The sequence below is a fragment of the Gopherus evgoodei genome, chromosome 9 (assembly GCF_007399415.2).
Source record: "Gopherus evgoodei ecotype Sinaloan lineage chromosome 9, rGopEvg1_v1.p, whole genome shotgun sequence".
NCBI lineage: Eukaryota > Metazoa > Chordata > Testudines > Testudinidae > Gopherus > Gopherus evgoodei.
In genome coordinates, this window is record NC_044330.1 from 54328293 (window position 1) to 54400381 (window position 72089).

Below are 72089 nucleotides of genomic sequence, written 5' to 3' on the forward strand. Positions count from 1 at the left end.
CTCTGAAGTTTAGCTCCTTTTAAAGCTGTAGAGGGAAGGGAGAGTATGATGGCAAAGTCTGAGACCCCCTGATCTGGACGTAAGGCAAGAATAACTTACTGAGGAACTGTCAACTCTGGGAACCTGTAGTATAATGATGTAACAGCCACCACGTGGTCAGGGCTATGCTAGACCAGGAGGATGTGGCTTATATAACATACAAGAGTAAAATGTTTCCTGTATAGCCATGCGTGAGCATTATAGAAACAGTTTTTGAAGAAAGTGTTATGTTCGCTCTTCCTTGTCTTTCACCCAAATCATCAGAAAAAAATAATGGCTGTAGAACTCTCAGAATTACCAGCTCCATAGAATCACAGTTTATTTTTATGAGTCAGCACTTTTTGTCTTGAGGGTGTAAAAGCATTAAAAATAACCCTTAAAGAATCTTTGAAAAATAAAAAACCCGTCTTTGCATTTCAGCCACTGCCTTCCATCCCTTTGAGTCTGCAGCCCTGAATGTGAGTAACCTGGAGAGTGCAAAATGCAAACCAAGAATGGCTCTGGTATGGCAACCTCAGGTCAGGCCCCCTTAATCCAACTCCAAGGCACTTTAGTCTACCATGGCTCTAGGCAGCCCCAAGAGCAGAAGTAAAACATTTTTATTATCATCACCTCCCCAGTAGTATCGGTGATCAGTTGTAAAGCAGTGACTGCTGTCAAGGTGCCAATGTCCATAGACAATGTGGCATCTGTTGTTTTCAACTCCGCCACAGAGGCTAGTTATTGTTGGAAGATGTGCTGCTTATTTTGTTCCATTTCTATGAAATGGTAGGCGGGTAAAGCAGCTCTGAGTCCCATTTTCAGAAGCAGCTTGAATTTTCAAAGATATTTTGGTATCTGAAGATAGGCACCCGGTGAGATTTTTAAAAACACCTAAGGTACCTGACCTGCTTAAAGTGTTTTGTAAATCTCACAAGACACCTACTGGTATCTTTATGTGCCTAAATACCTTTTAAAATCTGGAACTGCAGTTAAGTCTCATTGAAATTCAATGTTGGTGTTCCTCTTCCTTGGGGTACAAAGCCCAAATTCCTGCTTGCCACATCACAAAACCCCCCAACCCCTTGCAACTGCAAAACCTTCTTGCAGGATGAAATTCTCCCTGGGGAAGAGATGGGTGACACACAGCCCAGATGTCACTTAAGCCCGAAGTTGAGACTTAAGTGACTTTGTGCTGGCTACCTGGACAGGGGTTAATTTCACCTTCCGTGACCCAAGCAACAGCTGTCTTTCTAGCTTCCAAACCTTCTTCCAGCAACTAGAGGCCAGATTCTGCCCAGCAGCCTAACCCGACCACCATCCCCTTACCACCCAGCTGCTAAAAAGCCCCTTCCAAGTCCCCTAAACCTAACCCTCTGGCTCTCCCTCCACCCACCATAAAGCTGTTAGGTATGTATTGGTCTGTGTTAACAGAAACTGCAATTTCAGTGATAGCATAAAACAAATGGGAAAACATTGTAAAACATGGGATTTTATTGAATTAAATATTAACATAAATGACACAATAAATACAGCATTGGATACATTATTAATTTTAATATTTACTCCAACAAAAAAACCCATTTGTTTTAACGAATTCATTTCTTTCTACTGACAGAATTCAGTTCACCTCAAAATGCAGCAGAGAGGAGGGGAGATGACCAGAAAATGTTGGTCTATCTTGCTGCAGAATATATGGAGCTATGGTTATGAGATACCAGAAGAAATAATAATAATGATTAATAATAATTTAATCAGTAGGAGATTGCATTTATATTCATTTGCAGAGAGGTTGGATTAATAAGGGATATATAGTCAAGGCAAGTGAATGTGGGGAAGTAGTTTTCAAGTCAAACCAGATCCATCAGATAAACTAAAGAGACAGAAGATGGAGGCATATTTAGAGCCAAATCCTCAGGTCATGTACATTTGTCTTGTCCTATTGACTTCCGTAGAGCCATGCCACTTTTCACCAGCTGAGGGTCTATAGGTTGAGATATTTCTTTTGGTTATTGATGTCGATACAGAGCACTCCCCTTCTGTCAGATCAAAGAGGTGAAGCATTTTCTGAATGTTGAGTTTAACAGTGATGCTCGCACTAAGATTTAGCCAGGCTCATAGTCACTGTGCTGCTGCATGGATAGATACAATTGTATATAAAACCACGTTCAACCAAAAGTCTGGGACCAAAGGGGATTGTGGAGTCCAGCAAAGCAAACTGCCAGGCTTTATTCACAAGGGCCCAGAGCCTCGAAGGTATTTAGGCACCTACCTTCCACTGAAATCAATGGGATGTGGGCCACGGCAATTCACGTACCATTGTTTTCCCTGAATTCACCCAGTTCTAGCAGTGAGTGATTGACAGCTGCCTGGCCATGTCGCTTCCCATTTCTCTGATTGGAAGACAGAAGGCATGGAGGGCTGTGTGCCTGGGTTTTATTCAGCACATCAAGCAGAGGGAAAACAGACAGCCCCAGAAAGATGGAAAATCAACCCTACAGGAAAGTACTTTCGCAAATGTAGGCCAGAGCCTGAGCTGGTGTCGATCAGTGTAGCTCCAGTGGCTCCATTTTACACAAGCTGAGGATCTGCCCCATCAGATAATACAAATAAATGTCGATCCTTCACTAGGTAACTCCAGGATTTTGCTGAAATAAGTGGAGCTCTGTCAGTGCAGAGCTGCAGTGCAGTGGAGAATCAGGTCCTTTGCACTAGAGTCATCTTAGCATTTTCTGCTTTCACATGCAATCACATCTGGCACCTAATAACACTAGACACCCAGACACTTGCACTTCCTCAGGAGATGCACTGGTGGCCAAGAAAAGCCACCATTGCCAGGAAATGCTCTGCCTCTTATGCTTTTTGCTGCTCCATGCTCAATTGCTTAACTCTTTTTGAGGGGGGAGAAGGGGAAGGAGGTAGGATGTGAGGGAATTTATTGAGTTGGAAAGGTGCTGTGTGTTATATGCGAAGGCAAGAGAGAATAACCCAGAGAGGAAGAGAACTACTAAGACTGACAGAGAGTGACAAGAAGCAGTCAAGAGTGAGAAAGACCAAGACAGAGGCGAACTGCAAGGATTCATTGGGATTCTGAGGCGTCCAAGCGGAATAGCAGACAGTAGCAGACTGCAGACTGAATAGTAACTAGGATTTATAGAGCACAGGGCAGTTACCTACAATTATTTTCAGGCCACTCTGTCCTTCTGGAACAGGGTTTTAAATCACATTGCCTTGGGTGGATTTGATTTTGGAGATTGCACTTCGAGCATGGGCAGGGGAGAATACAGTTCAGTTTTCTCTTCCCCCACTTCTCTAGGAGATCATAGAATAATAGAAATGTAGGGCTGGAGGGACTTCAACAGGTTATGTCGTCCCTCCCCCTCCCACCCCCTGTGTGGAGGCAGATCCTGAAGCCTGGCTGCTATTTGCCATGAGTCACTGTTGGCTTCTAAAATAATGGCCTGATAAAGACACCACGAGTCATCAATGCCCCCTCTCCTTAAAACAATTTTGATGCCTTCCTCCTTCTCCGAATGCCACAGGATGTCACATGAGGAAACAAACTATATTCTCAACATATCTGAGGGCTGCAACCAAACAAGCTGATTGGGCCAGATCCTCAGCCAATGTACATTGGTGTTGCTCCATCGATTTCCAGAGAAGCAGAGCCTATTCACAAGCTGCAGACATGGCTCAATGTATCAATTCCCCAGCAAACCTAGGAAGAGCCTGCAGACAGGCTCACTGGCTGTGTTTAGGATTATTATTTTCTAATGATGACATACAGATTTCCCACAGGTTAAGACTGTGCAGAATTGGCCCAGAAGAGCCCTCCCCCACTGTGCATTAGCCTAGGGGTGTGCGATACCTCCCTGCCAAACTAGCACATCTTGCATTTCCTTGGTTAAGCTTTTAAGCTTCTATTTGAATTTTAGCTGTAAAACACTGAACCGATTACAAAAAAACCTCCTTAATTCAGAGAGGAGAGCCTGGTGAATATTTCAGATGGCCCTGCCATTCCCGCTTTGCTCTCTGTAAAACCAGCTGCACTATCCCACCTTCTCCCACAATATGCAGTAAGTCGAGGCCCAGTTCTGCCCGATGCCACGAGATGTCTGCACGGTGCTGAGCTCCTTTGAATCAATGGGCACTGAGGGCATCCAGAACCTTCGAGGAGATGCTCAGCCTCTCGCAGGATCAAAAGCTAAATCTGCCTCCCATTTTTGGTCATTCAAGCTTAAATGGGCTGTTGTTTTGTTGTGCCAGCCAGTTTTTGAGAGATGCCTTTTTCAGGCCTGAGGTAAGAGGCTGAGTCGAGAGAGAGGGAAAGGAAAATGCTACAGGAGGGTTTAATGGGGGAGAAAGCCCAAAATTGGACAAAGGAAAGAGGTGTGGTGGGACAGAATCTAGGAGGAGGGAGCTGAGGCAGGGACACAGCGCCCATAGCCCAAGGCAGGGATGTGCCAGACATGCCAGTTTGACTGCCTCTAGTGCTGGTCAGACCCAGAGAGGGGCTTTGTGTCCCCAGTTGGGCTACTGCATTAATAACAATAATACACTTGGCCCCATTAAGGTTGAGCACATTTTATCTGGCATGGGGGTGTCTTTTTAGTATTTCTTGCCCTCCCCTTGCTGCTCCTTTCCCACCCAATCCCAGTGCCACCTTCTCTCACTGTGGTGAGCATTTTATCACTTGAGTAGCCCCATTAAAGTCAAGGGGGTGGGTCGTGTGAGTCCCCATCGACATGAGTAAGGCATAGAGCTATCCAGCCCTGATGCTGGCTCTGTCCTCCACTAATGCAGGCAGGGGGTGAAAGGTGTGGAAATGTTGCACAGTAAACAGCCTGCACATGGCCAGTGGGCAGATGCCCTGAAGATAGGGTGACCAGATGTCCCGTTCTTAAAGTGACAGTCCCGTTTTTTGGGACTTTTCTTATATAGGCACCTATTACCCCGCACCCCTTGTCCTGTTTTTTCAGAGTTGCTATCTGGTCACCCTAATTGAAGACATCCGGTGCACCAGAGACAGGCAGAGGCAGCAGAGTCTTCTGCTGCTAGTCTAGGCACAAGGCAAGGTTTCAAAAGCAATTCAAAGCCCGGAGGCAGTCACCAGGCAGGATCCATGTTGGGAGAGCCACCCTTCAGGCACTGTTTGAAATGGGTAAACTCCGCAGTGCAGTCACTCCTAGTTCACAAGAGAACATGGGAGGCCTCTTCCACAGGACGCCAAGGACCAGCCCAATCAGCAGCATGGATGGATGGGAGACACATTCCAAAAACAACAACTATACTGGCAGATGAATACTAGCACGTCCAGGCAAAGTGAGCCCAAGGCACCTCCCAGCCAGATTCCTCCACCCCTAGAGGCAGCAATGAGCAGCAGGTTCCTATTCAGGAGACACAGCAAACCAAAGAGTCTGTGTCCAAAGGCTACAAAGGAAAGGGCAGATGTTGGCAGATACTGATGCTATGATAGTCTCAGCAGCCATGGGGAGACTGATAGAATGCTACATGGTGATACAGGAAAGCTGATCCCCTACTTCCCACTGAGGAGAGCTGGGCAGGGGTGGATTATTCATTTCCCTGTGAAAAATTTAAATGAAAATTTATATATTTTTTTGTTTTCAGCTACATTTTTCTCCTTTTTTCAGATTTTCATCAAAAAATCCAAAATCTGAGATAGAAATTGATTTTTTCCCCACCAAAGCTTCCATTTCACAAGAAAACCATTTTCCACCAAAACCAAAAGGACAATAATGAAAATCCAAACAAGCAAAACAGTTTTGGCAAGAAATTTTCACTTAGCTCTACCTCTGACAGCATGTGATTGATACAATGGTCTTCTGGTGGGGCTTTATTATCATAGCTAGACCCACCAGTGATGGGATTTGTACCCCACACAGGTCCAGAAAGGATTAATGTGGGCCTGAGAGGCCAATTAACAAACCTGGCACCACCTGTGAGAGATAGTGAAAGCCAGGCTTAATTGATAACAAAGCTCAGCTGAGGAGGGGCTGGGTAGTGATTATAAAACCAGGAAGTTTGTAGCAGGAAGGAGCTGCAGGGAGAGAGTTAGTGATCATTCTCTTGGGAATAGACAAGGTAGGAAGTGGTCCAGGGAGGCAGCAGGACATAAACTTTGGCTGCCATCTCCAGGGTCCCTGGGCTGGAACCCAGAGTAGTGGGAGGTTCCAAGGAAGGTGGGGTGAAACCTGCTGAGGTAAGGGGTGTAAGAACCATAGAGCCCAGAGACAGACAGAAGACCTGCTGTAAGGTCATGGACCACAGCTTGTCTGGACTCTGTTACCCCAGAAGAGGTAGACTAAAGCCTGACCTGGCTGGAAGGCCAAGTTGTGGAAAGAGAGACCACCACAGTGATGGAGTGACCATTGGCAGGGGGTGCCATACGGGGAGACAGTTGCTACACCATGCCTGGCCACAAGGAGGCATTCCTGTGGTGAGTGAACCCCCTTACACTGCCATCTTGCCATAAATGGGGAATAAGGGAGCGTAACAGCAAATAATGGTAACTCGTAGATGAAAGAATCGGGGGGGTAGGGGTGCCATGCTGTGGACAGTCCAATGGGTGAGACTTCTAAACAAGGCCGTGCACACTCTGTGACTCTCATGCAGAGATACGTATGCAGAGAGTACAGAAACAAGGCAGCTTGGCAGTCTGGCATATTGTCCCTCAGCGATGGTGGCCCAGATGTCAGCAGACACAGATACATGCACAATTCCCTAGAGCAGTGAAGGCAAAGGAACCAGCCCCAGTTTGGGACATTCTGAGCAGGAGGATGCTCCACACGCAGTGAAGCTGAACAAGAAGAAGTAGAATGACCCATGACTAGAGGATTGCCAACAGTCCAGGGGTCACATGCTCAGCTGGTATAAATTGGCATAGTTCCACTGAGGTGATACTCAACCCCCCCCCCCCCCCCGACCCCACCTTACCCAAGGCCCCAGGCTTTTTTCTGAAAATAAAGTAAGAGTAGGTCCTTAGCTAGAAGCAAGAGTTTTAACTCCTGCTAAACTTGTTTTTCTGTACAAAGGGCATGCTGAGGCAAAAAGATGTGGTTAGGGCCCCAAAAAGAGGAACTAGAATTGGATAAAGGGGAATCAGAAAATCTGTTAAGTTATAACAGCTTTTAGTTTATTATGGTTTATTAAGTTGCTTGTGTGGGCGTAAAATATAACTCATGATCATTTGACCAAAGGTACACCAATAGGTATTTTTGGACCCAAGTTCCTCAAAATTTGCTTCAGAACACAGCTGCTGAAACCGCAAGTAGGTGGAAACCAGGTGTCAAAGTCCTGACAATTACAAAAACCCGTAAAAAGGGGAAGTAACAAAGAGCAGGCTTGCAAATTAGCTCATAACCGGTATATTAATAGCAATTGTTTTTAGCAGATGGTTAGAAGATGTTATTGTATTAACCAAATATGGTATCCTCGGATGTATAAGTTCATATGGTAATTTGCGGTTTTTGGCTATATAAACCCAGGTATCACTGCTGTAGGGCAGAGCGACTTACTTCTTGCTAGAGGACCTGTCGTCTCTCCATGCATATGCATGTATTCCCTGATTAATCAATAAAGGAGCCTCAGGCTGTCTGATCAACTCAACTGGGTGGTGGTCATTTTCCACGACAGAGGTCAATGGGGTTATGATGATTCCATCAACTGAGAATCTGGGCCAGATCTGCCTAGGTACTTTCACATCCCCCAGCTCCATAGTATATGAGCACCACAGGCTGGACACCACAGCCATGAAGCACTAACCTATGAGAGCTGAGCTAGGGCATTCAAAGGCTCTGTAGAAAGACCAGTGCTTAGCTGGGGCTCAATCCTTCCAGAAATGCTCTGGATTGGTCTATCAGATAGATTCCTGTTCTGCAGGTGCTCAGCACATGGAGCAAAGGGGATCATACTGCTCTAGCAATGTTGAATGCTACTGTCCTGCATGAAAGTGGGCATGCAATAGGGACACTTGAATCGAGCCCTTGTTCACTCTGCAAATATGCTAAAGCTGCAGTGGTTTTATGGGTTCACTGTACAGGCTTGAGATACCATTACACAAATGGCAATTTACTTTTATTCTCCACTGATGGGAAAGCCCACTCAGCACTGCATGTACCATCATTTACCATCAAGGCTATTTTCTTCTCTGGTGGGAAAAGCCAAACAGATTGTGTCCCTCTCCTTTCTCCACTACAGCAGGGGAGAACGAGGGAGATGAAAACAAGGCATGGAAGGGACCATGAGGAGCTTGGCATGTGACATAATGAGCTGTTGCAGAGGGCCATCTATGGAGCTATGTTCATATCAGGGCTAGGTAATACATTAAGTGAACTTGGGGGTCTATCTTTTGAGGCTGGGCTTTGCACAAAGGGAATTCGGTGCTGCAGTAGCATTGATTAAGGTTTCTTTGAAAATCCCAGCTTAGTGTCATTGGCACACACTGCAAAATGACTACACAATCTGGGAACTCTCATTCAACAGCTCTCCTCTGGAGTGAGCCAAGCCCTGACATCTCTGCTCTTCCCTTCCACCACAGCCTGCTGACTGACCCTGCTGTATAGTGGCGCACACAGTTGCTGGAACTAGGTCAACTGCTGTCCAGCATCTTTTCTTAAAGGGCCCACTCCTGGGGAGCCTGAAGACTCACTGATGGGTCCACAGCAGCCTCAGGCAGGTCAGAACTGGAGTTCCCAGGCCAAACTGCAGCTCTGGCTCTCCAAATGTAGGACACTTGAAAGATATGGAACTGGAATGACTGACTGACATGGAATAGGAGATAATTGCATTGACAGTATTGGATCTTAGCACTATATTCATATTTGTATTGTAGCAGCACCCCTCTGCTCCAGTCAGGGAGCAGGGCCTCTAGTGAGCTGGGTGCTGTATGCACAGACAAACAGACACAGGGACCCTAAGATATCAGCAATACAGGTAGGATTACAATTATAATTTGAAGTGGTAGCCATATAACCATTATAGGGATCTAGACCTGGATTAGTGGTGGGTTGGGTTTGGCAGGTTAGGATGGATGTGCATCGACTGAACAGTGTGTGCAAAGCTCCCATCACACCTGCTCACAGCATCAGCCCTTCCTTCTCACAAATATTTTATTCACCCACAGATTGTTTTTAAGACAGGTAAATCATACTAGAGGTATTATCTGCTTGTCGTATTTTCCTACAGACTATGTACATTGTCATTTGTTATTGTTTCCTAGTGCTCTGCATCAGGATAGATTGTTTTCCGGGTTGGAGAGATGTGTCTGTTAATGGTGTAGACTGACAGTGTAGGGGTTCTCACAACAAAACTTTTGGTGGCTTCTGAGTGCGGCCACCAACTCTTGCTAGTGGCCACTCTGAGAATTTTTCCTAAAATTCATAATTAAGTTTAGGAAAAACTAATCCATATTCACATAGACATGTCCAGGTAATTGTAAGTTATTGATGTATTAGGAAGGGCGTAGGATGAAGAGCTCCTCATTCAGTGCACCCAGACTTTGCTTCTATTCTTGTGCTCAAAGTGTGTCACAGAGCGGGATCCCCTCACTCTGCTGGGGAGCTGCCAACCCTGCAGTAGCCTGGAGCCATTGAGTAGCTCTGGTACCTACAGCCACTGTAAACAGTGAGTTTAAAGCAAGGGAAGCACTGACCCATCTCCGTCCCTGCCTTCTGCAGCCCTTCAGCAAGAGCCTGTCCCAGGGAAAGTGCGTCGGGAACTCCTTGGCCACCTGCAGAGACCCAGGCTTCTCCAGCCCAAGCCAGGCGGGAATGGGGGAGCTGCCCAGGAAGCACCCCAGTGATCAAACACTGCAGCCACCTCCATTGACAAGAGCTGCCTCTGGCACCATTCACACCAGCCCTGCATTCTCCAGAGGCACTCCCTGGAGCCCCCAAGAAGCCTATGTGGTGCAGGACACTGATTCCTGCTGGCAGCACTAGTGCAAACACCAAGGTGGAGCATCGCACTGCCCTGGGTAACAGCTATTCAGGAGCAACAGCTGGGTGCTGCATGGAGGGGCTCTGCCCCTGCCATCTCCGCCCCTCCTGTGGAGGCTGTTGTGGCCACATTTTGAGAAATGCTGGTCTAGGAACTGGGTGTTGTCCAGATGAGATGATCCAAAATGTCACTTCCTGTCCCACGTGTCTACGAGATGGGCTTCTGTAGGCAGCCTTTGAGCGGGGCACCCTTTGATGTGCTGTGTATCTGATGGCTATGAAAATGGTGTGTGTGTGTGTGTGTGTGAGAGAGAGAGAGAGAGAGAGAATGGGTTAAATCAATTGCTCTCTGCAATGTAGCAGAAGTCGTCTCTGCCCTGTGAGCAGCAATCAGACATTCCAAGGCTGTAGGTCTGGCTGGTTACTGGGGATGGGAAGAATCCACAAACACGGTTTAGCTTCTGCTAGAATTGACATTGGTTGCTCCAAGGCTCTGTTAGGGCTTAGGGGGAATAGGAATTTTTCTCTGGTGCAGCTGGACTCTGTCCTAGGAATTGTCAATGCACAGCCAGATGCAATGTGAGTATGTTTTGAATAATATCAGGGTTCCTTCCTCCCTCCCATTTTACTTATTATAAGCTAGATTTCTCTCTGACCCTTTTGTGAGTGTGCGCATTGGAGTGAGAGGGCACAAGGCTCCAGTGGGCCAGGACAATTGCAAGTCCTATGCTGAAGGAAGCACAGGATCCACTCCCTCAGTGTGCCCACACAGTCCAAAATTTCCCAGCATGGCAGGGAAGAGGTAGGGCTGTCTCTCAGCAGGGGCAGTAGCTTGCATGGTCCTGTGGGGCGGTGCAGTGTGCACAGTCCCTCTGCTCACGAGGGAGATTGGGGAAGCATTGTGTTCCCAAAGGCATAACTCCTCCCTGACCCCTGGACTGGTGCAGCTCACCCCTGCTTTCAATACAGGCCTGGGCCTGAATGCCACAAGTGACCTGTAAATACACATGCCAGCCAGATGCAGCGTTTGGGCCACGGCTGCCTCTTGCGATCTGCCACTTCCATGGCATGGCAGAACCATGGTCTGCCCCTCCCATCTCCTTCTTAAACCTAAGGTTACCAGACAGCAAGTGTGAAAAATCAGGACAGGGAGTGTAATAGGAGCCTATATAAGAAAATGACCCAGAGTGCCCATAAAATCAGGACATCTGGTCACCCTTCTTAAACCCCAGCCCTCAATGATACAGCCAAACTGAGGCAAAACCAGGGGCATGCCCAGAAAACGGAGTGCATCTACTAATACTTGATTCAGTGCTTTCATTATTTTCTAATAAAAGCACTGAATCAAGTATTAGTAGAAAGTCTGTCTGTCTACCTGTCTCCATCATTATATGGATGCTAGAGAGACATCTATCTTTAAGCTGAAGTTCAGTGGTGAGAATCCAAATCCAAAAACATCCCTAAAAAACACAAGCTATTCTCTATAGCTATTGCTAATCTTACTGAGGCAAAGTGGCTGAGGCAATAGCATTTATTGGACCAGCTTCTGTTAGCGAAATGGACAAGCTTTTGAGCTACACAGAGCTCTTCAGGTCTCTTCTTTCTTACCATCCTATAGTACGTCTATCTACTTCTGGGCTTAGGACTGCAAGGACATCAACTGCCACTAGAGGGCACCATCCCACCTCAAACTTCCTCTGGGAGGAATACATGTTATAAATATCTATACTATAAGAGGGCTGGATTGGAACACACAAGTCGGAGGAGAGAAGAAAAAAGAAACAATATGTTTATCATCCTCCTATATCTGGCTAGAATGCTGCCTTGCCATTTATTTATGTAGCAAGTGCCCCTTTAAATACACAAACCACAGCCACAGTAGACAGTAATAGACAGGCCAAGGATTAGTGTAAACATACTTCATTTGGTGATTTGCGTGTGTGTTGGTTGACTTTAAAATGGAATAAACCACATTGAACAGCAAGGTAGCTATGGAAACATAACCAAAATTATTCCACCACCTTTCTGCTGCACTGCTTTCTGCTACCCCTCAAACACTGTCAAGGGAGGCTAGAATATTGCTTCTTATAAATAATACAATGTGTGGAGCTGCAAAAGGAATCAATAAATTAGAGTCTAGAAGGGAGAGGGGGATGTTTCAGGAAAAAAAAATACCCAATAGAGATTATATTAGTTTCTGATGACTTAGCATTAGTACTGGAGTTAGTTATTGTTGTCTGTGTGTGCTCAACTTGCAGAATGAGATGTGTGTGTATATATATATATACACACACACACATTTTAGTGCCTAAGAAAGGAAAAGACTAAGAGGTATTTGTGCTACCAGGAAGATCTGGTCCTACACAGCTCAATCCCAGTCTGCAGCACCCCTATTGGGCCCATTTTGGACTCTGCAGCCCATGCAGTTCTGCCCCTGTGGCTCTATCCTGACCTGGGCACTCTCTGCGATTCCAGCCCGGGATATTCCTTACTTGAATACAGCCCACCAACCCCGCTGAATTGAGCTGTAGCATTATGTTTTGTGAAACTTACCAGAAACTGAGATAAAAAGACTATTCCATGGGTGATTTCAGGCAGATTTGAGACTAGGGGCAATATTCCGGCCCCATTTGAAGTCAATCTCAAAACTTCCCTTGAGTTCAGTGAGGCCAGGATTTCAATCTAGGCTGTAGATAGGTTCCTAATATCGAACACTTAGGGTCTAGGCTAGGTTGTGCCTTTAGAGTGAAGAGGGGTGCGTAAATTGCGCTATTTCAGGAGTAGCTCTTGGAGGCATTGCGCTGGCAAGAGATCTCTCTGAGACACATTTCTCTCTCAGAGTCTCCATTACTCTGAGGGGATAACAACTTGCTACGGGCCCTGTCCCAGCTACTGCATCCCCTGCTGCTTCCCCACCACCTGCTGCAAGGTGGGAGTAGTGGATGCACACAGCCTAGATTCATACACCTCCTTACTCACTGCTATGGGTATATAGCCCAAGTCAGAGTTTGGCCTTGGAATGCTGTTGATATTTGTTCTCTAGAAACGAGGAAATACATTGATGTCTGTCTTGCTTGGCCTAGTGATAATGCGGCATTTCCCTATAGGTGCACACCAGAAGGGACCATGTAGTGCACAGCCAATGATTTTCAAAACAGCTCAGCATCCAGTGAATGCTCAACATGCTGCGCTCTTCTGAAAATCTGGCGTTAGAAATTTCTGTGAAGGTGTCAACCCATCAGCTACAACATACCCCGTACTTCCCTTAAATCAATGACCATTCCACAAAGATGGCTGTGGCATTTAGAGAGAATTGCCAAGTTCCTGCCTCTTCTCTCTGCATGTTTTCTAAGTGACTACCTGCACAGATCTGCTCAAATTGGGCCTAATCCTTCTCCTGTTGAAGTCAATGGATACCCCTCCCTATTGATTTCAGTTTATTTCCATGAACCTCACCTGACTGATTGTTCTCCCGTGCACTTCCATTCTGAGTCAGTGGGCTTCACTATAATCCACCAAACACCAATTAGATGGTAATAACTTTCACTCACTAGTGAGTTGGTGACCAAGAAGTGTAAAGCACTATGAAGTCATTCTCCTGACTTCAGTGGGCTTTGCATCAGGCTCCTCTTTGCTGATTTCAAGCCCATATGCCATTTAGTCCTCCAGCTTCAGGATTTTGTGGTTGTTCTTATTAAACCTGGAACTTTCAAAGGGACCTATGGAGTTAGGCCCCCAGGGCCAGATTTCCAAAAGTATTTAGGTACCTAAAGATTCAGGTAGGCACCTAGTGGGATCTACAAAAACACCCAAACAGATTAGGTGTCTAACTCACTTAGATGCCTAGCAGGATTTGTAAAAGTTCCTATCTGCTTCTTTAGGTGCCTAAATACCTTTGGAAATCTGACCAATTAAATTTCAATTGAATTTGGGCATCTAATTCCCTCAGGCTTCTCTGAAAACACCAGCCTAATTTAGGAGCAAAGGCATCGTAATAAAGATTCCCTGTGTGGCAGATCATTGTGCTATCACTAGAGGTCCATGCCAGCATAGAGCCACTAGCCTCCTGGACAACACAGTTCACAGCAGGGATGTCTAGCAGCGGCACAATAAAGCACCAGAAGATCATGCCTTGGAGATGTTTGTAAAGTGGATATTTACACAGCTGATTAGCAAGAATAATAGGGTTAAGAGACAGCTGGGCAGCGGCATCTCTGGTGCCCTCTAGCTGGCTTGGCCTTTTGAGAGCAACTAGAACCAGCTGAGTGAGGCTGTACTGGAAATGAATATTTTATCCTTTAAAAGGTAGGCTCACCATGCAAGGGGCTAGTAAAGACCCATCACTTCCTAATGCTGGCAAAAGCCACACTGTTGAAATTGCATTGGTGCCTGATAGCAGTGCTTGTGGGCTGAAGGATGCAGTTAGGAACAATCTCTCTCCATCTCACTTTAATACTGCTTTAACAATCAGAAAAAAAACTTTACTGTGTATTGTTAAAGTTTACTGTTTAATGTTTTAATAAACAGTCAAATTCATCCTCCAATCGTTAAATCAGCAGTAAAACAGGGATGAGGACTGGTTTACGGTATTTTATCTGCACCACTAGCATATTAAAACAAGTTCCCTCCAGCCAGGAAGAACTACTACAAGTCAGCTGCATCCCCAGAATACATCGTTTCCTGCACCTCAGGCACATAGACCTGCTAACTCTGAAATCTGAATTGATAGAGAGGAGTGACCAGGAGCACACTCTATCCATCTGAAACATTCATGAAACCATCATGGAGATGAGTAAGAGAGCACATGAGAGAGGAACATAAAATAAGGAACAATGTAGAGCAGATAGATCCAGCACGGCTATTCACCCTCTCTCATAAATACACCTACAAGGAGACAGCCAATGGAATTGAATAATATTTAGTATTGATATCAGGAAATCCTTGACTACACAACATATAACTAGCCCATGGAACTCACAACCACATGATATCACAGGTCAAGAGTTTGCAAATATTCTAAAACACCAACCTGACACTGAGGTTGGAAGAAAGAGAAACTTTGGGGCATCTCTAAAGACTGGGGTCTGCCAATGGGCCAATGATCCCAGAGCTGCTGACTGAAGAGTTTCTTGTACCTTCTTCTGAAGTGGTGGCTACTGACCACTACTGGAGACTGGGTCTGATCCAGCTTGGTAATTCCTATCTTCCTAAAGCCTAGCCTCATAATGATACACACATTTCTTGTTTTTTCTGAGGTGCCTCATTTTCATCTGAGTTCATTAGCAATCTCCTCTGTTGTGCCCCTAGGTTCTTCTGTATTCACACCTTACACACTACTGCAATGATTTGTGTACAGAATATGCCTTGTGAGGTACCATTTGCAAACTAACAACACGCTTCTCAATAATATCACTGAATAATGCATATATGAATGCTGTATGAGAAATCATGGAGACTGGCTAATATGCTTTAAAGTTTGTGACTAAAAGGTGTTTAAACCAGGGGTGCCAGGGGGAATTAATAAACAAGTTTTCTCCAGACAAAGGAAAGAGGCCCATGCCTCAAGCCAGGTGTAGTCCATATTCATGAGCTAGTCGTGTATCGGAGGTTTCAGGAGGAAGATAACTTGCTACCACCAGCAGGAGAGGGACCAGCTTGGAGCCTCAAGGGGGACATCTACACAGCAATTAAATACCCATGACTGGCCTGTGTCAGCTGACTTGGGCTGTGGAACTGCAATATTGCTGTGTAGATGTTTGGGCTTAGGCTGGAGCCCAAGCTGAGGGACCCCAGCATGGTGGCAGGGTTTCAGAGCCCAGGCTCGAGCCCAAGCCTGAATGTTTACACAGCAATTTTTAAGCCTGCAACCTGAACCCCACAAGTCCAAATCAACTGACTTGGGCCAGAAGCAGCTGTGCCACAGATCTCTTATTCCAGTGTAGGTGTACCTGTGATTCCCTTGCTCACATGAACCAATGAACTTTATCTGGGTGTGGCGGGGCGATGACTCACTGGCGCAGCGCCTCCTGCTGGTTGTCCAGGGAATTAGTTCTTTCCCAGCTCCAGAGCACCCTCTGCCAGCTGATGTCTTGCCTGCCACTGGCCCCTCATTTCCCCCCTCCTACCCGGGCCCTGGTGCTTCTCTACTTCAAGTTTCTGCCTCAGTAGCAACTCACTGTCTCTGGGTCTCCTCTCCCAGAGGAACCCCCCTCCTCTATCCCCACCTTGCCTCAATGGCTACTGCCAGTCATCATCTAGCCCCCACTCCCTGGAGCAGATGGCAGTCTGTAAACCACTCATCATTGGCAAAGGGGTTAGGACCTGCTGCTTTGCCTATCTCTGGGCTGCCCCTTTGCAACCCCAGTACCTATCTGTAGGCCTTTAACTAGGCCTGCAGCCTGGGATTTTGATAGGCTGGAGCACCTGAGCTCCCTCTGCCCTTCCCCAGCAATGTTTTACACTAGTACCCTTCTCAGCAGCCAGGCCCTTCTCTCTCAAAAAGCTAGAGAGAGAATGTTTCTGAGTGCCTGGCTCACAGCCCTTTTATAGGGCCAGCTGTGGCTCCTTCCCCAATCAGCCTAGCCTTTCCCCAGCTGCAGCCCTCTCTGGGGCTGCTTTTAACCCCTCTTTACTGGAGTGGGGCAGCTGCCCACTACACTGGGGTACTTTTCAGAAGAATCCATAGCAAATGTCTGCTGAACTATAGAGAGAAGGGGAGCAAGCCTCTAAGTTTCCTTCACTTTAAGGAGACAAAGAAACCAAGCAATATGATCTAGGATGGGTTCTGGCCAGGCCAGCCAGTAACAAGCTGGAAAGAAGACTGGGTGAGAGAAACTATCTTGAACAAAGACTGTGTCTTGCTTGATTCAGTTTGACTTTTCAATGAATGCTTTCACTTTGATTTGCTTGTAATGAACTCTACCTTTATTTCTTTTACTTGGTATCACTTAATCCAGGCTCTTTTGTTAATCAACTTGTTGTACTTTCATTATAAACCATCAGGGCCTGGTAGGTTCAGTAATGTGTGTCCGTCCAGTCAGTTGGCAGGCTGGAGTGGTGTATTGTCTGAGGCAGAGAACATAATACTCTTTCTGTGAGGCTCAGTGAGACGGACTGGACCATGCAAGAGTATGATTTGGGGGCAAATTCAAGGGCACCAAGGTCAGTCACATTGGGCATAGCCAGAGGGAGACTTGTGGGCCGCTGGCAGGAGGTTAGGGGTCAGAGCTCTGAAGCAAAGCTGCATAGGGTTACAAGGCAGACATTGACTGAACCCCAAAACATCACACCTGGATGGCTTTTCTCATTTTTAAAACTCTCCGGTCCCTCAGATGTTGTGTTCTGAATGTATCCCTGAGGAAGTCCAAACATGACAGTCTTTAGCACTTCCTTATAGTGCTAACTTCTAAAGATGTTCAGAAGAGCTTATCTGCCAGTGGCACTCTGAAAGTGATAAAAATATCACACCTATCTCTGCAGTAATTTTTAATAGGTTGCTGCTGTTATTCCGACTTCCTGATGGTAGTGATAGAAGTTTTATCTCCTTAGGGGTAACTTCCCTTCATTGTCAGTGCATACCAGGTCTCCTGCTTAATAACATTTGTAGTCTGTGCCAACTGTGTGCCCTGCTGAAAAATTATTAGCATGTTATCCTTGATAGTTACACTTCCATACCTGGTCTAGCTAAGGGAGAGGGAAAGGGAAGGGTGGGGAGGGGAGGGGAGGGGCAAAGAAAAGGAGACGAATGGGAAAGTAGAAGGCTCTTAGCAATGGAAGGTGGGTGGGGGAGGTGTGTGACACTGGACACATCCTAGTGATGGGGAGGTGAGACATTGGAAGAGCCCTAGAAATAGGGGAAGGGTGAGAGATGGAAGGGTCTTGCTGGGGCAAATATAACAATCTCTTATGCTAGTTGGCCCGACACCACAATCATGTATTCCAGTCACTCTTCCATCCTTTTGGCCCTGGATGTTGTTTCAAAGAGAACAAGCTTGGATGTAGGAGAGGGAGGAAGTGTTTACTCACTGCATACAACTGCGAGTGGGGAGGTATCCTGCTGTCTGGAGCGGCTCACAGCTGTGACTGCCTAGCTCAGGGCAGACTGTCAGAAAGCAGAGCAAACACCTCCAGCTGGTGGTGTGTTCTGTAATTAGATTTCACCAAGCCAGTAGCAAAGGTGAACTCCTGGATCATGGTAACAGTCTCACCATGAAGTCACAGACAGTCCCCTTGGGCTCTCCAGTCTATCTTGCCACCCAGACAGGCTGGATTTTGTGATAAAAGGTCACTTAAACCAAAAATCACACCACATCAGGTTGTTCCCTGTCCAAAGAGACTTACCCCTGTTCAACTGATACTCTGGGTCTTACACCAAAGACAAGCTGGCAGCCAATTCTACAGCAAACCAACTAAAGGTTTATTAGCTAAGAAAAGGAAATGAACATTATTGAAAGGTTAATGAAGGTAAAATATAATAACAGGTAAGTCACGGTTTGTAATTCCAAATGGTGGCACAGATGTAGTAAATTTGCCAGTTTCCCAAGAGTCTCTTGGAGCTCCCCAGAATATCTCTGGAGATCTCCATTTTCTCGTCTTGTTCAGTTATTCTGCCCTGTTTGAATCCAAACAATCCAGAGACCAAGAATTTTTCCTTGAATCCATACTTACAGCTTCTTCTGACAGTACAAACGCTGACAGTTTCTCCACTCACATGGACTTTTCCTTTGACGATGAGACCTCGGGTCATCACCACAATGGCCATTTGCTTTGGAATTAGCCTTCTCTGTTAATGTCCTTCATTAGCATTCCCCAAGGCTTCTGGAATGTCTGATGAGTTAGTTAGTTAAAGGGCTATTTACCATGTAAATATTTGCTATTACATCATGACAGGAATAGAGAAGTGAAAATCATACAAGTAACATTCCACTCGTTTTCATGAAGTTTGAACACCTGAATACATGTAACACTTTGATCCATACTAACACTCAAGTGTATTGGCCTGGGGTTCTGACCTGAACTAACACATGGTTTGCCAGCATCTCAGGAAATATTTCCAGCCACCAGTGGGTTCAAAGTAGGAGACCTGTCCTATATCATGGGGCTGGGGAGGTAAGAGGTTGAAGTGGAGTTAGAGATGGATAAACTGAATATTATATTTGCCACCCATCATGAGCATTAACCATGTCTGGCAAGCAAATATCATTTAGGAAACATTTGGCTGCCAGATATTGTGTCTGACAAGATGGGTCAAATAATATGTTTTATTGGACCAACTCCTGTTGGTGAAAGACAAACTTTTGAGCTACACAGAGGTCTGCTTCTTCACCAGCAGAAGTTGGTCCAAGAAAAGATGTCACCTCACCCCCCCATTTTCTCTCTAACAACCTGTGTCCAACATGGTGACAACTCTGCAAACGGATAGTCTGTCTCTCACTATGATAGGGTATTGTACTGGTGCCCACCGCTGTAGTATCTGAGTAGCTTGGGACGTAAGGGCACCAACATGAGGCTGGGGTCATAGGGAGGTTGAGATTTCTGAGTCACATGACAACATTCCAGCCAATTCCTGGATGAATTCACAGTCTCATGTGACAGCTATTTAGAGTCCTTCTTCAGATATTTTTTACTCTCCCCAGATTCCAGTCCCTTTCACCCCAGATCATTCTAAATGTGGCAGAGCAGGGATTTGACTTTGAATCTGGATCTCACTAATCCAAGGCAGCATCCCAACCACCCAGCTCCAGTATTTCTCTTTCTCTCTCTCTCTATCTGTGTGTGTGTGCTCTGTGCCCAAAAAACCTTCCTGACAAAAGTGCAGGGGAAACCAATCCATCTCCACAAAATATTTCAGCTCTGACAAAACAACCTGTTTTGCTGAAATTTCATTTATGTTAAAATGCTTCATGCACCTTTCTCAGACATAGCATACAAGACCCTGCCATACCTCAGGTCTGATTCGGTCTGGCAGTTCTTATGTTCCTATGACCCTGTTATTTTGGGGGGAAGTCCCTGAGGAGACCCGGAATGTGTGAGGAAGTGCAGAAAGATGCGGTTTAGCCAAACGTCAGTTCCAGATAGATACAAAAATCAGGTGCTTGGGTGTGAGGAGAAGACTTGCTGTGTGTGTGTGTGTGTGTGTGTGTGTGTGTGTGTGTGTGTGTTCTTCACCCACACCTGACAATTCCTTTCAAATCTAGAAATATCTAAATGAACATTTTTTTATCTCTCCAGAAACACCCTAACAAACAGAAACAGCTCAAATTCCTAATATAAAAGGCAAGCCGATTTCAGTTCCACAAAGGGGATGAGAGTATACATGAAGATTAAAAGAGGTAGACTACGGCCACTGCAAACTCTCCCTGCCAGGTGGAATGAGAAGCAAAAGCTCCAGTTCAAACAGATCAAGTAATTTTGAAACTGAGCAAAGATAAAATGAGTATGATACCAAAGCAATAAAATAAATCAATGACAGAGGTTCCACCCAAAAAGACAAATGAAGTTGAAATTCCTCCTTGTTTATTTTAATGTTTGGAACGTTTTTGAGGTGATTTATGCCCTCCCCTCAGTATATTTTTCATTTTTTTATATTTATTTTAGAGTTAATTGGATTTCCAGGCTTTGCAGCCAGACACCGTAATTGATCTCTGAAAAGATGGATTTGTTGCTTTGCTGGGCCTGAGTTTGACAAGCTGAGGGGAAAGAAAAGAGAGGAATAGACACATGCACACACGGCAAAAGTGGGTCAGAACTGGGTCCAGCTGGCACAGTGTCCCATGGCAGCTGCCAGGCCTGTGGAATAGATGCCACTCTGGACAGCAATTCTCCTCCAGCCTGACCTTGAACTCAATTTTCAAGAGCCAAGTGATTTTGGCTGCTGTACTGGAGACACCTTAAAGGAGCCTGATTTTCAGTGCCTCAGGTTGGACACCTAAAATCTGAGGCACTTGAAAACATGGCCCCATTGCCGCCCTAGCCCCCTGCCCACCACCATATTTAAATACCCTCTAAGAAGGAAGGAGTCTGCTTCCTAAACATCCCTGACATTAAACTGGCCCCTTCTCATTCCTGACAGCACACCACGGTCTTACTTGTGACCATCTCCTCTGCGTGTTCGGGCCTTGCCATGACTGTTGGCAGCCGCGAGACAGCAACATAGCAATGGGCTCCCTGAAAACCATCCCAACCCTGGAGCTAGTGCAGAAGGCAGTTGCCTGTTTCTGTGGTGCTGGTAGCTGAAGGGAACTGATAGCAGTTCTCTGCAGAGTAGATCTTACAGGCTGCTGGAGGCAATTCAAGGTGTCAGCACTTATCTCTAAACCATCACATGGCTGAGGTCCTGGCTACCTGAAAAATCACCATGTGCCACTGGGAAAGTTGGCTCCTGGTCTCTTTTCAGTATTTGATCACTTTGCATTTCATTTCATATTCAGAATACATCACAGGGTCCAGCAGTATGTTAATATGCATACAGCTGCCTGGAGAAGAGAGAAAACAAAAGACAGCACTACTCAAAGAGAGGAGAAATCCCTTCTTTTCTTCCAAGAACTTGTGGAATGTTTTGCTTGACACCATATTTGCATTCAAGTCTGTCCTCCTAGGGCTTGGCTACACTTGGAGGTGTGCAGTGCTGGGAGTTACAGCTATCTTCATACAGCTGTGTAGGGACAGTGCTGCAGTGTGACCACACTGACAGCTACCAGCACTGCAGTGTGGCCACATTTGCAGCATTTGCAGTGTTGTTGGGAGTGGTGCATTGTGGGCAGCTATCCCACAGAGCACCTCGTCCCATTTTTGCACTGTGGGTTGTGGGAAGGGAACGGAAGGGTGTAGGTCATTCCGCTTCCTGTCCCAACGCCCCGTGGTGCAATGTTTCACATCCCATCAGTCACTGTTTTTCCGTCCACATTTGGTGCTATCGTGAGTCTCCCAATGGTTTGTGTGCAGTGCGATTTCTGTGGGAAATGGAGCCTGAGCTGCCGAGGACTTTGCTGATGAGTGTTGCCAGCACATCACGTTTGGCAGTTGAGCTATTCCTTCAGCTCCAAAGTGACAGTGAGGAGTCCGACGATGATATTGAGTCGCCTGACGCGTATGACACTAAATTGCTTGTGGCATTCACGGAAATGCTCAGCACCGTGGAACGCCGCTTTTGGGCTCGGGAAACAAGCACTGAGTGGTGGGATCACATCGTCATGGAAGTCTGGGATGACAAGCAGTGGTTGCAGAACTTTCGGATGAGAAAAGCTACTTTCATGGGACTGTGTGAGGAGCTCGCCTCCACCCTGCAGGGCAAGGACATGAGATTGAGAGCTGCCCTGCCAGTGGAGAAGCGGGTGGCTATTGCAATCTGGAAGCTGGCAACTCCAGACAGCTACCAATCAGTCAGGAACCAGTTTGGAGTGGGAAAGTCGACTGTTGGAATCGTGTTGATGCAAGTTTGCAGGGCCATTAATCACATCCTGCTAAGAAGAACCGTGACTCTGGGGAACGTGCAGGCCATTCTGGATGGGTTTGCACAAATGGGTTTCCCTAACTGTGGAGAGGCGATAGATGGGATGCATATTCCTATTCTGGCACCACCCCACCTAGCCTCCGAGTACATTAATCGGAAGGGGTATTTCTTTATGGTTCTCCAGGCGCTTGTGGATCACTGTGGGCATTTCATTGACATTTACACAGGCTGGCCTGGAAAGGTGCATGATGCACGCATCTTTCGGAACAGTGGCCTGTTCAGGAAGCTGCAGGCTGGGACTTTTTTCCCAGATTGGAAGATCACAGTAGGGGACGTTGAAATGCCCATTGTGATCCTTGGAGACCCCGCTTACCCGTTAATGCCTTGGCTCATGAAACCGTATACAGGGAAGCTTGACAGGAGCAAGGACCGGTTCAACTACAGGCTGAGCCGGTGCTGAATGACTGTGGAGTGTGCTTTTGGCTGTTTAAAGGGCCGCTGGAGATCTCTTTATGGGAAGCTAGACTTGGGGGAAAGCAGCATTCCCTTCGGTTATATCCGCGTGCTGTACCCTCCATAATATTTGTGAAGGGAAGGGTGAAACATTCAGTCAGGAACGGACCTCCGAGGTTCAATGCCTGGAGGCTGAATTTGCACAGCCAGAGAGCAGGGCTACTAGAGAGGCCGAGCACAGGGCTACAAGGATTAGGGATGCCTTGAGGGAGGAATTTGAAGCTGAAAACCAACAGTAATGTTTGGTGCCTTGCACGGGAGTGAAGTGCATTGGTTACAATGATTTGCCGTGCCTGTTTTTTCCTTGGGGTATGGTATCTTTCACTTTCTGCAATAATAAAAACTGTTTTAAAAGCCAAGAAATCATTTATTGAAAAAAAAGTAAGTAAAAGGGCAGGGGGGTAGGGTGGTGAACTGTACAGTCAGAGGTTTGAATATGTCCTGCCTGGAGTGCTGTGTAATGACTGCTGCACTTCGGGATGAAAATGCTGCATGGTGATGGGGGTTGAGTGCAGAGGGTAAGGGTCGTAGTTCTCAGGGCTGGTGGGTGAATGTACAGATGTTGGGGGCAGCTGGTGGTGGTAAGAACCTGGATGCTGGAGAAGGGGGTTTTGAGCTGACATTGGGGCACAAGGGAGAGAGCTTTGTGATGGGGTGGGGGCAGCACGGTAGTGCTCTGCCTGTATGGCTACGAGTGACTGGATAGAGTCCGTTTGGCGTGCCAGGAGGCTTATCAGCTGCTCTGTGCTTTTCTTCTTAGCCAATTCCTTTCTCCTGCTTTCTCTTTCCCTCCAGTACTGTATTTTCTCTCTCCAGGCCTGCAGCTTCTTACTGTCTCTGGCAGACTGATTCATAACTGCTTTCACTATATCTTTGCTTTTTCGTGGCTTTTTCCTCAGATTTTGTAGCTTTTCAACAGTCTGTGATACGGCCAGTCGATTTGTAGCAGTAGTCAAGGACACTGTTATTAGAAAAAAGACAAAAATTGAAACATTTAACAGAGAGGCAGCATTGTGTACAATCACAGTGAAGGAGTTTACAGTCTCACTTTAGCATAATTTCCACATACCAAACACAGCACAGAGCCCACAGCAGCGAAGACATGGTGAGTAAGGGGGAATGAGTGCAGGAGTTAATTAATCCTGGAAGCCATCTAGCTGCCGCGGCTTACCTGGGAAAGGGAACTGATTGGTTCAGGGCTGCACTGGGGTTTCTGTGCATTGGGGAAAGCAGAGAGCTGCGGGGGGACCTGCACTGAACACTATCCCTACATTTTCCACAGGAGTTAATCCTGGAAGATATCTCACTGCTGCGGGTTACCTGGGAAGCAAGGGAGGGTCTTCTACAGCAATGCAGATTCCACCCTGGCCCCTGTGCAGCTTGCCTGTGTGCAGCAATGGTCCCCCCACCCCTCGCGGCACAGTGGCGCGGATGCGTTAGCCTGACTGGGACAAGCACCACAGTGGCTCTCCCTATAAACTTCCGCAAGTGCATTGCCCACACTCTGGCTGAAACTTTTGAAGAGATTACTGAGGCCGATTACCGTGACGTGATAAACCACATCAATGGGCTATTCCACATCTAGACATGCATGCATGCAGCCCTAAGCCCCCCTCCTCTCCCAAAACATTTCCATCCTGAAAATAAAAGCTGCTTACGGGGAACCCGCTCCTCTGCTTCTTTTTCACTAACAAGTTCCAGCTGCTACAACTGGCTAGCTTCCTCCTGGCTTGAGAGGAGCTCCTGGCTGCATGCCTCCTGGGACTCTGGGGTATCTCTCTCCACCCCAGTACCCTCACTCTCGGTTTCCTCCCCCCCCTCCACCTCCCTCTCCTCTCCCTGCTCTGAACTGTCCATCGTGGTCCTCGGATTGGCAGTGGGGTCACCCCCAAGTATCGCGTCCAGCTCTTTGTAAAAACGGCAGGTTGTGGGGGCAGCACCTGAGCGGCGGTTTCCCTCGCGGGCTTTGCAATAGGCACTCCGCAGCTCCTTCACTTTAACCCTGCACTGCACCACATCCCAGTCATGCCCCCTTTCCATCATGGCCTTTGATATCTGCCCATAGGTATCATAATTCCTACGGCTGGAGCGCAGCTGTGACTGCACAGCTTCCTCACCAAAAACACTGATGAGGTCCATTAACTCTCCATTGCTCCATGCTGGGGCTCGTATGGAGTGTGGAGGCATAGTCACTGATTGATTGCACTCCACACCTGGCTGAGCAAACAGGAAGGGGATTTTTTAAATTCCCAGGGCATTTAAAGGGTGGGTCACCTGAGGCCAGGGCAGTAGAGTGTGAACTGATGAGCAGAGTGGCTGAACAAATATTCTGGGATACCTCCTAATACCCTGGAGGCCAATTACAGTGCTTTTGGTGGCCACACTTGACGAGCAGCGCTGCATCACCAGCGTTGCAATCGTTATACCCTAAGCAGACCAGGTGTATAGCCAGTGCTGTAGCCAGGAAGTTGCAGCCCTGGATGTGCCTTGCAGGTGTGGACGGTTACTAAGTTGCAGCGCTGTAAACCCACCACCAGCGCTGCAACTCTCCAGTGTAGCCAAGCCCCCAGTAATCTAGGGGAGGGGGATTACAATTTCCTTTATTTGTTACTGCTTTGTCCAAGGGGCAGCATTTCCTTTGTTTGGATTTGGTCGGTATGAATTGTTTTGTACATCCAAAAGGATACAGATACTGCATCTTACAAAATGGATAAAAGGAAATACTTTTTCACACAATGCATACTTAGACTGCGGAACTCCCTGACACCAGAATGTATTGAGGCCAAGAATTTAACATGGCTCAAAAAGGGGATTGGATTTTTATGTGAATAGCAAGACTGTGCAGTGTTATAACAGTTAACTGGACTAGATGGACTGTTAGTCTGACCCAGTATGGACATTCTTATGTTCTTAATAGTTAATGCTATGATAAGTTTGGAAGGGATATTGAACTTTGTGCTTCAGGACTTGGGTCAGTCTCTATTAGAGATCAGGATGAAACCTAATAATGGGGGACAGATTATCCCAAAGCTGCTACTGTAGGTTCTCACATCTTCCTCTGAAGCAGCTGGTGATGGTTACTTCCAGAGACAGGATACTGGACTAGGTGGACTACAGGTCTGATCCACTCTGGCAGCTATCTAAAGCTGGTGTGAGAAACATTGACACAATCTTAGCTTGTGACTTCCCTAGTTGCTGAGGTCTGCAATGATGTTTGTAGCAAGAGATGCAAGGGTACCTCTTCTGAATTGCAGCTAGCATCACAGTTAGCAAAGCAAGTTTGTGTGGGACTATTCTGTACGGGAGTAAACTATCATTCATTTTCCATCCTTATAACTACCATGTGCTGTAAGCAGGAAGCAACTTGCAAATGGTCAGCCAAAGTGAAATGGATCCACACTAGCTGGCACACGGATCAATTGCAAATTGCATAGAAAAGGTCCGATTTGTTGCTGCCTTGCCTTACCATTTGCACCTGTGCAAAGTGCGTGTCAAATGAAACCAGTTTTTTCAAGTAGCATTTCACATTCACTTGGGATGGATGTAGATGCCTAATGTGGGGAGCAAGGCAATGGAGAACCTACTAGGTGCTTTATTGCAAAAAGAATGTATGCTGTCCCACACATACATTATGTTACTTAGATGGTCATCATATATCCCTCCATCCTTACAGGAAGGAGGGAAGACAAGGCAGAGCTATTATAATCCAGCCTTTATAAACTCCAGACTTTGGGACTTTAAGGGTATTAAGGAAAATATGTCAGCAGGCTGGATTTCCTGCTTTTCTATTCCCATGGCAGTGTTCCTTATCACCAGGGTTTGGATCCAGTCCAGGCCTTTTAGATTGCACTTCATGCAAGAGACTTTTTACAAAGGCAGGTCCCTCCTCACCCACAGATGTACGTTTTCTCTTTGTATCAGCTCCTCAGCCTGGCAAGGAAGAGGACTGCTGCTTCCACAACCTCACACACAAAAGATTTCCTGGTCTCGGCTAGGACCTTACTACATCTGTTTTGTGTGATGGGGCTTAGATCAGGAAACAGACGGCCTCTGTTTCCATCATGCAGGATCTCTAGTTGATCTTCAGCCAGCCTCAGGAATCAATCACTGTCCCCATCATCAGATAACATGACTAGAAAGGTAGTTTCCTTCTTTTCCTTGCCGCAGCACTCCCCTTCCTGCTATTTGATAGCACTGCTCCACATAAAAGGAACCAAGTGTGTAGGAGTCATGCCAAGGTATTTTTTGCTGTAAACAAACTCAGTTGCGTCTGGTGCTTCCATACCTGCTGGTGAACCAGGAACTCAGACTTTCTGTGCCCTCCCCAGTCACTCTGGGTATATCTACACAGCAGTGTAAGCCTAGGGTTAGTGGGACTCAAGTCAGCTGACTCATGTCAGGGAACCCTGGATTGAGCATCTACACTGCATTTTAACCCTAGGGTAAGGATTCTCTGCCCTGCGGTCGAACCTAGGCTCTGCAGTACACAGACCTCAGTCAAAGTAACACTACCCCACAGGCTCTGTTTTCCCTCCTCATCTCTTACAGGTAATAGCTCTCATGTCAGTCTTTCCAGCTTTCCAGTGTTGTTCCTTTCCCTCCGGCCACACCCCGCCCCCGCCATCTTTTCTTTGTAAGTGAACACATTTAACAAGGAGCCCATTTTCACTTTTCCTGAAAAGCACAAAGCAGAGTAAAGTTTGTTGGGCAAACGGTCTGGAAAGCTTCTGAATGATCCTTTCTGGTGACCGTGGCTGACCTGAGGAGACAGTCACATAGAATGGCATTGCAGGTTCAGTCATAGTTCACAGTTCGATAGCTTTGTTTTCTATCTCGGTTAGGCTCTCTTGTGGCAGGAAGCTGCAGCCTGGTGTTGCACATGGTGTGGATCTGAACTGCCCCCACAAAAGCACTGGACTTGGTTGGGAATTTTTGATGGCATTTTTTTCCCATGAAAAATACCAATTTGCAGTCCTATTGAAGACACGGACACTCAATAAGCTGTGCTAATTCTGTCCTAATGTTATTTTATTCAGTATAACAAAGTCTCCAGGGAACCAATTTCCACCAGAACTTGTTAACAGTTTATAACTATTGGCTTGATCATTAAAAAAAAAAAAGTAATTAAATTAGTCCCTGATCCAGAGTCCCCGAAGAAAAATATATTCTTCAAGAATGCAAGGATTATAAACAAACCTCACAGATCTTGTAAAAACAGAAAGAAGGAGAGTAGGTGTATGCTGTCAGATAAGATCTAAAGCTGTTAGAAAATGAACCTTTGTGCCTTTCAGTGAAGGTTTTATTTGTCATTCTTAAAGGGGCCCTGCAAGTATGTTCTGATACAGAGCAGGAGAAATTCACTCCTGTCCTGAAGGGAAGCACCATTTAAACCCTCTGAATATTTGTACAGGGGTGTGGGGCCAAACCTTTCATTGTAGTTACTATTCGGCTGTCAGGCTGGCTGAATGTGACCCAGCTTCTTTTACTCCCCATCGTTAGTTTAGGATGGGAATAAAAAGAGATTTGCAAAGATGTTTTGGGGATTTGGGCTACTGATGCCTATGGATTTTCTAATGGAAATAAACATTCTTAGATGGTTTTGAAATCTCTCTTGTTTATTTTCCCTTGGCAGTTTACTACTTTTTTTCTAAACAGGAGTGGTGCTGATGGAGAGGACCTTGATGGGACATTTTGGTCTATCCCCGCATAAGTGCATGGGCGCCAGTGTCATCTGATGCTGGCAGAAATAATCCTTGAGAGGAGGGCAGCTGCCAATGCAGCATCCTAACCCTCAGTCTCCTGACCCATCAGAGGGCCCCCTAGAGATCTGCATGTGGGAGTTGGACCACATGCAAGAGAAGTAGGACAAGGGGTGGATAAGCTTCCCACATAGATTCATAAATTCCAAGGGCAGAAGGGACCATCTTGATCATCTAGTCTGACTTCCTGGCCAGAGAACTGCCCCAAAATAGCTCCTAGAGCAGAATTTTTACAAACACATCCAATCTTGATATAAAAATGTTCAGTGATGGAGAAACTTTCACAACCCTTAGCAAGTTGTTCCAGTGGTTAATTACCCTCACTATTAAAAATGTACACTTTATTTCCAGTCTGAATTTGTCCAGCTAACTTCTAGCCATTGCATCATGTTACACTTTTCTCTGCTAGATCAAAGAGCCCATCTTCACTGGGGATTTTCAAAAGGAGCCTGGATAGCCAGCTGTCTTGGACGGCTTACACACAACAAACCCTGCATCAAGGCTGGGGATTAGCTCGGGTGACCCCTGGGGTGCTTCTAACCCTATGGGTCTGTGATTTTTAAATATTTGTTCCCTGTGTAGATACTTACAGGCTGCGATCAAGTCACCCCTTAACCTTCTCTTAGTGACACTAAATAGACTGAGCTCCATGAGTCTGGCACTGTAAGGTAGGTTTTCTATCTTTCAATCATTCCTGTAGCTCTTCTCTGACCCCTCTCCAATTTATCAACATCCTTTTTGAACTGAGGGCACCAGAACTGGGCACAGAATTCCAGCAGTGGTTGCTCCAGTGTCAACTACAGAAGGCAAAACAACCTCTCTCCTCCTATTCAAGATTCCCCTGTTTATGCATCCCAGGATTGCAGTGGGGAATCTGTTGAAAAGCTAGTAGCCCCTGTGGCTGTATTAAGTGTTGTGTGCCCTCTTACCATGCTGTGGGAAGCAGCAGGTGAAGCTGGTTGGCTTTGAAGGATTAATTTGCTGCTTTGCCTGTAGATGCTTTGCAGCATGTTTGCATGGTGGGTGTGGGGGAGGATAAGTTATCTGGGATCCCATAACAATCCTTTCCTCTTCCTCTGCCCCTTGAATAGCCCGGTGTCCTCCTTGGTTGGGAAACATTTGCATAGTCCTTGACTAGGTGTCTGAATTACAGTGAAGTCAGACATGGGGTAGGGGGAGGGAGAAAAAGAGCAACAGAACAAGGAGCAGTGGTCTCAAGTTGCAGTGGGGGAGGTCTAGGTTGGATATTAGGAAAAACTTTTTCAGTAGGAGGTGGTGAAGCACTGGAATGGGTTACCTAGGGAGGGGGTGGAATCTCCATCCTTAGAGGTTTTTAAAGTCAGGCTTGACAAAGCCCTGGCTGGGATGATTTAGTTGGGGATTGGTCCTCCTTTGAGCAGGGGGTTGGACTAGATGACCTCCTGAGGTCCCTTCCAACCCTGATATTCTATGATTCTATGTGTCTCACTCTTTCCTCGTCCTATTGCAGGAAGCTTTCCTGCCTTCTCTAGTCTCATTAATCCCTTTCTGCCTTTTCCAGGGCATCTGAGCCGCTCCGCCACCTGCAGCCATTGCAAGGACTGCCCACTCCATCCCTGCCACCACAAATCACTTCCCAAAGAGCATCCACCCCCAGGGAATCAAGTCACAACATGGAGCCAGAGCTTGATTTGCTCTTTTGCTGGCCTGTAGAAATTCCTGCTCACATACTGGGGAAGATTGTTCCAAGCAGGCATCCCTTGTCACAGGCACAGCTTATGCATCCACAGTTATTTACAGGTTCAGTTCTTGCCCCTTAATTACGTGATCATTTCCATAGCAGCGAAACAACACTGAACTAGGTGCTACGCAATAGATGAGCCTTAAAATAAGATACTTGCCTGAAAGAGCTAGCAGCCAAAGTATTAGCAGCATCTCGAATTTTCAGTTAAGTTCAGGGCCACATTGTACCAGCACTATACACATACAGTAAGAGAGAGGCCCTGCCCGGAAGAGCTTACAGTAGAAACAGACAACACAGAGAGGCCTTGTGACTTTCCCTAGGTTAATGGCAGAGCTGGGAGTGAAACTCAGTCCCCTCCCATGTCTAACTACCTGAGGTGTGGGAGTAGTCAGGTCATTAGTCACCTGGAAGACATTCACTGTCCCTTGCAAGTCATTGCAGGTGATAATGAACAGGCTGGATTGAAGTTAGTATGAAAACACAGTAGGCAGAAAACATGATCACTGGTTAGTTGTATATACATGCAACACTGAAAACAGAATTTATGGGACTGGGTTCAAAAAACACAGGGCGCTACCCAATCTTCTAAAGGGAATGCTCTTCTACGTTGAGGGAATGCAAGGAGCCTGCATGCAGGTAGGTAGACTCAGTGTATTGCATCCAACAGAGGGCAGCAGTGTGCAGATCACAGAAGTCAATGTCTCACAGGTCAACCACCATAAAAAAAGCATTCAGTCCCCAGAAATGGCTCTCTTGCTATTTGCATGAGTAATGACTTCGCTATTATTCAGTTCCTCATTTCCATCCCAGCAGGGGTTTTCACTTCCCCACCCAATGCACATCAATGGGAGAAGGAAGGTCACAGACGTGTATCGCTTCCTCCAAACTGGTTTCCTAATTGATGGTCACATTTTAACAGGCAATTGTGAAGAATTTCTGGTGGAAAAAAGAGCAAAAAAAAATAGGTACCTTCAGTTTGCAGGCTGTTAACTGTAATTAGCCTGGTTTCTGAGATGTAATTATCTCGCAAACTCAAAGTGAACACCCTGGAGGAAATTGCACCGTTAAAGACAGCATGGCATTAAAAATAAATTATTAGCATGTTGTCCACTACTGCCACATATATGTTCGCATTTCAGCCTTAGCCCCCTGATTTGAGGGAGCTGAAATCACCCAGCTGTGAGGCTCCAAGTGACACTGTCTGCCTGATGTAGCCGTTTTCTGGCTCTGTTGTGGTGCAGAATTCAAAAATGAAGTTCCCCAGGATGGGAAGGTGTTTGGTTTTGTCAGACTTCAATTAAGAAATGGTTGCTTTTATTTGGAAGGAATTAAGTGTTACAGGCTATTTAATACATCGCATGGGCTAAGTGGGTGATGTGTTTGGAAACAAGTCTGCTATAAAAAGATTACAATATTCTTCTGTCAAGAAGCGCGTGCTAGGAGTTTTCCTTGCAGTCCTGCACTTGCGCATGTTAAAGCACTACAAGGCGCGTTTGGTGCCCAAACTGTAATTTCAAAGAAGAAGCCCACTGGTTGGGGGAAGCAAGAGAAGACTGATTGGTCCGGGACACCCAGCCGACTTTGATCCACATACCCTGAGGCTTGTGAATGCACAAGCTACTCCCACTTTTACAGTGCAGTAGAGGGGAATTGCCTTTTGCTTGGCCCACACCTGCAGATCTGCTGTCCTCTGCTATGGCCCATTTGACACACACTCCATGGCCCAGCTAAGGCGCTACTAAAAAGCAGAGAGTGGACTTGAATGGGCAGTCCTGGAGCAGGTAGAGAAAGAGAGGAGTAGAATGAAGAGAAGAGAGGAAGAGCTCATAGACTCATAGACTCTAGGACTGGAAGGGACCTCGAGAGGTCATCGAGTCCAGTCCCCTGCCCTCATGGCAGGACCAAATACTGTCTAGACCATCCCTGATAGACATTTATCTAACCTACTCTTAAATATCTCCAGAGATGGAGATTCCACAACTTCCCTAGGCAATTTATTCCAGTGTTTAACTACCCTGACTGTTAGGAACTTTTTCCTAATGTCCAACCTAAATCTCCCTTGCTGCAGTTTAAGCCCACTGCTTCTTGTTCTATCATTGGAGGCTAAGGTGAACAAGTTTTCTCCCTCCTCCTGATGACACCCTTTTAGATACCTGAAAACTGCTATCATGTCCCCTCTCAGTCTTCTCTTTTCCAGCTACAGAAAGGAAATCCACAGCTTGCTAGGTGGTGAGGGGAGACACTATGCTCCACTGTTGAGTCATTCACTATTTTCATGTGCTTATTACATCCCCTTGGTACATTACGGCACAGCAATATAAAGCACTGGGCCAGATCCGCCGCTGATGTAAATCGGTGCCAAAGTCACATTACACTGATTTATGCCAGGTGAGTATATGGCTCCAAGTTTTCCCCAACAGCATCCTCTCACACCACCATCCCCAGTGAGTCTGAGAAGACGGGCGCTCATGGCAATATGCCTCGGAAGCCACCAGGAGCTCTGGAGAGCCCAGAAGGGCAGGTAAGTGTTTTTCAGCACCAAGAAACCCTTCTATGGAGCCCCTGCTCTCCCGACTCCTCCTGATTGCTCCACACAGGGCTACCAGATCCCCAGAGTGGCTGCGTCACACAGAGGCCACGGGGGTCACAGAGCAAACCAGCACCCAAAGGACTTATGGTTTTATAAAACCAACACTTGACCCTGCCCCGCTCCAGGCAGCCAGTGCATGTCACCAACACCAGAGCAATGAGCTCCCTGCGTGAAATGCCACATAATAAAGCAGGGCGCAAGATTCTGCACCAGCTGCAGTGTCTGGATGGGTGGAAGGTGATGTCCCAGCCTGACTAGGGCTAGGAATTCATCCAGCCTGGAGGTGGCAAGGCATGGAAAAGTGGGCAGAGCAAAGGCCCAGGGCCCATATTTAAATCAGTTAGCCACAAAGAGCACTGGAGCTGTGTCGTTTGAGATGCAGCTGTTCTGATCTTCTCTGCAAACAGAGCAAGTGTCTGGTTTACAGACTAGGCCCTTTGCGTTGGCTTTGTGTGTAATTAACATGCACTTCTGGAGCACGGGCTATAAACTCAATGGGGCTTTATAGCATCTGTAGCAGCACCAAGCCCTGGTTACTTAAAACTCATAACACTTCTTACAGCATGAATCAATCTAGGTGTCTCTCCTCTCCTCATATCTAGTCACTCACGGGATGCAGCGGACACATCTGGAGAGCCCATTAAAAGCCACTCATCTGGAAAATAGTTTCTGGGCCTAATTCTAACACTGGGGTCTTAACCAGAGTGAGGCATCTGATAGCGGCAGCGCGTCCGTAAGGAGGAGGAGACAGGGTTGTTAACTACTGATCGAATGCAGGGCGCTTTCCCGACATAATTAATAATTAATATGCCAAGCCTGTTCGAAGCTGTTGACTCTGTAAATGAGAATCTCTCACTTAAAGAACCCTGGTGGTGTCCAGCATGCTGACAAAGTGCCCTGTTGGACAGAGGCAGTGGGACCTAGTGCAGGGGGCAACTGAATATGAGTCAGGAGACCCATGTTTGATTCCTGGCCCTGCCACTCAGCTGTTGGGTGACCTTAACCAAGCCACTTTACCTCTGTTTTCTCTCCCCTTGCTTTGCCTACGTAGATTGTAAGCACTTCAGAGCCATGAGTATCTCTTACTGTAGGTATGCACAGCTTCTAGCACACTGGGGCCCTGATCACAACTAGGGCCTCAAAGTGCATCTGTCACAGCGTTGATGTGTTTACTCACCCTATTGCCCTGTCTTTTTCACTTTCTTTGTCCCCTTCATTGCTGATGAACAAGGTAGATGAGTGTCCATAGCAGCATTCACCTTCCCGTTCACTCCCTGTATCATTCTTTCAGAGAGGTCAACATCCAGCGCTTGGCCATCTCATTCATTTCCAGAGCGGTGATCTGTGACATCACAAGAATCACTGGGTTGAGGACTAAGTTGCCTCTAAGCAATGCAGCCGTGTGGCAGTACAGTAGGCTGTCAAGGACCGCGCAGGCAGGGAGAGGCACCTCTCCCCTGGCCCTGGGCTGCTGCAGCGAGAGAGGGCTAGGGGGCGTACTCTCTCCCAGCTGCAGCCCCAGGGCAGCCTGCACCCCAAAACCCTCATCCCACAGCCTGCACTCCCTACTGGAGCCCTCTCGCCCAGACGCCAGCAGAGTGGGACAGAGTGCCACACTGTGTGGGTGTGGGTTACAAATATATCTGCTGGTACTTTGGTATCACAGAGAGAAACCTTCCTTTTCCTCCCATGTCAGGTACAGCAGTTGGCATGGAGGGGCTGTTGCAGTGATGCAGTGTTACGCTATGGTGCACTCTTCTCTGCATGACACCCTCACTTCTGACCCTCAGCCCCTGGGATTTCCATGCTTCTCCTCCCTCTGCACCATCTAAGAGAGGACAGCACACTGGGTATTTATTCCAGCTGTTAATTACTCCTTCCCTGGGCTCCCTCACAACACATACAGCTTCAGTCCTAACACAACAGACTCTTCACCCTAATGCAGTTAAAACATGATCACCAGCAGATGCCCCACTAACCTGGATAAACTCCTCTGACCCCCTGCTCCCTGAATGCATGGAGGTGGGCCTGGCACTGTGTCTAAGAGGTTAGTGTGTGTACCACTCCCTTCGCCACAAACCAAGGTTCCAGTACTGAGGTGCCATTGTGGAAAACACCCTGCTAGCCCTTCCCTCCCATTATATTATCAAGCGCCTCCACAGGGCAGCATGCAATTGGAAGCACAAATTTCAGACCATTTAGAGCCTTCAAGGTTAAAACCAACACAGAATCATAGAAATGTAGGTAGGAAGTGACCTCCAGAGGCCATCCAGGCATTCCCCCAGCACTGAGGCAGGACCAAGAATACCCAGGCAATTTGCCACAGGTGCCTGTCCGAGCTGCTCTCAAAAATCTCCAGTAATGAGTACTCCACATACACCCCAGGCAACCTGCTCTAGCACTCAACTAGTCCCACAGTTAGAAAGGTTATCCTGATAGCCAAAATGAAACTCTCCTGCTCCAAATTAAGCCAGTTAAAAAAATTAAATTAAAAATTAAAAAATTAAAAAACATAGCAAGAGGATCAGAAAAGTTCCACCGTGTCTAAATAACAAAGTAAAAGAAGTAGTGAGAGGCAAAAAGGCATCCTTTAAAAAGTGGAAGTTAAATCCTATTGAAGAAAATAGAAAGGAGCATAAACTCCGGCCAGTGAAGTGTAAAAATATAATTAGGAAGGCCAAAAAGAATTTGAAGAACAGCTAGCCGAAAACTCAAAAAGTAACAGCAAAAAACTGTTTAAGTACATCAGAAGCAGGAAGCCTGCTAAACAACCAGTGGGGCCACTGGATGATCAAGATGCTAAAGGAGCACTTGAGGACAATAAGGCCATTGTGAATAAACTAAATGAATTCTTTGCATCTGTCTTCACGGCTGAGGATGTGAGGGAGATTCCCAAACCTGAGCCATTCTTTTCAGGTGACAAATCTGAGGAACTGTCCCAGATTAAGGTGTCATTAAAGGAGGTTTTGGAACAAACTGATAAACTAAACCATAATAAGTCACCAGGATCAGATGACTGGATGACAGCTAATGTGACACCAATTTTTAAACAAGGCTCCAGAGGCGATCCTGGCAATTACAGGCCAATAAGTCTAACTTTGGTACTGGGCAAACTGGTTGAAACTGTAGTAAAGAACACGATTTTCAGACACATAGATGAACATAATTTGTTGGGGAAGAGTCCATCTGGTTTTTGTAAAGGGTAACCTTTACAAAAAGAGTTAAAGATGCCTAACCAATCTACTAGAATTCTTTGAGGGGGTCAACAAGCATGTGGACAAGGGGGATCCAGTGGATATAGTGTACTTAGATTTTCCAGAAAGCCTTTGACAAGGTTCCTTACCAAAGGCTCTTAAGCAAAGTAAGAAGTCATGGGATAAGAGGAAAGGTCCTTTCATGGATTGGTAACTGGTTAAAAGATAGAAAACAAAAGGTAGAAATAAATGGTCTGTTTTCAGAATGGAGAGAGGTAAATAGTGGTGTCCCCCAGGGGTCTGTACTGGAACCAGTCCTATTCAACATATTCATAAATGATCTAGAAAAAGGGGTAAACAACGAGGTGGCAAAATTTGCAGATGATACAAAACTACTCAAGATAGTTAAGACCCAGGCAGATGGCCAAGAGTTACAAAGGGCTCTCAAAAAACCTGAGTGACTGGGCAACAAAATGTCAAAATGTCAAGTGAAATTCAGTGTTGATAAATGCAAAGTAATGCACATTGGAAAACATAATCCCAACTATTCATATAAAGTGATGGGGTCTAAATTAACTGTTACCATTCAAGAAAGAGTCATTGTGGATAGTTCTCTGAAAACATCCACTCAATGTGTAGCAGCAGTCAGCTGCAGTGGCAAAGCAGCCAGCAAACAGAGCTGTAAACGGGAGTTTCAGAGGGAGTTCTGTTGGAGGAGCAGGTTTTAGGTGGGAAGGCTATGACTGACACTGAGGCAGCAGTGAAAGACACAATGAGGATGACTGGATGTGGAAGCTGCAGCATGTATATGATCCTGGAGGGGGTACTAGAAAAGAGTTTTGTCTGCATGAAGTGCTGCCTGATAGAGCTGATGGAAGAAAAGATCCGAGGACTCGAGATGCAGGTGGAAACTCTGGTAGAGTTTAGAAGGGAGTCCGAGCAGATGATGGAGCAAAGATATGAGAAGGCTGAAGGGATAAGCTCAGACTTGCAGATGGACGTAAGACCAAAGAATTCTGAGGGGAGACTGCTGGGTGAGGAAAGTGGTCATGGAACCATGTGACTAAGAGAACAAGGCAGAGGAAAAGACGAGCCAGTGAAGGAGAAATAGAGCTCAGGAACAGGTTTGCAGAGTTGGAAAATGAAGAAGGGGCACAGCAGATGGTCGCTGAAGGTGAGAGGGCAAGGAAGAAGAGAAGAGCGGCTAGTCCTATAGGAAGAGGGGAAGGGTCAATGGAGACAACACCAAGCATGAACTCTAGGAGGATACGGGAAGGGTTGCGGAGGATTGCAAGGGACAATAGAAATCAAGAGGACCTGCAGCCCGTGGGAGCAGAGGATAGACCGGAGAACCACATTGTCACCAGGAAAACTCAGTTCTAAGTGACTGGGGACTCCTTACTGAGAAGAATAGACAGGCCTGTAACTAGAGCTGATCCAGAGAACAGAAGGGTGTGCTGTCTGCCGAGTGCTAAGATACGGCATGTGGACCTGAGGCTGAAAAGGATCCTAACAGGAGCGGGAAAGAATCTGCTGATTGTCCTTCATGTAGGAACCAATGATACGACTAGATTCTCACTGGAACGTATCATGGGAGATTATGCCAGACTGGGGAAGACACTTAAGGAAATTGAGGCTCAGGTGATCTTCAGTGGGATTCTGCCTGTTCCTAGAGAAGGTCAACAAAGGCGTGACAAGATTATGGCAATCAACAGATGACTCAGGCAGTGGTGCTATAAAGAAGGCTTTGGGATGTACGGCCACTGGGAAGCATTCATGGACAGAGGACTGTTCTCTCGGGATGGACTTCACTTGAGTAAGGAGGGAAATAGACTTCTAGGATGGAGGCTGGCACAACTGATTAAGAGAGCTTTAAACTAGGAATTTGGGGGAAATGGTTGGGAGATGTCCAGGTAATCTCCACGCCAGAATTTAACATTGAGAGGGTAGAAAACAAAGTAAGAGAGGATACAACCTTGGGCAGAAGAATGGACATAAGGAGGAAGGATAGTGTAGATACCAGTCTAATTGGTGATACTGGTGGTAGAATCTCTGTGCCTAACCGGGTAAAGAATGTCAATGAAGCCAAACGGCAAAAATTAAGATGTCTGTACACTAATGCAAGGACCCTAGTTAACAAAATGGAGGAACTAGAGCTATTAGTGCAGGAAGTGAAACCGGATATTATAGGGATAACAGAAACATGGTGGAATAGTAGTCATGACGGGAGTACAGGTATTGAAGGTTATGTGCTGTTTAGGAATGACAGAAATAAAGGCAAAGGTGGTCAAGTAGCGTTGTATATCAATGATGAGGTTAACTGTAAAGAAATAAGAAGTGATGGAATAGATAAGACAGAGTCTGTCTGGGCAAAAATCACACGGGGAAAGAAAGCTACTAGAGCCTCCCCTGAGATAGTGCTGGGAGTGTGCTACAGACCGCCGGGATCTGATATGGATATGTATAGAGACCTCCTTAATGTTTTTAATGAAGTAAACACTAATGGGAAATGTGTGATTATGAGAGACTTTAACTTCCCAGATATAGACTGGAGGACAAGTGCTACTGGTAATAATAGGGCTCAGATTTTTCTGGATGCGATAGCTGATGGGTTTCTTCACCAAGTAGTTGAAGAACCAACAAGAGGGGATGCCATTTTAGATTTGGTTTTGGTGAGTAGTGAGGACCTCATAGAAGAAATCGTTGTAGGGGACAACCTTGGTTCAAGCGATCATGAGCTAATTGAGTTCAAACTAGATGGAAGGATAAACAAAAATGGATCTGGGACTAGGGTTTTTGATTTCAAAAGGGATAACTTTAAAGAATTAAGGAAATTAGTTAGGGAAGTAGATTGGACTGAAGAACTTATGGATCTAAAGGCGGAGGAGGCCTGGAATTACTTCAAGTCATAGTTGTAGAAACTATCAGAAGCCTACATCCCAAGAAAGGGGAAAAATTCATAGGCAGGAGTTGTAGACCAAGCTGGATGAGCAAGCATCTCAGAGAGGTGATTAAGAAAAAGCAGAAAGCTTACAAGGTGTGGAAGTTGGGCAGGATTAGCAAGGAAAGCTACCTTATTGAGGTCAGAACATGTAGGGATAAAGTGAGAAAGGCCAAAAGCCAAGTAGAGTTGGACCTTGCAAAGGGAATTAAAACCAATAGTAAAAGGTTCTATAGCCATATAAATAAGAAGAAAACAAAGAAAGAAGAAGTGGGACTGCTAAACACTGAGGATGGAATGGAGGCTAAGAATAATCTAGGCATGGCCCAATAACTAAACAAATACTTTGCCTCAGGCTTTTATGAGGCTAATGAAGTGCTTAGGGATAATGGTAGGATGACAAATGGGAATGAGGATATGGAGGTAGATATTACCACATCCGAGGTAGAAGCCAAACTCGAACAGCTTAATGGGACTAAATCGGAGGGCTCAGATAATCTTCATCCAAGAATATTAAAGGAACTGGCACATGAAATTACAAGCCCATTAGCAAGAATTTTTAATGAATCAGTAAACTCAGGGATTGTACCGTATGATTGGAGAATTGCTAACATAGTTCCTATTTTTAAGAAAGGGGAAAAAAGTGATCCTGGTAAGTATAGGCCTGTTAGTTTGACAACTGTAGTATGTAAGGTCTTGGAAAAAATTTTGAAGGAGAAAGTAGTTAAGGACATTGAGGTCAGTGGTAATTGGGACAAAATACAACATGGTTTTATAATAGGTAGATAGTGACAAACCAGCCTGATCTCCTTCTTTGAGAAGGTAATAGATTTTTTAGACAAAGAAAATGCAGTGGATCTAATTTACCTTGATTTCAGTAAGGCATTTGATATGGTTCCACATGGGGAATTACTAGTTAAATTGGAAAAGTTGGGGATCAATATGAAAATTGAAAGGTGGATAAGGAACTGGTTAAAGGGGAGACTACAACAGGTCGTACTGAAAGGTGAACTGTCAGGCTGGAAGGAGGTTACTAGCGGAGTTCCTCAGGGATCGGTTTTGGGATCAATCTTATTTAACCTTTTTATTACTGATCTTGGCACAAAAAGCGGGAATGTACTAATAAAGTTTGCAGATGACACAAAGCTGGGAGGTATTGCCAATATAGAGAAGGACCGGGATATCATACAGGAAGATCTGAATGACCTTGTAAATTAGAGTAATAGTAATAAGATGAAATTTAATAGTGAAAAGTGCAAGGTCATGCATTTAGGGATTAACAACAAGAATTTTAGCTATAAATTGGGGACACATCAGTTAGAAGTAACAGAGGAGGAGAAGGTCCTCGGAGTATTGGTTGATCATAGGATGACTATGAGCCGCCAATATGATATGGCCATTAAAAAAGCTAATGCAGTTTTAGGATGCATCAGGCGAGGTATTTCCACAAAGATAAGGAGGTGTTAGTACAGTTATACAAGGCACTGGTGAGGCCTCATCTGGAGTACTGTGTGCAGTTCTGGTCTCCTATGTTTAAGAAGGATGGATTCAAACTGGAACAGGTACAAAGAAGAGCTACTAGGATGATCTGAGGAATGGAAAACCAGTCTTATGAAAGGAGACTCAAAGAGCTTGGCTTGTTTAGCCTAACCAAAAGGAGGCTGAAGGGGGATATGGTTGTTCTTTATAAATATATCAGACGGATAAATATTAAGGAGGGAGAGGAATTATTTAAGCTTAGTACCAATGTTGACACAAGAACAAATGGTATAAACTGGACACTAGGAAGTTTAGACTTGAAATTAGATGAAGGTTTCTAACCACTAGAGGGGTGAAGTTCTGGAACAGCCTTCCAAGGGGAGTAGTGGGGGCAAAAGACTTATCTGGCTTTAAGACTAAACTTGATAAGTTTATAGAGGGGATGCTATGATGGAATAGCCTAATTTTGGCAATTCATTTGGCAACTGATATTTGATTATCAGCAGGTAAGTATGCCCAGTGGTCTGTGATGGGATGTTAGATGGGGTGGGATCTGAGTTACTATAGAGAATTCTTTCCTGGGTGCTGGTGGTGAGTCTTGCCCACATGCTCAGGGTTTAACTGATCACTATATTTGGGGTCAGGAAGGAATTTTCCTCAGGGCAGACTGTCAGAGGCCCTGGAGGTTTATCGCCATAGGTGAGGTTTGCTAAATCTCTTATCACTTTTGTTGCTCTCATCTGGACTCTCTTTAGTTTTTTTCTGTCTTTTCTTAGTGGGGTGCCCAAATCTAGACGAAGTACTCCAGCTGAAGCCTCAGCAGTGCTGAGCAGAGTGGAACATCCCAGAATGACATCCACCATTTTCACTGCAGCATCATACTGTTGACTCCTATTCAAACTGTGATGCCTTGGCATCCATCTGCAGCTGATGGAGAATCAGTGTTGTGCGCTCGCAGAGTGAAGCTCCATCTTTAAGCACTCTATGCTAGCTTCACTTGCAGAGTGGCCTTAAGAAGTAAGTTAGAGTAGCCCAGTGCTGAGGTGACAAAGGCATGGGTAAATACAGCAAGGTCTACATCAGAAAGAAAATCTCTCAGCCTCTTCAAATGCAGATGACAAGGTGCTTTCTTGGCCTCAGCCTCCAGAAGCAGCCTTAGGTCCAGCAAAACTTCTCTTCCATGATCCTGAATCACGAATGCCAGGCACTCTCCCACCATAAGGGCTGCAGATATAATTTTCATCACCTCTTGTGGCTGGTTCCCCCAGCGTACCAACATCATCTCACCTTATCTGGTTTGAGCTTCAGCCAGCAAAGGAAGCCCGATCCTCCAGGAGACATGAGTTATTCATTCCACTGGCAGAATCAGACTAGTTGTCCACATATCTGGATATCATCAGTGTGCCAAAGGCACTGCAACCTGTATCTGAGTGCTAATCCTATCAGAAGGCATATTTAGAGATAGAGTAGAGGGGAGACAGAATGGAACTCTCTGGCACCCACATGAGAAACTCGAGAGCTGATGACTGAGCACCCCTAATTTTCATTACTTTTGCATAGTCACTAAATGTAGAAATTGACAAAAAGTATAAACAGAAACACCCAATTCCTGCCTATGTGCCATAAAATAAAACATTCTCCAAGACCGTGAACCTGCCCCTTATTTGTGTTGCTATTTTAGAGCCCACTCTGATTTCCACTGAAATCAAAGGCAACCTTTCTTTGATTTTAAATGAGACTTGGCACATTATACATTTGGATAATTCAATGTACATGTATATTATTTGTTCTGCAGTGTCGAGTTTCCTGGTTCACTGTAGCATGAAGTGTTCCTGCTTTATTATTATGGACATTATTTTATGATCTGGCATAAAAATTATGTTTAGTCTATGCTACTTTTGTCACTAGTGGTATTTGTCTAACTAAGATACATTTTATTTTGCTCATTAAGGGACAGATTCTGCCACCCTTACTCGTGTTGAGTAGTACTTTACGCCTCAATTAGACCTCTGAATTCCGTTTAGCAACCTTAACTGCAACTCAACAAAGATTTTTGGGTGGTAATCTCATTTTTCTTTCAAAAACTTAGTGGCAAATGTCTGCCTGGATAAATTCTAATGTCAATGTATCAAAATGGCAGCAAATACTGTATTCAGAAATGATTACATTAGTCTTTCCTGGAATCGGTACTTTGAGATTAGAAAGAACAAAATGTCCATAAATAATGGACTTAGGCTTTTTTTAAGTTTTTTTTTAAATTTTTACTTAGTTTACTATTAAAATCTAGGACTCCCAGTATGATCCTGCACTGAAGAGATATTGAGTGATATTTCCCAGCCATCTTTATCAAAGAACTGCTGCCTAGATCCACAACAGGTGCTGGGTGAACTCCTTTTGCTTTCTATTCATTCTAATCCTGAACGGAAGGGATGATTTTGGGGTTGTCAGTGTCACAGGCTTGGCCTGTCAGGTGAGAAGGAAAGTGGTGTGAAATAGAGCTGTAGCTTCAGAGTTCTGTGCTTTTGACAAATTGCGTATTTGTTCTTTATCTATTGCCGTTTGTGTGTGTCACTTTTTTAGACTCTAACAAATTCAGAGGAGGGACAATCTCCAAGGGTCTCGTCTCTTTGTACAGTGGCTGTCACAATGGGGCCTAGATCTCGGTTGGGGCTTCCAACTGCTAATGAAATAAAAACTATAACAATAACTATCCCAGCTCCAGTGTTCACACTGAGGTCTGCACACCTCCACATGCACTAGTCCATGACTGCGGCCCTGAGAGTTTCCACTCCCAGACAATGGGATCCAGCTATCAGACATGTACTGGATTCCTTATATTTTCTGAAATAGACTGAAGCCATATGGATGCAAAATGATCACAGGGAAAATGGCTGCTTGGTCACTGACTTATATAAACTTAGCCATTAACAGCCTTTCCAAACCTCAGCAATGTAGGTCTGATGGCTACCAAACTTCCCACCCACAAACTCTCCCTCAACCCTTTTCTTTCCTAGATTAGCTCTGCCCTCACGTCCCCTTTGGTCCTTCAGACTGAGTGTAATCATATGCCTCTGCACGGAAGAACAGAGAAAATAAGGATTGATGGTCAGACACTCCTTCTGAAAGCAGGCCCACAGCCGGCAACTCTGGACAACAACATCAATTTTGCTAATGACTGGGATAATGATGGCATTCTTGTTAGTAACTGTGGAGATAACAAGGCAAACACTAGTCGTAATTATTGTAAAATGTGCAGAAGGCAATTTAGAATAATAAATGTTTAGAACGTTCAGAACAAAAAAAATGGTGTCTGTCATTAACTGGATCTCTGTCTGTGGTGCACAAGAGCCCTTCTGAAAGCATTGTTTGGACAAACGTGGCATGCGTCGGTCCCTCATTTAACAAAGCAATCTCCCCCAGGTCAGCAAGGTTCATGGCTAGCTCAGAGCACTGGAGGTTCCTCCCAAAGTGCCAGCTGATGCTGCCAGAGTCCACCCAGGGTCCAGGCCTCTCCACTGACCAGCATTTCCAAAGCTGACACCCCAACAGAATCATTAAAGACAGAGCTGGAGGGCATTCATTCTTCTGAAGGACCTGGGCTTATATCCTTTTTTTCAGGGCCCATCTGCTAGCACAATGGGTGCACTGTTGTCTGCTAGTTGCAATAGATGACATTACATTCAGTTCAACAAGCAGAGCTCAAGTTCTTCTGTCTCAGAGGCGGTAACCAGATGCCAGATCCGGTGCACATAGAAACCTAGCTCAGAATCCACCCCTCATTATGTCATGACACAGCAGGTTCCAGAAACCCGAATTTAACAGTTGTGGAGTGGAAGAAGGGGGAACTTTCTTCATAAGGGACGTCTGCATTTGAGCTGGTAGGCGTGAGTCCCAACTTGCATAGATGTATCCCGGCTAGGTGTGCTCGAGTTAGCGCCTCAAATAGGGCCGGCTACAGCTTTTTTGCCACCGCAAGCAGCGACAAAAAAAAAAAAGACAAACGCGAATGAGCTGCTGCCGAAGTGCCGCTGAAGTGGAAGAGAGGGTATGAAGGACCTATCGCCAAAGTGCCGCCACTGACTGAAGCGCATCAATTGAGTTGCCGCCGAAGTGGACGAGAGAGACTGAAAGATTTGCCACCAAATTGCCGCTGCAGACCAGGACGTGCCACCCCTTTCTATTGGCCGCCCTGGAGCCGGCCCTGGCCTCAAATTAGCAGGGCATCTGCAGCAGCACGGGCTGCCACTTGGGCTTGCCACCCCACGTACATCATCAGTACTAGCCTGAACCACCACCCTTGTCGTCATGGGCAAGCCCCATCACATACGCTTACTGCTCCCTCTCTGAACATCCATTCACATTCCCTGCCACCCCTCCCTGGGCTCCCTCTGACAAGCCTTCCCCATCCACAGGTGCTGTAGCAACCCACAGGGAAGTTGAAGGGAGGAGCACAGGTTTGCAGGAGGGAAGAGTTTGATATTATTACTAATAGTAATTATGCTACTACGGCTACGAAATCTCAGTGAGCTCCCAGGCATTGCAGCATGAATCTCAGCTACTCTGCCGGCTTGAATTAGTGAAGCTGAAACTTTAGATCACTGACAGAGAGAGAGTCTCCCCTGTGGGAGCTGTAAATTGTGACGTTGGTCCCGAAAGACCTTCCTTGCCATTAACAGATTAATGAATTCATTAACTCCTCTTAGAGAACTGGAGATGTGACACTGAGCAGCCTGGCTGATGTCTGCAAGGTTTTTCTTCAGGGAATGGTGAATAATAAAGGTACACTGTCCATCACAGTGCTGCTAGATCCATCCTCTAGTCAAAGGCAGGATGTCCGTGGAGTTCTCATGGTTTCAAACATCTATAGCCAAGAAGCTTACCAGTACGGGCAGAAAGTTTTTGACAAAACAGGTTTTCATCAGAAAATGCAGATTTCCTGAAACTGAAAATTTTGTGGGAATGTGTGAGGTTCAACAAAACTTTAGTTGAGAAAGGGTGTGTCAGATCCAGGATGGAATTTCTGGTCAAAAACCCATTGGGCTAGAGTCGGTCCCTTCCTCAATCTCTTGCCAGAGCTGTTCCGCTTTGTATAAATCATTAACCCTTCAGTGGGCCAAAGAGAATCTGACCAATTTATCCAACGAAGTGGGTATTCATCCACAAAAGCTCATGCTCCAAAACGTCTGTTAGTCTATAAGGTGTCACAGGATTCTTTGCTGCTTTTATTGATCAATTCTGTAGCCCAGTGGTTAGGATTCTCAGCTAGGATGTGAAATAGTTAGGTTCCATCCTTGCTCCAGTTAACATTCCATGAGTTATACAAAATGCATCAGCTGCCTCCTGGACATCCCCACCCCAAATAGAAAGAAAGCTCCCCTTATTAGAAATTGCTTAGATACTACCCCACAATAGGCCACTGATTACGGGAACTGAGCCCCTGGAGACAGCCTTTTCACAAGCCTTCTCCAGTTTCTAAGACAGCTCACAGGTACCTGCCCAGACTGCAGGGAAGAAGGGAGGAAAGAACTTCTCTGGACCAGGGGTTTGGCTCCCATCCCCTCCTCCCACTTGCACTGTTTCATCACACTAGCAACTGAGTGCTCTGTCTAAACCATACTGAGGCCACTGTAGCCTTCTCCCCAGCTGGATTAGTTGATCTGCTTGGAAAAGACCGAGCTGGATTAGTTGCTCTTGCAGGGAAAAGATGCTTCTGTCCCTTTAGGGGTGGAAGCTGAGTTAAGAGCATGGAAGGAGTAGTTCTTGGATACTCTGTGGTGGCTGGGCCCCAAGGCATTGGCCTGAAACAAGCAAGGCCCCTGCAGCAGACACACTTCTCAATGGACACTAGGGGTGCAGGTGTGAAAAGATGAGCTCAGACTGGCTAGGATCACAGTCACAAAACTGCCACAAGAGCCTTGCCTTGGAAAAATGGGATTTGGGGGAAATAATTAAGAACACCCATAGTCAGCAGGAGAAACCTGGGAAGCACTGATGCAGGGAGACATTTACGGGTGATTGACAGAGGACGGCAGGTTGACAAGAGTTTGCAATGCAATACAGCTCCAACAAAGACCAAGCTGTTACTGAACTGCATGTGCAAAGCCCTCACAGGATATGTCTATGCTGCAACTAAGAGACCGCAGCTGGCCCCAGCTGACTTGGGTTTGCGCTAAAGGGCTGTTTAATTGCAGTGTAGATATTTGGGCTGCAGCCTGAGCTCTGAGACCCTCCCACCTCACAGGGTAATAAAGCCTGGGCGCCAGCCCATGCCTGAATGTCTACCCTGTAGTTAAACAGCCCCTAGCCCAAACCCCATGAACCCGAGTCAAGTGGCATGGGCCAGTCATAGATGTTTAATTGCAACGTAGACATACCACGGAGCAAGAAACCAACAGTTTGTTTGTACAGTTGGCAACATCAACTGAAATATTGGGTGTAAATCTCCTTTGCCTCATACCTTATGTATGCAAAGGGGGTATGAAGACTGCAGTCTTATACACCCTCCTTGCACAGGTGTGAAATAACACATCGGGTATATGGCAGTGGAGAATCAGGCTCAGTCTGTTTTCCACTAGACAGCACAGCACGCTACCGGAAAGTTGGTACAAAACCGGAGGGAGTTCAGAGAAGAACAACTAAAAAGATTAAAGGGCAGGAGGTATGGATTTATGGAGAAAGATCAAAAGAGCTAAATTTGTATCTAGTTGCTTAGCTAAGTGATGACTAAGTGTTTGACGAGAAGAGCTCGAAGGATGCAAACACCTAGAGAGAGAAACTATTTAGGGTGAGGTCAGTGAAAGCATCTTACAAAAGAGAGGAATTAAGACTGGATTTAGACCTTGAATACTGTGTGCAGTTGTGGTCACCCCATCTCAAAAAGGATATAGTAGAATTGGTAAAAGTACAGAGGACAATAAAAATGATTAGGGGTACGGAACAGATTCCATCTGAGGAAAGATTAAAAAGACCTGCACTGTTCCTCTTGGAAAAGAGATGACTATGGGGGGAGGACATGATAAAGGTCTATAAAATCATGAAAGGTGTGAACAAAGTAAATAGGGGAGTATTATTTACACCTTCTCTTAACACAAGCACCAGGAATTACTTTTTCACACAATGCACAATCAACCCGAGGAACTTATTGCAAAGGGATGTTGTGAAGGCCAAAAGAATAACTGGGTTCAAAAAAGAGTTAGCCAAGTTCATGGAGGAGAGGTCCATCGATGGCTATTAGCTAAGTGGTCAGAGACATAGCCTTATGCGCTAGATATCCTTAAACATCTGCTTGCCACAAGCTTAGACTGGGAAACGGGGGATGGATCACTCAATTTCCCTGTTCTATTCAATCCCTCCAAAGCATCTGGCACTGGCCACTATCAGAGACAGGACACTGGGCTAGATGGACCATTGGTCTGACTCAGTGTGGCTGTTCTTATATTAGGAGTCTCTAGCTGGCAATGGAAAGTGGCTGAAAACCTGGTAAAGGCAGCTCCTTGAGGATCTCCTGCTTGGAAGGAATTGTTACGTATATATACACAATAGATCCTATGCTACACCACATTGCAGTTCCTGGTGCAGGGGCCATTGCAAGGGTAGAAGGAGTGTCTCCAGAGCATCCATGCACCCTTGCCATCCCTAAATGTCAGAACAGCCCCATGGGTCTGTGGGCAGCCAGATGCCCTGTAAATTGGAGCAGCCTTGAGACTGCTCTAACTTACAACAAGGACCAAACCCAGATGGCCACACAATTGGGAGTATCTAAACATGTCTTAAAGCACTTTTGCATCCCCTGTTATCTGCTTGGCCTGAGGCCTTGGCTACACTGGCACTTTACAGCGCTGCAACTTCCGTGCTCAGCGGTGTGAAAAAACACTTCCCCCCCCCCAAGCGCTGCAAGATACAGCGCTGTAAAGCCTCAGTGTAATCAGCGCTGCAAGCCACACCCGTAGAGGATGTGGTTTACGTGCAGCACTGGGAGAGCTCTCTCTCAGCACTGGTGCTCCGACCATACTCACACTTCAAAGCGCTGCCGCAGCAGCGCTTTGAAATTTCAAGTGTAGCCATACCCTGAGACTCTAGCCTCCAAGCCTCCAAACCTGTTTAAATATTGTTTTGGCCTGTCCCCTCTGGTCAGGCAAATCATCATTATATTCAGGTCACCTGATCCAATTTAAAATCTCATTTCAAAATGGTTTGCTGAGTGTGATTCTGGCCCAGCTCAGATGGAGACTTTGCACCAGATTCTGATCTCAGACACACAGGGGTAATTCTGGAATAACTCCATTGCAGTTACTCTGCATTGGTCTGGTGTAGCTGAGATCAGAATCCAGCCCTCGGACTGTAGCAAAGTCTCCCAAGAACAGCTGTTCCAACACTTGAGAGCTTTAAAAATAGACCGGGCAACACTCTAGTTAGAGTAGTATTTTGAAAAGCATCCAGCATTGGCTTTACTGCTCTCATCAAATCCCATGGGAGTTTTATCAGTCACTTCCATAGTAGCAGAGTTTGGCCACCGATAAGAGCTTTGAAAGAAACTCAAATCAGAGAGTCTAATTTAATTGCTCTGCCATTGCCTGGAATGTCCCGAGAACTGTATGGGTTCATCCCTTAGCTGTGAACAATCAGCACAGTGTGGGGAGCCAAAAAACAAAGCCTTTGGGGGGGTGTTGACCATGGGACTGGTTCTGCATTGGCCCCAGCTCTTAGGGTTGCCACCGCTGAGGTACAAAAAAAATGGGACATCAGGATGATCCTGAGCCTACCAAGCCAGGCAGTTGGCAGCATGCACTGAGTACCCTGATAGACTTCCCAGGGCAGCTCCCAGCCCACGTCCACACTATAGCTTAAAATCGATATTATTAAAATCGATTTTATAATACAGGGTTTATAAAATCGATTTTACGCGTCCACACTAGGGCACCTTACATCAGTGGTGTGCGTCCATGGTCCCTGGCGTCCATCGATTTCAGGAGCGTTGCACTGTGGGTATCTATCCCACAGTTCCTGCAGTGTTCCCTGACCCTTGGAATTATGGGTTACTACCCCAGTGCCTGATGGGGCAAAAATCACTGTCGTGGGTGGTTCTGGGTACAGCCTCACCCCCTCCCTTCCTGAAAGCAGCAGACAGCCATTTCGCGCATTTTTTACTGGGTGAAGTGAGCAAATGCCATTTTGCAGCAAGCATGGATCCTGGTCTGATCAGTACCTTGATCGTGGACGTTGTAAACAGTTCACGCATTCTCGTGCTGTCTATGCTGAACCATGAGCAGGAAATGCAGGAGAGGATGCTGCAGTGCGGCGACGAGACTGATGAGGACTTGGAGAATGAATTATCCGAAACCGCAGGCCCCCGTGCTTTGGATCTCCTGATGGTAATGGGGGAGGTTCTAACCATTCCTCGCCAATTTTGGGCCCGGGAAACAAGCACAGACTGGTGGGACCGCATAGTTTTGCAGGTGTGGGACGATTCGCAGTGGCTGCGGAACTTTCGCATGCGTAAGAGCACTTTCTTTGAACTTTGTGACTTGCTTTCCCCTGTCCTGAAACGCCATAATACCAGGATGAGAGCAGCCCTCACAGTGGACAAGTGAGTGGCAACAGCCCTCTGGAAGCTTGCAACGCCAGACAGCTACCGGTCAGTCAGGAATCAATTTGGAGTGGGCAAATCTACTGTGGGGGCTGCTGTGCTGGAAGTAGCCAAAGCAATCATTAAGCTGCTGCTACGAAAGGTTGTGACTCTGGGAAACATGCAGGTCATAGTGGATAGCTTTGCTGCAATGGGATTCCCTAACTGCGGGGGGGCCATAGATGGAACCCATATCCCTATCTTGGCACCGGAGCACCAGGGCACCCAGTATATAAACCGCAAGGGGTACTTTTCAATGGTGCTGCAAGCACTGGTGGATCACAAGGGACGTTTCACCAACATCCACGTGGGATGGCCAGGAAGGGTTCATGACGCTCGTGTCTTCAGAAGCACTACTCTGTTTAAACGGCTTCAGCAAGGGACTTACTTCCCAGACCAGAAAATTACAGTTGGAGATGTTGAAATGCCTGTAGTTATCCTGGGGGACCCAGCCTACCCCTTGATGCCCTGGCTCATGAAGCCATACACAGGCAGCCTGGACAGTGGTCAGGAGTTGTTTAACTACAGGCTGAGCAAGTGCAGAATGGTGGTAGAATGTGCATTTGGCCGTCTCAAAGGGCGCTGGAGAAGTTTACTTACTCGCTCAGACCTCAGCCAAACCAATATCCCCTTTGTTATTGCTGCTTGCTGTGTGCTCCACAATCTCTGTGATAGTAAGGGGGAGACCTTTATGGCGGGGTGGGAGGCTGAGGCAAATCACCTGGCCGCTGATTATGCGCAGCCAGACACCAGGGCAATTAGAAGATCACACCAGGAAGCGGTGCGCATCAGAGAAGCCTTGAAAACGAGTTTCATCATGGGCCAGGGTACGGTGTGACTGCTGTGTTTCTTTCCCCTTCATGAACCCCACCCCCATGTATTGACTCCTGCTGCTGCAAGCAAGCTTCCCTCCACCGTTCCATAACAGCTTGCTTATGGAAATAAAGTTACTATCTGTAGAAAACCTTGTATTCTTTATTAAAAGTCAGTCCCTGTAAGCAACCCACCCTCCCTCTTGCTTTTACAAGCATGTGATTAAAAATACATAAGTAGGGGGTTTTGGAGGAGGATGGGAGAGAGGGAGGGAGGGAGGGAGGGAAGACAAAGGCAATTAAGGAAGCCCTGAAAACGAGTTTCATCATGGGCCAGGGTACGGTGTGACTGCTGTGTTTCTTTCCCCTTCATGAACCCCCCCCCCATGTATTGACTCCTGCTGCTGCAAGCAAGCTTCCCTTCACCCTTCCATAACAGCTTGCTTACTATCAGTTACTATCTGTAACCAACCCACCCTCCCACTGCCTTTGAATAGCATGTCCTAAGAGTAAAAGAAATGAAAAGGTACCCCGGGAGTGGTTTGGGAGGAGTATAGGAGGGAAGAAAAATGCCATTAAGGGCATTTCAATGTAATGACAGCCTTTTGGTTGGACTGTCCACGGGGGTGGAGTGGGCAGGTGCAGAAAGCCTTCCCCCACGCGTTCTTACATGTCTGGGTATGGAAGATATGGGACATGGTGAGTACTGGTGGTTAAACATGGGCTGGAGTGGCACTCTGTGACCCCGCAGCTCTTCCACCAGACTTCGGAGGAGGTCAGTCTGATCACGAAGCAGCTCCAGCGTTGCAGCCCGCCACCGCTGATCTTCCTGCCTACACCTCTGATCTTCCTGCAGCCACATCTCATCTCGAGCGTCCCTCCTGTCTTCACGTTCACTGGCAGCGTCCCTGTACTTTGCGACCACGTGTTTCCACTCCCCCAGATGAGCTCTTTCACTGCGGGTTACTGCCATTATTTCTGTGAACATCTCCTCCCGTGTCCTCTTCTTCCTCAGCCTCCTTATCTGACCTTAGCTTGTGTTTGTCAGTCTGTTTGGTTTGTTTGTTTGAAGGACCGTGTGCTGTAGCTGGCAGTTGGAGGTGGAGCTACTAGGAAGGTTTGAAAGCTAGAAGCCTCTGGTAATTGGCTGAGCCTTAACCAGTGGGCGGGGCATTCACTCAGGCCAGGGCTTTATAAAGCTGCGCACAAGCGACCAGGGAGCTTAGCGCACAGGAACTGCTAACAGGGAGTTTTGCAAGGGAGTTTGGAAGGGGAGTAGGAAGGGAGGGGGGGTCCCTTGTCGGTCTCATCTGTGACCCATTGCTCCCCATAACCTATAAACAGAGCCACATCCAAAACCTTTCTGTTTACAGCAGAGCAGAGTGGACAGGGAGCTGTAGATGGGAATTTGAGAGAGTTTGACAGAGGGAGGCTTACAATGGTGAGGAGGACCTGCAACACCTGTGCCAGCACTGCTTCTGTCTCCTCCACCTGTGCCTGTAGCCAGACAGAGCACCAAAGCATGGATGCTTTTTACCCAGATTCTGGTGTGGGCTTGCAAAGACTGTAATTTGCAATTTCCACTTACTGATATCCAGGCTGGGGGTGGCATCCAATGTGAAAGGTGCCTACTGGTGGAATCTCTCAGGCAGCAGGTGGGAGAGCTACAGGAGGAGGTGGCTAGGCTGAGGAACATTCATATCCATGAGCAATTCCTGGACAGTATCCATGTGGAGACAGCTGACGGTGCTGTCCCAGTTGACAGGACTACTGACACACCAGTGGAGGAGGAGGTGCCTCAGGGTGTATCTGACACACCAGTGGAGGAGGAGGCTCAGGGTGGACACAGCCAGCTGGTTACTTCTAGCAGCAGGCAGTGCTCCACCCCTGCTGCAAACCCTCCTACGGTGGTAAAAGATAACCGTTATGCTCTTCTTGATACAGGAGAGAAGGAATCACCCCCAATAGTTAAGGAGGTGAAGCCTCGTACCCCTAAGGCTGGGAGGTCTGCTGCCACCACTGATAAGAAACGTAGGGTAGTGGTGGTTGGAAACTCTCTGCTGAGGGGTACGGAGACACCCATCTGTCGCCCTGACCGTTCATCCCGGGAGGTATGCTGCCTGCCAGGGGCCCGTATCCGAGATGTTACAGAGGCATTGTCGAGGATTATCCGGCCTTCTGACTACTACCCCATGCTACTCATCCATGTGGGCACAAATGATACTGCGAGGTGTGACACTGAGCAGATCAAGAGTGACTACAGGACTCTGGGAGTACGGGTTAAGGAGTTTGGAGCACAGGTGGTATTCTCTTTGATTCTTCCTGTTGAAGGTAGGGGTCCAGGCAAAGACAGATGCATCGTGGAGGTGAATGCCTGGCTGCGAAGATGGTGTCGCCAGGAGGGCTTTGGCTTCCTCGACCACGGGATGCTATTTGAGGAAGGATTGCTAGGAACAGATGGCATTCACCTTTCGAAGAGGGGAAAGGCCTTATTTGCGCACAGACTGGCTAACCTAGTAAGGAGGGCTTTAAACTAGGTTCGACGGGGACAGGTGAGCAAAGCCCACAGGTAAGTGGGGAACAAGACCTGGGAGATGGGTTGGAAACAGGAGGGAGCACGGGCTATAATGGCAGAGAGGAAGGAGGGTCAGGGCAAAGCTGGGAGGCAAGATCAAACCAGTATCTTAGATGCCTATATACAAATGCAAAAAGTATGGGTAATAAGCAGGAAGAACTGGAAGTGCTAATAAATAAATACAACTATGACATTATTGGCATTACTGAAACTTGGTGGGATAATACACACGACTGGAATGTTGGTGTGGATGGGTATAGTTTGCTCAGGAAGGATAGACAGGGGAAAAAGGGAGGAGGTGTTGCCTTATATATTAAAAATGTACACACTTGGACTGAGGTGGAGATGGACATAGGAGACAGAAGTGTGGAGAGTCTCTGGGTTAGGCTAAAAGGGGTAAAAAACACAGGTGATGTCGTGCTGGGAGTCTACTACAGGCCACCTAATCAGGTGGAAGAGGTGGATGAGGCTTTTTTCAAACAACTAACAAAATCATCCAAAGCCCAAGATTTGGTGGTGATGAGGGACTTCAACTATCCAGATATGTGTTGGGAAAATAACACCGCGGGGCACAGACTATCCAATAAGTTCCTGGACTGCATTGCAGACAACTTTTTATTTCAGAAAGTTGAAAAAGCTACTAGGGGGGAAACTGTTCTAGACTTGATTTTAACAAATAGGGAGGAACTTGTTGAGAATTTGAAAGTAGAAGGAAGCTTGGGTGAAAGTGATCATGAAATCATAGAATTTGCAATTCTAAGGAAGAGTAGAAGGGAGTACAGCAGAATAGAGACAATGGATTTCAGGAAGGCGGATTTTGGTAAGCTCAGATTGCTGATAGGTAAGGTCCCATGGGAATTAAGACTGAGGGGAAAAACAACTGAGGAAAGTTGGCAGTTTTTCAAAGGGACGCTATTAAGGGCCCAAAAGCAAATTATTCCGATGGTTAGGAAAGATAGAAAATGTGGCAAAAGATCACCTTGGCTTACCCTTGAGATCTTGCGTGACCTACAAAATAAAAAGGCGTCATATAAAAAATGGAAACTAGGCCAGATCACGAAGGATGAATATAGGCAAATAACACAGGAATGCAGAGGCAAGATTAGAAAAGCAAAGGCACAAAATGAACTCAAACTAGCTATGGGAATAAAGGGAAACAAGAAGATTTTTTATCAATACATTCGAAGCAAGAGGAAGACTAAGGACAGGGTAGGCCCACTGCTCAATGAGGAGGGGGAAACAGTAACGGGAGACTTGGAAATGGCAGAGATGCTTAATGACTTCTTTGTTTCAGTCTTCACTGAGAAGTCTGAACAAAGTGAATGCTTACGGGAAGAGGGTAGGTTTAGAAGAGAAAATAAGAAAAGAGCAAGTAAAAAATCACTTAGAAAATTTAGATGCCTGCAAGTCACCAGGGCCTGATGAAATGCATCCTAGAATATTCAAGGAGTTAATAGAAGAGATATCTGAGCCTCTAGCTATTATCTTTGGGAAATCATGGGAGACGGGGGAGATTCCAGAAGACTGGAAGGCGGTAAATATAGTGCCCATCTATAAAAAGGGAAATAAAAACAACCCAGGAAACTACAGACCAGTTAGTTTAACTTCTGTGCCAGGGAAGATAATGGAGCAGGTAATCAAAGAAATCATCTGCAAACACTTGGAAGGTGGTAAGGTGATAGGGAATAGCCAGCATGGATTTGTAAAGAACAAATCATGTCAAACTAATCTGATAGCGTTCTTTGATAGGATAACGAGCCTTGTGGATAAGGGAGAAGTGGTGGATGTGATATACCTAGACTTTAGTAAGGCATTTGGTATGGTCTCACATGATATTCTTATAGATAAACTAGGAAAGTACAATTTAGATGGGGCTACTATAAGGTGGGTGCATAACTGGCTGGATAACCGTACTCAGAGAGTAGTTGTTAATGGCTCCCAATCCTGCTGGAAAGGTATAACAAGTGGGGTTCCGCAGGGGTCTGTTTTGGGACCTGTTCTGTTCAATATCTTCATCAACGATTTAGATGTTGGCATAGAAAGTACGCTTATTAAGTTTGCGGATGATAACAAACTGGGAGGGATTGCAACTGCTTTGGAGGACAGGGTCAAAATTCAAACTGATCTGGACAAATTGGAGAAATGGTCTGAGGTAAACAGGATGAAGTTCAATAAAGATAAATGCAAAGTGCTCCACTTAGGAAGGAACAATCAGTTTCACACATACAGAATGGGAAGAGACTGTCTAGGAAGGAGTATGGCAGAAAGAGATCTAGGGGTCATAGTAGACCACAAGCTTAATATGAGTCAACAGTGTGATACTGTTGCAAAAAAAGCAAACGTGATTCTGGGATGCATTAACAGGTGTATTGTAAACAAGACACGAGAAGTCATTCTTCCGCTTTACTCTGCGCTGGTTAGGCCTGAACTGGAGTATTGTGTCCAGTTCTGGGCACCGCATTTCAAGAAAGATGTGGAGAAATTGGAGAGGGTGCAGAGAAGAGCAACAAGAATGATTAAAGGTCTTGAGAACATGACCTATGAAGGAAGGCTGAAGGAATTGGGTTTGTTTAGTTTGGAAAAGAGAAGACTGAGAGGGGACATGATAGCAGTTTTCAGGAATCTAAAAGGGTGTCATCAGGAGGAGAGAGGAAACTTGTTCACCTTAGCCTCCAATGATAGAACAAGAAGCAGTGGGCTTAAACTGCAGCAAGGGAGATTTAGGTTGGACATTAGGAAAAAGTTCCTAACAGTCAGGGTAGTTAAACACTGGAATAGATTGCCTAGGGAAGTTGTGGAATCTCCATCTCTGGAGATATTTAAGAGTAGGTTAGATAAATGTCTATTAGGGATGGTCTAGACAGTATTTGGTCCTGCCGTGAGGGCAGGGGACTGGACTCGATGACCTCTCGAGGTCCCTTCCAGTCCTAGAGTCTATGAGTCTATGAGTCTATGAGACCTATCCTTCGGACTGGAGTAGGGAGGCTAGAAAAATGTGCAGCTGCATGTGTGGGGGAAAAGAGTGATAGAAGCATCATAAGAGATACATTTCAAAGAACAATGGTTATACTCTTTCACAGTGAACTACACTATTCACTGTACATAGCACATGTCACTTCACTACAAGGTCGCCTTTGGAATCCTTTAGTATTTAGTGCTTGCGGCTGTGGTGTCAGAGATCAACACAGATGCAGGTCAGAGGATTACAAAAAAGCTTGCTGGCGGACATGGTAAGTCTGATGGCAGTGAACCATGCAACCTCTTTTATTACCCTGTACCCCTGGCTATTAACAGGTAACATTCATGGTTGGCAGCCAAACTGCTAAAAAGCAAAACTTTTGCTTCTTTTCTTATGCCATCACAAAGGTTCAGCACTAGAGGAAAATTGTGAATGTTTCCCCCCCCCCACTCTGCATGTCTGCTGTAATGGCAGGTCACTTTACCGCCTCCCCCCTCCACCCCTGCCTTGGCAATTAGCAGCGATAATTCCTGCTGCCCAAATGCTAAAAAGGTCAGCACCATTAGAGACACCTCCCCGTAGGAATGTGCAGGGTTTTACCATCCACCACATGGCTAACTGCTAGGAAAGGTTTTTTATTAATGGAGCAGGAAAGCAGAAACGAAGGAATGGTCATCTCTGTCCCCTTAATAAAGTACATTACTTTTTAACAGGTGACCATGAACGATATCACTCTCCTGAGGATAACAGAAAGAGAAAAAGAAATTATGCTTCTTGAATGCCAGCAATCCCCGGGGCCATATGCAGCTAGGATTTGTCATGCAATGATACCCGATTACGTGCTCCAGGCATGGCGTAGTAAAGTTTCGTACCATGGTGGACGGAATAAGACTGCCCTGCCCAGAAACCTTCTGCAAAGGCTATTGGGGTACCTCCAGCAGAGCTTCATAGAGATGTCCCTGGAGGATTTCTGCTCCATCCCCAGACATGTTAACAGACTGTTTCAGTAACTTTAATGCCAGCTACTGCAAGCAAGCCCTCATGGCAAATCAATCATTAAAAAACGGTTGCTTTTAAACTATGGTTTTTATTTAAAAAAGTACACTCACCAGCTTCCACGGCTTCATTGTCTGTGCTATTGGCTTGCGAGGGCTGGGAGGGTACTTCTGTCAGGGTGAGGAAAAGCTCCTGGCTGTTGGGGAGAATGGAGTGCTGTGTGGTCTCTGCCATCTCGTCCTCCTCCTGTTCCTCCTCCACATCTTCGCCGTCCGCAGAATCATCAGCAGTGGCAGAGATTACTACCCCGACCTCTGAATCCACAGACAAGGGGGGGCTTGTCATGGCGCAGTTACCTAAAATTGCGTGAAGCTCCACGTAGAAGCGGCATGTTTTTGAGCCAGATCCGGATCTGCCATTTGCTGCTTTGGTCTTCTGGTATGCTTGTCTGAGCTCCTTCACTTTAACTCTGCACTGCACCGAGTCTCTGCTATGGCCTCTCTGCATCATGGCATTAGAAATCTTTTCAAAAGTTTTCTCATTTCGTCTACTGGAATGCAGTTCTGATAGCACAGAATATTCTCCCTATACAGCTATCAGATCCAATAACTCCTGTGTGTTCCACGCTGGAGCTCTTTTCCTATTTTCAGGAGACTGCATTGTTACCTGTGCTGCTGAGAGCTCCACGCTGGCCAAACAGGAAATGCATTTCAAAAGTTCCCGGGGCTTTTCCTGTGTACCTGGCCAGCAGTAGATTTCCTTTACCTGTCCAGAGCGGCCACTGGTGCACTGTGGGATACCTCCCGGAAGCCATTAACTTCGATTTCCATCCACACTAGCCCAAAATCAATTTTGTAAAATCGATTTTAGGGTTACTCCTTTCGTTTAGCTGGAGTACAGAAATCGATTTTAAGACCCCTTAAAATCGATTTTAAGTGCCTTGTAGTGTGGACGGTTACAGCGTTAAATTGATTTAACGCTGTTTAAATCGATTTAACGCTCTAGTGTGGACCTGGCCCCAGAGAGGAAAAAATAAATAAATAAATAAATAAAACAGATGATCCTGGGAAAAACTGGTGAGGTGGAAAACATACCAGCATAGATTACAGCAGGCTCCAGAATGGCTGTGCTCCAGGAGCGTCAGAGCACAACACTCTGGGCACACCCCTTTTCTCACAATCAACCCCCTAATATTGTTCCCGACACCAGGGGCTGGAAGGAATTGGCTGTGCTCACTCTGCACAAACCAACTAATCCCCATGTGGACAGTTCCAGTGGTTTAACAGCCGCTTTGCTTCACCTGAGCAGTGCAAAGGGGTCAGAGAATAGCTGAGGATCCGCTCTGACCCCTTTCACATTTTCATTGTGTGTGCACTCTGATGAGTGAGATGTAAAATCCAGTCTCTCTCCCTGTGTGTATACACCTAGTGTACATAAAGTTCGCCATCTAGTGGTAGATGGGAATAACAGTGGCTGTTGCACTGTTGACAAGTTTTTAGGTTCAATCGAGTGGTTTTTATTATGCTAACTTGCTGTGCAGATCCCTTAATATGTTCATCATGTACATATGAATCTCAAATGAGTTTTCTAGCCAAACTGTCTTAAGAGGGGGCCTAAATAAGCATATGTAATAGTTTTATATTCCCCCTCTTTCTCACTTCATCCTCTGGATGACTCTTGATGAGTAAGCCCATTTGGGGAGGAGCAATCTCTTCTAAATGTCACACCTGGTCTCTGCTGACCTTATCAAAGTGAGGGATCAATACATTGACCCATGCAGAATATCAAACCACATGTGAAAGTGGAAGAGAAGCAATTAAAACAGAATTTCAGGAATGAGGGGGAAACAATCCCGTTATGTCTCCAGGGAGAAAAAAACAAATGAACCAAGAGCAACCATGATTCTTAGAGTTATCATACACATAATTAGTATTTGATAAAGCAGGAAATAAAATACAATGTTCATTAATCATGCTGACAGCTGCAAAACTGTATTGCAAAGCTCATATGTGCCTTCATCAGACCAAGTGCTAATTCACAGCCAGGACCTCTACATGGTTTTTTAAACCCAGCACTATAGATTTTCTCAAAGGTGACTGTGTTTTCTGTCAGTGGCAGGAAGTACTGGATATGCAGTGGGAGGCAGGTGGATTGTCTTGGCTGTCTTCAAATTTGGAGGGTAGAGTGAAGTCAGTAGATATGATTCTGGGAGTCAAGAATGTTCCCTGGCTGCTGGTGAGTTTGATACTAATATTCTGGGTGATTTGGCCATGCCTTGGAAAGGAAAGGTTCCAGGATCACAAATTTCGTGCCAAAGCCTGAGTTGGTATAAAGCATAATGCAGCACATACACCAGCTGAGGACCTGGCCCTAGAATTCAGTGTAAGAGAATAAGATGGAAAGGCAGCTGGAGCCAACCTTCCTCTGGGGAAAGAGATACAGTTCTTGCCATGAAGCTGCAGGTCCACATGGTGGAGAGTATAGGGTGCTATGGTGAAAGGAGCTATGACTCACATGGAGGAGACTTTATGGGGAAAGGATGCAGATCCAGTCTAGAGACTAAACACTACAGGACAATCACAAAGGGGAACATGGAGAAAGGGTAAAAAAGGCCTCTGAATCCTGCAGAAGGAGAATCTGTCTGTCTTTATCCAAGGCTTATCATAGAACTGCCTAAGGAGCCATGGGCAGAACACCCAAGCTGCTTCTGCTGAGACCTATTTTGGAGGGGCCGGAGGCAGAAAGAAGACTGTGAATAATCTCTTTAAGAGAGAATCAAAAAGACAATCAAAGAAAGTCTCTGCTGTCCTGGGGAATTCTCTGTGCACCATGAGTCTCATCAGGCTAGGAGAAGAAAGCAACAGCAAAATCAGCAGTGCCAGCCACAGATGGCTGTGGCTCCTAAATAAGCATTACATTAGTGTAAAGGAGAAAAAATTAAAGGAAAAAAGAAAACTATAACAGCTGTATCTTAAGCCTGGAGGCTGATGTTAAATCTGTGGTGGTAGGTGCTTTCAGCCCTAGCAATAAACATAAAGTTGCTTTTAAATTAAAGGGGCACAGCTGTGAATTTAGGTACAACATTTAACCTGCCACAAAATAATCCGATGAGGAACATACTTCAGATTCTCAACATCCTTTTTGGGGCAATATCAATATTTAAATAGAATTGTACACTAATTTTAATGAGTTCTGCTTAAAAATCAGTGGTGTGATACGGCCCTTAACATCCACTTTGACAGGAAGATCATTCCACTCCTTGTAATTATTGTTTAGGTAGGTTCTCAGCAAAAACAGTTTCCCATGCACATTCTTTGAAGGTGCTCAGTGAGCAAAGAAAGAAATAAACAAAGGTCATGAAAGAGCCTAGACCTGAAATCTTTACTCAAGTGAAAATTCCACTGAAGTTGGACAGGCCCTAAATTATGGTTCCAAAAGCAACACAGGAGACAGAACAAATGTCTGTCACACAGTTCACAAAAAATCTATTCTCAGTAGATGCTCTCTGATATTTTTATCAGCGATCTGGAAGAAACTATAAAGTCATTGCCAGTAGAGATCACAGATGACACAAATATCAGTGGAGTGGTAAATGATCATGTAGACAAGTCACTTATAGAGAGTGATCCGGATGTCTTGGTGAGCCGGTCTCAATCAAACAGCATACATTTTAGAAGAGCCAAAGGTAAAGTTATACCTCTGGGAACAAAGAATACAGGCCGTTCTTGGAGGATGGATGACTACATCCTAGAAAACTGTGATTCCAACAAGAATTTTGGGGTCATGATAGGTAACCAGTTGAACATCAGATTCTAGGGTGATGATGTGGCTAAGGGCTGATGTGATCCTTGAATGTATAAACAGGGGACTATGTAGTAGGAGTAGAGGGGGGCTCTACAGTACTAGTGAGGCCATTACTGGAATATCAGATCCCATTTTAGTGGCCACACTTTAAAAAGGTTGTTGAAAAATTGGAGAAGGTTCAGAGAAGAGCAAGGAGACTGATCCAAGGGCTAGAAAACCTGCCTAATTCCAAGGGAATGTCTACATTGCAATAAGAGGTATGAGGTTGACTGCAGCACATGTAGATATACCCAGGGTCCCAGCTGCCAGCCTCACGCCCAGAATTCCACTGCCAGCTCTGCTGCCACCCTGCACCCAGGATCCCGACTGCTGGCCCTGCCCCCAGGACTCCACTGCCAGCCTGGGCATGGGGCCGGCAGTGGAGTCTTGAATGTGTGGCTAGCAGCCGAGACCCCGGGCACAGGGCTGGCAGCCAGGATGCCGAGCGCAGGTGGCAGTGGAGTCCTGGGTGTGGGGCCAGCAGCTGGGACCTCAGGCACAGGGCCAGCAGCAGGGATGCCTCATGCAGGGCAGCAGCAAAGTCCTGGGTGATGCAGCACCTCCTGCACCTCTCGTTCCCCACCTATCTGAACTCCTTAATGGTTAACTGTTTAACCAATTTAAATTTAATTTTAATGGGTTAAATAGTTACTATTTTTAAACCCTATTTACATCCCTAGTGTCTACACATGCTTCAGTTATACCTCTGATTGCAGTGTAGACATACCCTAACCAGTGATACTCAGCACTGAGGCTCGGGAGCCACAATTGGCTCTTAAATGGGTCTCTTGCAGCTCTTTGCAACACATGATATTAAAACATTGTGTAATGTAATTAATAGCCAGTCTAAGTTAAGTATCAAGGTGTAGCCATGTTAGTCTGTACCCACAAAAACAATAAGGAGTCCAGTGGCACCTAAAAGACTAACAGATTTATTTGTGCATAAGCTTTCTTGGGTAAAAAACACTTCTTCAGATGCATGGAGTGAAAATTACAGATGCAGGCATTATATACTGACACATGAAGAGAAGGGAGTTACCTCACAAGTAGAGAACCGGTGTCAACAGCACCAATTCAATCAGAGTGGATGTAGTCCACTCCCAATAATAGATGAGGAGGTGTCAATTCCAGGAGGGACAAAGCTGCTTTTGTAATGAGCCAGCCACTCCCAGTCTAAGTTATTAACCAACCAGGATGTTTTTCTCTGTTATTTACCAACAGTAGTTGAAAAATAATAATACTTGGTCAGAATAACCAAGAAAAAATATAATAAACCAATGAATTCACACTTCTGGGGCTCTTTTGGATAATGCTGATTGCTAATTTGACTCCTGAATCACTGAGGTCTGAGTATTTCTGCACTAAAACATAATGAGCTTGATCTATTTAGTTATTGAAGTGAAGGTTGAAGTGCACCTGGAGCCATTATGATCATCTAGTCTGATTTCCCGTGTAACCCAGATCAGAGACCCTCACTCAATAATTCTAGCTGTAAAGGAAATTAATCACCCCTAAACCCTCAATTCAAGAAAGAATTCCTGTCCAGGAGACTGCTTAAGCACATGCTTGAGTCTCTTTGAAGTCAACTGAGCACGTGTTTAAGTGAGGCTTCACGGAATTAGGGCTAGTGTTGCTAGGTGTCTGGTCTTCAATCGGAAAGTCCAGTCAAAAAAGGGGATCTGGCAGTGTCCAGTCAGATGTACTGAGCGGACACTAAAATTCTGCTTACCGAGGATTGAGGGGAGTGGCAGCCTGTTGCCTGGCCCTGAAGCGGCAGCTCCCATAGCAGCATGCCTGCACCGGCTTGGGCTGCGGACAGTCCCTTTTTGAAGCATGGTTTGCAGGGCTGCAGTGGAGGACAGAATGCGGGGGCTCATGGTGAGCGAGGTAAGAAGCTCCTAGCGGGCATGGAACGTTCCCTGAGAGGGAAGGGACACGAGCTAACCCTCCAGCCGGTACTTCCCCCGGCCATGCTCTCAGGCAACTCCAGAGTGGTGGGGAAGGAGGCTGCTGGCCCGGCAGTGCAGAGGGAAGTGGGGGGCTGCTGTGCAGGAGAGCTGCGTCCTGGCTCACCAGCAGGGCTGCCTGGCTGCTCCCATGTGGCCACAGTGCTCTTCTGACCTGCACTCCCAGGCAGCCTGCTGGAGCTGGGGTTTGCAAGTCCCTTGGGGCTGCTCATGCTGGAGTTGATGGGGGAGAGAAGTGAGTGACGGGGGGGAGGGGAGAGGAATAAGAAGGGGGCAGGACCTCAAGGGAAGAGGCAGGGCAGAAGTGGGGCTTTGGGGGAAGAGATGGGCTAGGAGGGTCTGGTTTATAGACATGAGAAAGTTGGCCAGGGCCTATATCTTTAAAAGGATCTACATTGATGCATGGCACAGTGTTGAAAACAGTGTGAAGGTGGCCAGACTATCAGGAATGGAGGCAGTTTGGGATCCCTGGAACCAGGTCTACACTCAAAAGTTAGGTCAAGCCAGCTATGTTGCTCAGTCTGGGGGAAGCGGGAGAAGGTGAAAAATCCACACCCCCTAAGCAACATAGTTTAGCCAGCCTAGCCCCTGGTGTAGACAGCACTAGGGCAATGGAAGAATTCTTCCATCAACGTAGCTCCCACGTCTCAAGGAGATGAATTAACTATGACAAATGGGAGAACCCCTCCTGTTGCTGTAGTGAGTGGCTACACTGAAGTGTTACCACTGTGCCCCCGTAGCATTTTATGTATGCAAATAGCCTGAGTAGATGCCAATATTTTGAGGTTAACTGCAGGTATTTGGGGTGAACCCTAGATTCCATGCTGGCCTTTGTGAGGGGGACGATTCTTTTCATCGTGCACTGCAGCCTATTGTTTGTATTCTTAAGCCTGGTCAGTGAGCCTCAAACTTTCTATTGTTTCTATTAATCTACGACAAAATGTGAAATTTCCCATCTTTGCCATTCTGGCATTGTGAAATCCGATGGCTTTTTCTCCTTGATTTACTCCAGGCTCGTCATGCGTCTGAGGAAGTGGGTATTCACCCACAAAAACTTATGATCCAATACGTCTGTAAGTCTATAAGGTGCCAAAGGACTCTTTATTGCTTTTTACAGATCCAGACGAATACAGCTACCCCTCTGATACTTGACTCCAGGCTTTAGCAGTTATATAATGACAGAGGAGCTCAAATCAAACAAGGGGAAAAAGCAACAGTGAAATCCAAGCGGCCAGATGGGTCAGTGCAGAGAGGGATGGTGTCTAGCTTCAGAGCACCATTCCTTCGGCTGCTTGCTGCCCACCTAGACAGTAGGTCATGGTGCTTCTGCAGCCACACCCAGGACTGCAGCTGATTCAAGTTTTGGATCATATTTGTTAGGATTTTAGCTCCTTTCCCAGTTAACAAATCATTCACAGACTTACCCAGATTCCTTGCAAGTGTCTTTCTTCTTCAGAACCATTTGCCAAGTAGTTTCCCATACAGCTACACGTTTGCCTTCAGCCTGGTCCTGCTCACCAACATGCAGTCACTGATGGGAGAAGGAAAGAAAGGAAAACAGAGGAGACAGGGATGGCAGTCAGTTCATGAACTGGGGTCTCCTCTTGCACCATTGCAGTCAACGGGAGTTTCACTACGAATGAGGAGTTAATGCACTAGCAGCCAGAGAGGTGGCCTCAAGTATAGGAATTTCCAAAGTGAACATTTTGCTGAAGTGTGTCAATTTGGATGAATTTCCACTTAGAAAAGAATGACGGGAAGAGTTTCAATACTGTTGAAACACATTTTGACTTTTTCAGAGTGGAACTTTTCAATTTTAGTTTTGAAACCTTGCAAAGGATGAAATTGGAACACAACATTTTCATTGAATTGAAATGCAACCTTTCAATCGACTTTTTTTTTTTTCAATTTCCTTTTGTGGGAAGTTTTGAAATTTTTGTTTTCGCTCCATTCCAATTTGGAACAAAAATTCAAATGCATGGACTTCCCCGTGAAATAGAATGTCTGGTTCTCTCCCAACTTCTAGGCATTGGTATAAAACCCACTTAGTGTTGATAATGATTGAGAGTCTCTACTCAAAAGAGGCATATGACTGGCCTACTGGAGGCTCAAAAGAGACAAATAATTGGACTTCCATAGGCTGTTCCAGGCCACGTGGGATCATGGGGTGAACTGTGAGAGCTGGATCAGGGTAGCGGACTGAGCTGAGAGAACTTTTATATGTCACGGTTAAAACACATTCGTAAAGACCTGGTCCTGCAGCTAAGGCCTGAATTCTGCTGGTCGTGGAGCTGAGCATTGGTAAGAGTATGAAGGAGGAATTTCATAGCACCTGTCAACACAATACCCAACGCAAGCTAGGGCTTAGTCACTCTGTTTCAAGAGCATTCACTCAACATATTGAACGCCATTAGTTAATCACATAATAAAAGTACACACTCTTCAACCCTTCCATTCTGACCAACAGTTCCCTGCTCCTAGCACTCCCCAAGCACACTGCCATAACAGGAAACTTGCAGCATCAGCGCAAAGCTACACAGAGACACTCTGGATGACATCAGAGAGACTCCACAGAATTAAAGCCATGAGGCTGCCGTCGCTCTGTGGTCTGAAGGCTTCATCTTTCCCAGCGTGGCCTACTCGGGACCCTGGTTTGTGGGGATGTTGGAGCTGTACGGAGTGGACAGCCAAAATAAAATGTATAACCATGCTCCAAACCACCTTAATTGTTTATTAATTACTCCATAAATCACAATGACAACTTTTGTGCACTCCCGATAGCTCACTCGCGTCTGGCTGGGAGTAGCTCGGTGCTTTGCTTACAGAATAAATAGATCCCTGCTCCTCTTTCCAGACCCTACAGGACAAGGGAGGAAGTGGGGGAGGGTTACAGATGGATCTCTGAGAGGCAGGGAAGAGATTCTGGTGTGGATCAGACACTGAAACCGAAGTCCCTCCCCAGCACTCTACATTGGCTGACCAGCCTTCATGCAGCTCCCACGTTCCTGTCACGGAGAGTCATGCTGGTCATATACATAGGCACTGTCCCATCACAGCCACGTAGGGAACTAACCTTTACGATGCCTGTGTCGCCTTGCTGGCCAACGCAGTAGGAGATGCTGTTCCCAGGACCTTTACATTTCACCACCCTACTTGTGATGGTCTGAAGTGCAGGAAATCTGAGATTTAGGCTGAGTTTTTCAAAGCTAACTAATGGACTTGGATACCCAGACCCAGAATCTCAAAGGTATTTAAAATACCTTTGTTGGTCTGAGCCCCAGTCCCCATTAAAACTGAATGGGAATGAGGTATCCAAATCACCCAGATGACTTAGTTATTAAAAACCACAAAGCTACTCAAAGAATTCAAGGATAAGATTCTGCAAAACAAAATAATCTTGGGGTCCTCAGCAGGGGAAGATGTTTGCATGCTGCCCGGACTCCCCTTCTCTGTTGGTTTCCACTTTCTCCCCTTACAGACTGGCAAGTATGCAGCACTGCAGAGGAATCCTGCGCATAGAATGGGCCCGTACACCCTGCCACATCCAGCATGTATTTGTATGTGTAGAGACTGGTAGGGGCAGTGTGCTGGGAGAGAAGCTGAGCCCTGACTAGGGGGCGGGGCTTCTCTGACTAGGGATCCTATAAAGGTAACCATCCAGTCAGGCAGTGGCACAGGAGCCAGCAAACAGAGCTGTAAATAGGGGAGTTTGAGTGGGACTTCTGTTGGAGGAGTTTGGGAGGAAGACTAGGAGAACCAGGCAGAGGAACAAACAGGCTAGTGAAGGGAGTGTGTGGAGTTCTGACACTGTTTTGGTGCTCAGTGGGGGTTTGTTTTTCTGTGGGTGGTAGTGTTTTGGTTTGATTTGTGTTTCCTGGACTAATAGGATTTAGGTGGGCAGGCTATGACAGATACAGAGGCAGCAGTGGTAGTGACCCAAGCAGTGGAAGACACAATGAAGATGACTGGATGTGGAAGCTGCAGCATGTACATGATCCTGGAGGGGGTACCTGAAAAGAGTTTTGTCTGCATGAAGTGCTGCCTGATAGAGCTGATGGAAGAAAAGATCTGAGGATTGGAGATGCAGGTGGAAACTGTAGATGAGTTTAGAAGGGGGTTTCAGTAGTTGATGGAGCAAAGACACAAGGAGTCTGCAGATGGAAGCAAGACCAAAGAATTCTGAGGGGAGACTGCTGGGTGAGGAAAGTGGACAGTGGAAGCACGTGACTAAGAGAACCAAGCAGAGGAAAAGACAGGCTAGAGAAGGAGAAATAGAGCTCAAGAACAGGTTTTTGGAGTTGGAAAATGAAGAAGAGACACAGCAGATGGTCACTGAAGGTGAGAGGGCAAGGAAGAAAAGAAGAGCAGCTAGTCCTATAGGAAGAGGAGAAGAGTCAATAGAGATAACACCACCATATATGAGCCCTAGGAGGATACAGGATGGTTTGCAGAGGGTTACAAGGAATCAAGAGGACTTGCGGCCAGAGGGAACAGGGGATAGACCAGAGAATCACACCGTCACCAGGAAAAGGCAGGTCTACCTGACTGGGGACTCCTTACTGAGAAGAATAGACAAGCCTGTAACCAGAGCCGAACCAGAGAACACAAGGGTATGCTATCTGCCGGGTGCTAAGATACGGCATGTGGACCTGAGGCTGAAGAGGATCCTAATGGGAGTGGGAAAGAATCCGTTGATTGTTCTTTATGTGGGAACAAATGATACGGCTAGATTCTCGCTGGAACGTATCAAGGGAGACTATGCCAGGCTGGGGAAGATGCTTAAGGAAATCGAGGCTCAGGTGATTTCAGTGGGATTCTGCCTGTTCCTAGAGAAAGGCAACAAAGGTGTGACAAGATTATGGCGATCAACAGATGGCTCAGGCAGTGGTGCTATAAGGAGGGCTTTGGGATGTATGGCCATTGGGAGGCATTCATGGACAGAGGACTGTTCTCTCAGGATGGACTTCACCTGAGTAGGGAGGGAAATAGACTTCTAGGATGGAGGCTGGCACAACTGATTAAAAGAGCTTTAAACTAGGAATGGGGGTGGGGGCAGATGGTTGGGAGATGTCCAGGTAATCTCCATGCAGGATTTTAACATTGAGATGGAAGAAAATGAAGTAAGAAAGGATACTGCCATGGGTAGGAGAATGGACGTAAAGAGGAAGGGTAGTGTAGATACCAGTCTAATAGATGATACTGGGGGTAGAATGTCTGTGCCTAATCGGATAAAGAATGTCAGTGAAGCCAAACAGCAAAAATTAAGATGTTTGTACACTAATGAGAGGACCTTAGGTAACAAAATGGAGGAACTAGAGTTACTGGTGCAGGAAATGAAAACAGATATCATAGGGATAACAGAAACATGGTGGAACAGTAGTCACGACTGGAGTACTGGTATTGAAGGATATGTCCTGTTTTGGAAAGACAGAAATAAAGGCAAAGGTGGTCGAATAGCATTGTATATCAATGATGAGGTAGACTCTTAAGAAAGAAGAAGTGAAGGAATGGATAAGACAGAGTCTGTCTGGGCAATAATCACAATGGGGAAGAAAGCTATTAGAGCCTCCCCTGGGATAGTGCTTGGAGTGTGCTATAGACCACTGGGATCTGATTTGGATATGGATAGAGACCTTTTAAATGTTTTTAATGAAGTAAATACTAATTGGAATTGTGTGATTATGGGGGACTAACTTCCCAGATATAGACTGGAGGACAAGTGCTAGTAATAATAATAGGGCTCAGATATCTGATGGATTCCTTCACCAAGTAGTTGCTGAACCAACAAGAGGGGATGCCATTTTAGATTTGGTTTTGATGAGTAGTGAGGACCTCATAGAAGAAATCGTTGTAGGGGACAACCTTGGTTCAAGCAATCATGAGCTAATTCAGTTCAAACTAAATGGAAGGATAAACAAAAATAGATCTGTGACTAGGACTTTTGATTTCAAAAGAGCTAACTTAAAAAAATTAAGGAAATTAGGTAGGGAAGTGGATTGGACTGAAAAACTTGTGGATCTAAAGGCAGAGGAGGCCTGGAATTACATCAAGTCATAGTTGTAGAAACTATCAGAAGCCTACATCCATCCCAAGAAAGGGGGAAAAATTCATAGGCAGGAGTTGTAGACCAAGCTGGATAAGGAAGCATCTCAGAGAGGTGATTAAGAAAAAGCAGAAAGCTTACAAGGAGTGGAAGATGGGCAGGATTAGCAAGGAAAGCTACCTTATTGAGGTCAGGACATGTAGGGATAAAGTGAGAAAGGCTAAAAGACATGTAGAGTTGAACCTTGCAAAGGGACTTAAAACCAATAGTAAAAGGTTCTATAGCCATATAAATAAGAAGAAAACAAACAAAGAAGAAGTAGGACATTAACAATGAGGATGGAGTGGAAGTTAAGGATAATCTAGGCATGGCCCAATATCTAAACAAATACTTTGCCTCAGTCTTTAATGAGGAGCTTGGGGATAATGGTAGGATGACAAATGGGAATGAGGATATGGAGGTAGATATTACCACATCCGAGATAGAAGGCAAACTCGAACAGCTTAATGGGACTAAATCGGGAGACCCAGATAATCTTAATCCAAGAATATTAAAGACACATGAAATTGCAAGGCCATTAGCAAGAATTTTTAATGAATCTGTAAACTCAGGGATTGTACCATATGATTGGAGAATTGCTAACATAGTTCTTATTTTTAAGAAAGGGAAAAAATGTGATCCAGGTAACTACAAGCCTATTAGTATGCAAGGTCTTTGAAAAAATTTTGAAGGAGAAAGTAGTTAAGGACATTGAGGTCAATGGTAATTGAGACAAAATTCAACATGGCTTTACAAAAGGTAGATCGTGCCAACCCAGCCTGATTTCCTTCTTTCAGAAGGTAACAGATCTTTTAGACAAAGGAAATGCAGTGGATCTAATTTACCTTGATTTCAGTAAGGCATTTGATATGGTTGCACATGGGGAATTGTTAACTAAATTGGAAAAGCTGAGGATCAATATGAAAATTGAAGGGTGGATAAGGAACTGGTTAAAGGGGAGACTACAACGGGTCGTACTGAAAAGCGAACTGTCAGGCTGAAAGGAGGTTACTAGTGGACTTCCTCAGGGATCGGTTTGGAGATAAATCTTATTTAATCTTTTTATTACTGGCCTTGGCACAAAAAGTGGGAATGTACTAATAAAGTTTGTGGATGACACAAAGCTGGGAGGTATTGCCAATACAGAGAAGGACTGGAATATTATACAGGAAGATCTGGATGACCTTGTAAACTGGAGTAATAGTAATAGGATGAAATTTAATAGTGAAAAGTGCAAGGTCATGCATTTAGGCATTAATAACAAGAATTTTTGTTATAAGCTGGGGACGCATCAGTTGGAAGTAACAGAGCAGAAGAAAGACCTTGGAATATTGGTTGATCACAGGATGACTATGAGCCGCCAGTGTGATATGGCCATGAAAAAAGGTAATGCGGTCTTGGGATGCATCAGGCGAGATATTTCCAGTAGAGATAAGGAGGTTTTAGAACCGTTATACAAGGCACTGGTGAGACCTCATCTGGAATACTGTGTGCAGTTCTGGTTTCCCATGGTTAAGAAGGATGAATTCAAACTGGAACAGGTACAGAGAAGGGCTACTAGGATGATTCGAGGAATGGAAAACCTGTCTTATGAAAGGAGACTCAAAGAGCTTGGCTTGTTTAGCCTAACCAAAAGAAGGCTGAGGGGAGATATGATTGCTCTTTATAAATATATCAGAGGGATAAATACCAGGCAGGGAGAGGAATTATTTAAGCTCAATACCAATATGGACTCAAGAACAAATGCATATAAACTGGCCATCAGGAAGTTTAGACTTGAAATTAGATGAAGGTTTCTAACCATCAGAGGAGTGAAGTTCTGGAACAGCCTTCCAAGGGGAGTAGTGGGGGCAAAAGACATATCTGGATTCAAGACTGAGCTTGATAAGTTTATGGAGGGGATGGTATGATGGGATAGCCTAATTCTGGGAATTCATTGATCTTTGACTATTAGCAGTAAATATGTTCAGTGGCCTGTGATAGGATGTTAGATGGGGTGAGATCTGAGTTACTACAGAGAATTCTTTCCTGGCTGTCTGGCTGGTGAGTCTTGTCTGCATGCTCAGGGTTTAGCTGATCGTCATATCTGGGGTCAGGAAGGAATTTTCCTCCAGAGCAGATTGTCAGAGGCCCTGGAGGGGGTTTGCCTTCCTCTGCAGCATGGGGCAAGGGTCTCTTGCTGAAGGATTCTCTGTACCTTGAATTCTTTAAATCACGATTTGAGGACTTCAATAGCTCAGACATAGGCTAGGAGTTTGATACAGGAGTGGGTGAGTGAGATTCTGTGGCCTGTGTTGTGCAGGAGGTCAGACTAGACAATCATAATGGTCTCTTCTGACCTTAAAGTCTATGATTCTATGCCAGGGACTGTGTCATAGCACTGCAGTGCCCCGGCTGTGCTCCCACATGGCTGGTTCTTGGCTCCCTAGGCAGGACCAAAAGGCGTTGGAAGCATGTTGTGGAACTACAGCATAACCGACACAAACTGGGATGCCTCAGAGCCAAGCCCCATTGTGTGTGGAGCCAGTGTTTAGAGAGATGGAGCTACATGTAGCCCTGCTGCAGCTTCCCCAGCCTCAGCAGTCAGGTCAAAAGTGAATCCCACC